The sequence below is a fragment of the Atractosteus spatula genome, chromosome 5 (genome assembly GCF_055471065.1).
Source record: "Atractosteus spatula isolate fAtrSpa1 chromosome 5, fAtrSpa1.hap1, whole genome shotgun sequence".
Taxonomy (NCBI): domain Eukaryota; kingdom Metazoa; phylum Chordata; class Actinopteri; order Semionotiformes; family Lepisosteidae; genus Atractosteus; species Atractosteus spatula.
The window spans coordinates 18,969,682-19,041,770 of record NC_142710.1 but is presented as its reverse complement, the minus strand read 5'-3'; the positions used below and the strand labels follow the sequence as shown (position 1 = coordinate 19,041,770).

The following is a 72,089-nucleotide window of genomic DNA, read 5'->3' as shown; positions in this document are numbered from 1 at the left end:
TTTCAGACCCCAGGGACTCTTGAAATCAGCTGGAAAGATGACAAATTATGAGGTCAGTCCTGGGCTAATTATAGGAATCAAACACCTCCATAAACCTTTCTCTTCTTGAATGCTCTTCAGTGGCAATGGGTGACCTATGGATGTCTTATATACATTAAACAATGCTTAAGTATGTATTTGTGCTAATAGGCTCATGAAAAATAAAATGTTAGAGTGAAAACTAATTTTTTTACATGTCCTTTTTAATGAGGGATTAGTATGGATCCTGTACACACATATATGTCATCTAGCTCACAGCAAGCACCTTGTGATTGTAGGAGCTTATGCTTAATTATAGATATGTCAGGTGTTAGGAATATGTGAAAATATGAAAATGAAAAATATTAAATTCTGTCTGAATTGTGACACAAAAGTGATTAATTTTGTTTGAATTAAATTAAATGCTATTATTGGCCATTACAAATGACACCAAGATGGACTTGGTATATTTGTTTAAGTAATACAATTAACAAAACACACTTTTAATGATGTGTCCATGAATGAAAGCTGTTATTCAATCTTGCATATATTCTTGCGTCTCCAAAAACATGTTCTACCATTCACTTATTGTTGGTCATAAAAGCTTTTTTAATTTTATTTTCACCAACCCAGATTATAATATAACATATATCACAGTAAGCATATTCATTCTCTGTCATTAGCATTTCTGGTCGTAACCAAGGACTGAAAATTAAGTTTTCAAATTTTGGATATATGATGTCTGAACTAAAGGTATTTGGCAACCTGCAAATCTTTGTGAGTTTAGTGTTTTGATTTAATTCAAACAAAACAAGGTGGGGGCAGATAATTCCTCAGCCTTCATAAAATATGAAGCAATACATTTTCTACACATACTTTTAAGTGCTTTACAAACCAAGTGTTAAAATAAAATCTTAAAATTAAGAGATATACATACAGGAAAACACAGTAATACAGTAAAGCAACATAAATGTCAATTTATGCTTGAAGAAGAAAAAACTAAAAAATAAGAAGATTTTAATAAAATAAGAACAATAAAAGATTAAATAAAATTGAAAGATAAGTACCAAAAATCAAAGAACTAATTTAACTAAAAGCTATGGATGGAGAAAAATGAACAAGATCTGTAAATGCCAAAAATGTGATTTCTACTATTTCATAATTAACTATATAATAAATTACAAGGGTGGTACAGTGGCACAGTGATTAGCATTGCTGCAATGGGGCTTTGGGTTCAATTTCTATCTGCGTAGAGTTTGTATGTTTACTCTTTCCTAATGGTCAGGTGATTTCTGATTAAATGTCTTTTGGGAAAATTGACACTGGCGAAAGCGTGTGGTTGTTTGTGTCTGTATGTGCCCTGCGATGGACTGGCATCCCCTCCAGGATTTATCCTATCTTACTGTATGTCCCTTGCTTGCTGGGATAGGCTCCAGCGCCCCTGCGACGCTGTAATGGATACAGTGGTTAGAAAATGGATGAATGAATCATGTCTGAATGCAAAACTATGTACACTATCCTTAAAATAACAATAAAAAATAGAACAGTAATGCCTTTCTCATGTTTATTAATATGGTTCATATTATTTTAGTCCTAAACCTAGTTAGGAAAATAAAGGTTTTCGTTAAATGCAGGAATTTGAATAAACAAACTGGACATTTTTTCAGAGCCAAGTATGCAATAATTTTTGTGATAAATCAATAATTCCTTTATACACTGTGGTAGCACATCAGTACAAGTCATGCACAATCCTACCAGCTGACCCGGGTGTTCACTTCCAGTAGAAGGCTCTGGGAATACAGATCTTTGCAAATGTGCAGTTCTGAGTTCTCATCTGCCATTACCAAGCTCCCTGCGGCATTTTTCTGTCTCTCTGTGAAAAGCCTCACGAAATAAGATGCACAGAACTCTTCTCCCAGATTGAATTTTTTTACAATGTTGCATAATAATGCCCTCTGTATCAGACAAGGCTTTGGGAGACATAAATCCACTAAGTACATTTTGTCTTTGTTCACCCATCTAGAGTGTATGGATTATGTAAAGTTAGGTTTGATTGAAATGCCCTGTGTTGTAATGTAAATATAACAGTATGACGGTAATTCATATACTCCTTTAAACACTGCTCCTATTCCAAAAGGCTTGCATTGGTTTATATCTCCGCATAATCATCTTTCATTCTTGTTCATGCCGCTGTTAATCTTGTACAGTTGTCTTTTCCATCTAGCTACCTATTATAACATCCTCAGAATTAGTATCCTTGTCAGGAGAGTGTGGTGCCATCAATGGCATCCTTCTGTTCTGTACTGCAGTGCTGGGGGGATGCCAGCGCCAACCGCAAGCACAAGATGCGATTCTGAGGTCAGACTGGGTATGTCAGATTGATTTAATCAACGATTTTTCATGTCCTCACCCAAATGGCCTCCACTTAAAAAGCAATAGGCAGGATAACAAATGTGTTAAGAACCGCAGGGTGAAATGCAGGCTCACCTGAGCAAAAAGTTAGGCTCCTTTCCTCATATGTAATCTCTGCCCTAAAGAAATAAACCCCTTGCAAAACAGAACAGATACATAAATGCCACAGCAAAGAAGTTTATTTATTTTTTATTGATATTACAAGACAACAAACCTACACTCACTCAACATTGCCAGCTGTGCCTAGAAGAATGAGTCCTCATTATTACAAATTACTTGCTCTTCTAAGCTGTGTTCATTTGCATTTACTGCAATTTATTTATTGATCACTCTGAATCTCACTGCATGTAAAATGTGGGTTAATTAATCATTTGTGTAAATTAAGGAGTCTATGCAAGACAGTGAATTGCTATGCAGTCCATTTCAAAGAATTATTTTGTATGGCATGATGTACTAACTAAAACCTCTGGTCTGGTTAAGTTATAATTGTGAATGAATTTGCTCTTTCATATATTTGAAATGGTTTTAAATAAACCAGGCATCTTGATTTAACAAATAAATGCTCTATGCCAAGTAGTATAGGGGTAACATTGTAACAGACACAGGGTCAAAGTGCATTTTCTAACTGGTTCCTTTTCTCTTCTTTGAGAACGATTTCCAATGTACTTGCTTCCTTGCTCTTATTCTGAGGAGGAAAAAAGTAGGAAATGAGGAAAATCTGCATCTCGCACCTCTTCTATAGAATTGAATAATGTCTGACAAAGTAAAGTTAATGGACATGGACAATAATGATGCACAAGTCTTTGATTATTCAGTGTGTTGTTCACTGGCTGGTATAGCCAATGTCCAACCAAACAGACCTCCTGCCCTCACTGTTTGTTGGACATTGCTGCCATTGATGATTCACATAAAGGTTAAGTAAATTTACAGAGGAGACAAAGTTTTCAACAGATTATCTGTCTCCATAATCTCATACTGTATATACAGTATATGTACTGTATACATACTCTGTACTTATCTGATTAATCAGACATACAGTAGGTACCAATTTGTAATTTCTGTCTACCATACCATCAAACTTTCAGCACCTTGAGGTTTTTCATGGGAAAATCCTGATTCTATTTTTAATTTTGATTAAAAAAGCTAAAAATACACACATGGTTGAAGTGAAAACTCTCTGCTACAGACATGGGCTGGATGCATATGATACCCTTTTGGCAAGGCTACGGACTTGCCTTTCATGGTTTTACAGGCAAACCACTAAAACTGCAAAAGACAAGCAAATGTTTACCCAAGTTTCAAACCTAGTGCAAATCTATATTTAAACAAACTATCCTTGTAAATGCAAGCTATCACTTTATCCTGGCCTTCAGTATATCCTGACATCTGGTGATATTATATTCATGTTAATTAGTCATCAGTAATGTACAAATTATACTTAATCCAATGCCCTGCAGGCAGAATATTTTAACTGTGTCACAAAATGCATCAATATTTTAAAATGTATAATTACAGTTTCTCTTTTAATGAATTAAAAGAATTAATTCATTAAATTAATTGGATTAATAGCACACCATACCTTTGTAAATATACAGATGGAAAAAAGAAACGCAACACCTCCTCCTCCACACTCTGGCCCTCCCGTCTGTGTGGACCAGGCTGAAGATCGACTCATCCGTGAAGAGGACCTGATGCCACTGCTGACGAGTCCATCGCAGCCTCTGTCTGGCCCACGCCAGTCGGGTGTGACGTCTAGGAAGTGTGAGCAGAGGGCCGCTGACAAGTCGCCTTGCTCTAAGGCCAGCAGCCTGGAGCCTCACTCTCCTGTCACTGATGTGGGCATTGTGTCTGCCGGCAGTTTCAGCAGCAGTACTGGTGGTAGATCTGAAAAATTCTCTGATATGGACCAGTCTGATGTGTCAGTCCTGCTCTGGTGCGATCACTCGTAGGCGACCAGATCTTGGACGGACATCTGTCCTGGTGGTCTGCTGAAACCTTCTCTGCAGTCGGGACACAGTGGAGTGGCTTACTCCATAGTGTCTGGCAACACTGGCACATGACATGCCTGCCTGCAGCATGCCAATAGCCCTCTCCCTTGCTTCTGGTGACATTTGGGGCATTATGGAATGCACAGAAAACTGACTAAGTGTGGCCCTTTTCTTGCAGTGACCTAAGCTTTGAATTAAGGACTTTTTAAAGGTGATCTAAACAGGTATTGTTCCACCTGGACCTCGTTGTTTAAAAATGCACCTAACAAGCTTTCATGTGATTGGCAAATTGACAACTTTTTGTGAAAGTACATACAGTAAGCTATAACTATAGTGTTCTCATTCCAGAGAATGTTGTGTTTCTTTTTTCCATCAGTGTATGTCATTTAAAATAAAACATGTTAGAGATGTGTGAAATCAGATAAAAAATACACATACATTAACTAAAATTTCACGGAAATATTTTTGGGAAAATGACTTCCAAATTTAAGTACACATGACTGTGCAGAGATTAAGTACAATATCCAATAATGTTATTTAATGGATACTGACATTATAATCAGAATGTATCCAGGATTCAAATGGAATACAAAATGTATACTGTTCTAGACAGCTTTCATATGTTGTTTAACAAACCCTGTTCTGTGAATAACCAATTTTATAAGTAATACAATATCTGTGGTTTAAGTAGACATATACCGTAACCTTACAGAAAATTTTAACAATAATGATTGAGTACAATAGACCTAAAAATAAGTCCAGGTACAAGTAGATTATACATGAAATAAACCTCAGTTTGTCTCCTGTTTAGAACATAATTTAAGATTATAGATGAAATCGTAGATCCCAGAAAAAGAGAATATAATTAGTGGCTCTCAGAAGGAAAGATGTTTTAGACAATGGAGCACTGATGATAATAGCTATACTCTGAGTATCTATAAGAGTGAACTGGGCTCTACCAGATAGCTCATGTATTTCCAGAGGGAGTAAAGGGAATCAAGGGCAATGATGAATAATTCAATGTTTTTGTTTGGATCAGACATCTGTGAATACCAAGACTAAGACATTGTGATTCTTTATGTGGATAACAAATAAAGTGCTATAGCGATTGATTTTGAACTCATACAAGTATAGTAACTGCAAATCAGTTCAATACCAAGTGTTCGAACATTAGCAAGAATAAAGATAGTGGCACAGATAGTTTCCTTTTTGAGTTTTCGGAAAATGTCCTGTCTTCAAGTGAAACAAGCAGTAATGCAGTTTTGAGATTTTTTTCATTAAAGTTAATAAATAAAAAGGAACCTAAACCTTAAGTGATATTTTATTTATTCATTTAATTATTTTTAAAGTTTAATTACAACTGTAATGATCTTGAACTGATGCTCTAAATGATGGTAATATTGTTTCCTGGATGAGCACTTTGATAAGGGGACAGTGTACATTTTTCCAAAAATGTCAGGAATTTCTTCAAATGAATGTTACATTTTTATAAACATCTTATGAACATTTTAATACATTGTTTAGGAAAACAGCACTAGGCATTTTGCATTAGGTGGAATATAAAATGTATATGTTTATTGTTTACTTTTCTTTAGAAAAGAGTTTCTTCTTTTTTATTTTAGAGGTACTGAAGGGAATGTAGGAGTCCCTTACTCTAAAGTTTCTCCCATCTTATGTTGATGTCATGTTAGCTAGTATGAATTTACATTTACCATTGTTCTGTTTTGTATTGTTGCACCCTGTGATGTAGGTTGATTTGTATGTGATTTTGTGACAGACAAGTAGTTTTTGAACATGTTAGTGATGTTCTTTATTGGAAGTTGGTAATTTAAGAAAAGTTAAGTAAGTTAGTAAGTAGGCAGGAATTTGTTAAATATTTTTTAAAAACTCTTTACTGAACTGTCAAAAACAATGTGTTGTTAAGGAACCGTAACATTAAATTGTTGCAAACCAATCTTTTGTTAATGTATTGCTACACTAATTCAGTTTTTCAATTAATTGTTACTTCTGTAAATTCTATATTGGCATGTTATATTTTCTCAGTGTTGTGCCAATGTCAGACCCTTGACCCAAGAAAACATCTGGGCCAGTATTGTCGAGAGAATGTTGACGCAGATTTTACTGGCTGTCTGGGGAAGCAGGTATTATTTACACCGAGAAAGTGTAATTTTTCTAAACTGAAATAATTCATTTTTAATGAATATTTCGTCACCAACTTCATAAAAATATTTTGAAATGAAAAGTTTGTACAAATGTAAAAGGTTCACCTCAAATGCTAAACATTGTATAACGGGAGCTGGTCCAGGCTCCCGTGAAGTGTAGTTCAGGACCCTATGCAGACGGTATAATCCGGAAGTAAGTGGAGAAGGACATCAGGGGAAGGTACAGCAGGATTAGGACGAGTTGACAGACAGGGGGGCGTGACGACGGTGATCCGGTGCTCGGGGGGCGAAGGCAAATGAGTCCAAGCAGTCCTAGGTGGAATCCGGGGCGCAGTCCAGGGACCAAGAACGGGGAGATCCATCCGAGACGAGACAAACAAGGTTAAAATCCGGAACAGGATGGGGAATAAAACCAGGGTAACGAGGACAGGTGCTCCAAGCCCCGGACTCAGATGGTCAGGACACCGTGATGAATCCTATGCCATCAGGTCTCTCCTGGACCCGCTGGTACGCAGGCTTCTGGGCGTCCATTTCCCAATACTGAGCGAGGCACAGCGGGAGCGCCCGCCTTAAATAAAGACAGACAAACGGGGGGCAGGTGCATGTAATGAACTAAAATACGAAAGGGTCGGTGCGCCCTTAAGAGGAGGGATGAGGATCGTGACACATTGATACTTAATCTAGAAACAATTTAATCTTGTAACATGTGTTAGGTTGTTAGGCCTAAAGTGAAATTTTGCAAAACATTGAACCAGAGAAAGCACACAATGCCCCTGCAATTGAGCTTACATTTGGTCAAGATATGTCTCTTTGAAATATTTCAGTACTGCAAAAAAAAGTCGAAGACCATTCATCCATTATCTTTAGGCTGGATAGGAGAATATCTGGGAAGCACAAGGATATATGGAACATGACTGATTCCTTCTAAATGGAGCACCAGTCCACCACAGGACCATGGAGAAAGAGACAGCTAAGATACACAATCAAACCTCATCAAGACACCTCTGGGAGGTGGAAGAAAACTAGAGCACCTGGCAAAAAATGATTTGAACATGGAGGGGGAAAGTGAAAAGTCCACATGGACAGACAACCAGTACTGGAAACAAGCCCAGGGCCCTGGAGCTGTGAGGCCAGGGTGCCTCGTAAAGAGCAGAATTGAGATTTAAAACACAAATTTAATTGGTCCTGCTGAAAAAACATAAGAGAAGAACTTCCTGAGAGGTAGACAACACAAATACATTTTACAATTCCATCTTTTCCATCTTCGGCAAAATGCATAACACCTAATCAAAATAAAAAATGATGTTCTCATGCATCAATCAGTATGTTATGAAGCTACAAGAGAGAAAACCCACAGATATTGAAGAAGTAATATCAAGTCAGCATGATGCAAACGTAACTTTGCTATTTGGGATAAATTAAGTTAGAAATGCTTTTAATGTTTTTGAAATAGAAAGACACTGTGATTTATACTGTAGTTATTCAAAAAGTGTAATTACTTTCATTAAATACAATGTTTTTTCTCCTTCTTCAAGCTTTTGAAGATTACATCTTTAATTTAATATAGGCTTGCCCATACTGTAATTCATTTTTAAAGGTAGACGTCTGGTCCAGAAACTGTAACACTAGTTCAGTTCTGCATAATATCCTAAATGCAATTCCATATACAAAAAACATTACAAAATTAGCTTTGGATCAAGTCTGATTATTTTCTATACCACACACAGGTTTTACATTTCACTCACAGCCTGTTGTAAATTTACCTACTGTAGCTAGCTAGACAAGTACACCAAACCTGGATGAGAATGTTTTATCCTCCGTGATTGCATAGTCAAAGAGTACAACACCTACTTGAAGTTCTACACTTTTTTGTTTTGCTAATTGTTTTGCTGTTCACAATGTAAGCAGAAGCCTGTGTCAGCTTGTGCTTATTTCATATCCATAGCCTCACCAGCCATGCTGAAAAGCATCTGGTTATTTTAAAGCTGGTTTTGTAGAAAAATGTAAGGGAACAGTTCTGTCTTGAGCAATAATAACCCATATGCATTGTAAACTGCAATTTTAAAAGGTTTGAGAGGAGAAAAGATGTCATATTCTGAGGCAATAGGAGTGACACATTTGAGCATCACAGACAAATATTATGCCTTACATTTTAAGCGTCTATTGTTCCGGTCCTGTAAAGGCATATCCAGATATTTCTTATTTATAACCAAGCAAAATGTACACTGAAAGATGTTTTTAAACTTCTATCTTCTAGTATAATTATTAAATGTGAGAAGCAACATTTCTTCTGATTATTTTTCAAGAGTGACATTATTTGAATTTCTCTGGTTAATAAAATTGCATTCTATTGCACAAAAATATCCACATGAGGGCTGAAGCTTCGGATGCCTAACTTAGGGACTTTTAGCACTGTCATTTTTAAATTATATTGTTAAAAGAAAATAATCTTTTATTTCAAAATGTTCTGTGAGCTCTTACTGCCTGATCAGCCCCAAGGAAGTGATGAATATGCTGTTCTGTTCATGAATGATTTGGACATTGAGGTAAAGAATTAAAAGTAGGATGGACATCTGTGAAATCTAAATGATGATGGACAGTGCTCATATTCATTAAAGTCTGTCACACTTCATTACATCAATTAGAAGCAGCACCTGTAAATCTTAACTGAATTAAAATGCTAATAAGGTTAGGGGCAAACAAATAATTTTCTAAGAATGCAGATTAATTTGGTGCTATTATACTCACATATACTCCAATTTCAAATGCCCTTTTTAAATTATTGAAGACATCATGCCTTTGTACTCTGGATATAGGGGGTGATAGAGCCCATTTGAAGCTGTGGAACAGCAGCTGCTTGCCAAGTCTTCATAATTACACGTGCTTCAGAGCGGTGTCTCTGCTCTGCTCAGAATCTCAGCATTTTTATGCAATCAATTTAATGCAGCAGGTTGAGGGGCTGCATCTCTTCCTGCGGGGATGAAAGCTTTAGCATTTTATCTCATGGAATGTAGGCCCCTCGTGTTTCCAGACAACCTGCTCGTGTGAGGTCTGGGGTTAGGGGTGGGTTTGGGTTGGGGATAGGATCTGGATGAAGTTTAGGGTTAATATTCATTGCTGCTAAATTCATTGCTGTTTCATGCAGTGCCATGGGGGGCATACCAGCTGTGATGCTAAAGCTGTCCCCCCTCCCAGCAGTGGAGGTGCCACATCTGGCTTCTGGTCTTTTTAAGATCATCAAGCGCATCCAGCAACCTCATGGATAGCATCTCTTGCACAATGTGGAAGAAGGGTGCCCAAGCCAGGGAACACATCAGAGCATTGAGGATCAAAGACCTCTCCGAGCTGATAGGCTCCATGTCACCTCTCTTGTCCTTTCACAGGGATTGCAGGGCTTCTTTTCCACAAACACATTAGAATCCAATATTTTCCTTAAACTAAGTTCTCAGTGATACACTAATTTCTTTTTAGTATCTCCCCATTGATTTACACATTTCATCTGTTCACACTTATCCTCCAGTTTTCTCTTCATGTGGATCGTCTTTCTGACCTGCTGAGCCCATTCTCACATGCTCTTTCCTTAGTTCTCCCATGCTTCACCCCCCTGCCAGCTTTCTCTCTCTCGCTCGCACCTGAAGAAGGCTCGGCAGCTGAAAAGTGTTTTATTTCCTTCTACTTTTCAATGTGGAATTAACCTCTAAGTGTTCCTTTTATTTCCTTGTCTGGCGTTTTAGTACTGCAGCCTCGTATGCAAATACAGAATCTTAATCAGTGCTGTGTTATTTGGCAATGGAGAGAAATGGAATTAAGTTTCATCAAAACTCAACGAGCTTGCTTAATATATTTGATGGAACTACATTATTTATGACATCCTGCAGTTTGATTTAACATGACATTTTAATATCCGTGACAAAAACTGACTTTCAATCCGGATGCAGCAATTTGCAATCATGCAACAACTCCAACAACTAATTAAAGGGCACAAAGTAGCTTTTCAGAATTTACATAGGCCTGTCTGTACATCTGTTTCCTTTACTAAACAGAGAACAAATTCATTTGCTGAAAACAGATGTGTAAGGATTATTTATTGCTCTTCGATACAGCACTTTTTGTAAAGAACGTATCAACCAATGCCAAGTTAGTTCTGCAACATTCTGAAGAAACTAAAAAATGAATGAAGCTTATGACACTGATAGATTACATAGGATAAGACTTACAACGAGGAACCAGGTGCAAGAATAAATTTTGCCAGCCTTATAACCCTTGGGGCATAGAATCTATATAATTGCAGGCTGAAGAATATAAAAAAAATATTTAATTGTAATTCATCTTGTGATTCAGACAGTATGAATACTGGCATCATGCATCCTAATGCACTGTTTTACTGTTATCAGCTAAAATCTACCCTTCAGCATGCCTTTGGTTTTAAAGAAATTCTTCTTATCTCTGGAAATCAAAATAATCTTAAATTCAGTGACCTGGGAATGATATAATTCTCCTAGTGATACACTTTATTATTTCTGCATTTTATATTCATTAAAATGTTTCTTCTGGATTTAGTTTAATTGCTTTAAGTTTGCTAAATTTCTTTCCTGTTAGGAAGCACATTTATTAAAGATTTTTAAAAGCAACTAACCAGCTGCATTTGCAGAGCAAATGAACAAGGCAAAGACTACGGTAGTCTAAATCAAAATTCTGGGGTTAAATGAAATCTCAGCAATGCCCAGTGGAGGAATCAATTTTTTTATTTACTTATTTATGGGCAGGACCCATTTGAGAAGACATTTAGGACTACTAGAACATAATACTTAATCATTCCATGTTTTACCATTTATCTGTACATCAGGAACAAGAAAAGCGTCCATGTAATGTAAAAATCTTGTAATGGCATTTTTATGCAGAGAATCTCAGTAAAATGCCTTCCTCTTCAAAGAGGAAGTTTTATTATATCATATATTCATTATCAGAAAGTCTCTTCCTAATGGAGAGTATCACATCCTTGAGCCTATCCCAGAGGCACAGGGACTGCTCCCTGGATCAGCCACCAATCCACTGCAGGGCACATACATGTAATTCAAAAACACAAACTCACCTAAGCCCCTAGAGAAAAACTGCACAGACAATAGACAAACTCAACACAGAAGGTGGCCAAGTCTGTAATCAAACCCAATCAACAACAATTGTAAGGAAGCAATGCTGGCTACCACACCTCCTTTTTGTATTACCAGTGACCTGTAATTCAAAGTTGATAAACTGCACACCTTTAACTTCCCCTTTTCAAAACAAAGGTAATGGACTGACTTTAAATTTATTTCCCATGACTCACATAAAATAACCACGATCAATAGTGATAGTAATGATTCAGAAATCTTGTAGCATATAATTCTTCCTGCTTGTCCCCAGCAGCGTGTGAGAAAGCAAAAGCTTGAGAACACTGTGGAAGAAAGTGCTTGGTAATCTTTTGGGCTAGTGCCAATAATTCTAGCCTTTCACAGCTCCTGATATAATGAACTTTATCCCAGGACATTTCAAACTAAATGAAAGCCATACGAATCGTATATGCAGTGTAAATTACAATTTGAAAGCAATGTGTCGTGGTCATTACACGTTAGTACTAATGGTATATTAACAGTCTGATCTAACTTAGAAACTGCACCAAAAGCAATTTGCATTTATCTCTTGCATTCAGTATTTAGCAACAGATGGAGAACAGCAACATAAATGTAATTTTTGTCTTCAGATCTGGTGTTTGGATGATCTGGATTGGATTGTACAAGACAAGTTACAGGACCTTATCAAGCTAGATAGATAGATAAAAAGAAAGAATGTGTGTCTTTTTATATTCCTGATGATGAATCTAAGGAAAATATATCCATTCCATACAGTACAAGCATTTTTCCATTGATTCATTTATGGCATCAACTAATGCAACTAATCTGTCTAAAATGGTGACATGGGGCTATTGATGTAAGAACAGATCAACACTTTAAGAAAAACAAACTAGCTGCAAATGACGACACACTTCACAGAGAGTATGAATATTGCCAACAAACTGAATTAACATCAATTGATATGAAAATCAATTACACTATCCATTCACTTAGTCCACTGTTAACATCCAGATCCCCCCCGTGTCTTTATCTGACTGTTCGGCTAATAACTGTTTAAATATATCAAGAATGTATTAATCACAGGGCCACTGCCATTGCCACATAGGGAACTTGTCTGTCAAATGAGTTTCTGAAAAGATTCGCTCAGGGGGCTGCAGACTAATGGATACACCATATTTTATTTTCATCGTGGGTTAATAGTGTTGTCCCTCATAAATTGCAGTCCTTCTTGCCCTCCATTAGTGGTGAAAAATGGCACCTTTCTTCTTGTATCCCTTAGGTCACGCTGTTCTTTTTCTCCTCAGATGTTCTGTCCTGAGATAATGCAAGCGTTCAGCATTGCAAGAAGTAAGGACCAGTGTATGCATCATTATCATGTACTGTAACACGCACGCATGCCGCACCATTCTAGAGAGATGAGGTGCATGAAACAGCTGCTCTCAGCCTTGTCAGGCAGCTGGGGTGTTTGGGCGAAGCAGTAAAGAATCTTCTGGTAGCGTCAATGGCCCAGGGTCCACTCCTGCCCAGACAGCAGTTCTCTCCCATGTTGCAGCATGAAGGAAGGAAGAAGGAAGGGGCTCTGCTGGTGTTAGTGAGCACTGTGAAAATCAGCACGGGGCAAAGTCAGAGCAGGGCATTGATTTAAGCGTCCTTGGTGGCTGATGGAAAACCTTACCAAATGCAGTTCAGTTTGAATTCATCTGTGAACATTAGAAGGTATGATCTAATAGAAGGCATTCTGTTCTCACTGTTTTCAAAATATTTAGGGCATTTCTATATTTTCTAACCAATTTCTACATGTTGTATTTCACGTTAGCCTGGCAAATAGGGAAAGCCACAATGATCTAGAAATGTATTCCCATGAAAGCCTGGACTGAAAAAGGATAAAGCAGGGAGTGACTGGATATGTCCCCAGAAGCAGCTACAAGTGTTGTGCAAGGGATTTTGCCGTTTCTGTGTTAACATTTTGTCAGCTGTTTTTATGTAGAGGTTGATGTTGGTGTCATTCTCTTTGGTGTCTCATGGTACAAACTGGAATGAATATGAAAAGGAAAGACCATGCCTGCACAACTGCACAGGTCATTTAAATAAAAAGCCTATTATGCCTTATCACATTTAAATTTACGTTACTTTGTTTCATTGTTATCTGCTTAGCCTATGATGGAACATACTATGACACCAAACCAGAGCAACCTATTTGTCAAATTTCCCTGAAATGTTATAGTTCCTAACATCAAATTGATGATTAAATTGAGGGCCAGTCTTTTTCCATGAGAAAGCTTATAATGTAACTTTTCCCTACTGAATCAGGAAAAAGTGTTGCAGAATAAGCTGTGGTTGTCTGTTTAAGGAAAATACAGCCCATCTCCTTCCATTGTTCCAAGTTCAGCTGAAGTCAAAAATCACATGCTTGACCACACAAAATTCTAGTGCATCATTTTCAATTAGCAGGAGTTCACTTTTTAACAAAATATACAGATTTTGTGTGCATAAAGATTTATGGAAGAATAGTGTATCAGTGCCTGAACATGGAAATCTGATTTCCTTTTCAAAGTAGTGACCTTTATGTTCTCCATGTAAGAAGGCAGCTTTCACATCCCTGAAGCATGGAAAGATTCTGAAGGCGTGCATGGAGGAAAAGGGACTATTACATAAATGTTATCAAAGCAGAAAATAAAAGCTGGAGTTTCAGCATACTGTTATTTTCAATATTTAATGTTATGTTAGTCAATGGTAAAGCAACCTCACTCATCGAAAAAAAACAAACCCCGAAGCATTGGATCTGTAGTCTGTCATAAATTTAATGTTTTATTTTTCTTATACAGCTCTTCAAACATATAAAGACTTGTAAAAAAATGAGACCGAGTGCTAGCAGCAGGCTGAAAGTAAAAGTCCAGAATCTTTTCTCTTCCTTGTTCAATTTTACTTTTTCTAAAGGCTCCCTGAGATGAAACATCCTGAAGAATTAATGCAGTTTCGCTCACCACACTGCATTAGTAAAAAGAGAAAAAATGATTAATTCAGACCTCTCTTGTTTTCCAGTGTCAGAAGAAGTTCTCTGTGGGATAAAAGAAGGTCATTAGTAAATGGCAGTAGGCTTATTATTAGAGGGTGATGTGCCCTTCTTGTGAAGACAAATATACCTACATGACACCATCCAGTCCCATCTTTTCTTTTCTTATTAACAGCATGTAACACAAAAAAAGAATCTTATCTAAAATTTAAGGTATTGTAGTAAATTTTATATTATTTGGTGTTTTCACTTTTAGAGCAAAATTGTAGAGAAAAAATGTACCCTTTTAATCAAGAGCTGCTAATCTTAACAGTTTTCAAATACTTGGCTATTGACGAAGAGCCTCCTAATTCATTGTGTTCCTAATAAGTTTCTTTGCACTTTCTGAATATAAAATTTCTATTTATCTTTAGTTTTCCATCTGTTATAAACATTTTGGACAATACATTAGAGTGCTCTTTATTTGCGTTTTTTTCAGATACATAATATGCATTTAATAAATGGGATAGATTTGTTAAACTATAAAACAAGTAGTGCCATGTAGTAATAGTATTTACAAGTATGTTTAAAGTACTGCTGTAGTATACTGTACTTTGAAACATGATTTTCCTTCATATGTTTTGTTAGATTCTTAAAATACTTGTGTTTTCCAAAACTCTCATTACCACAGCAATATTTATGGTGTTTAAATGCTATCTTTAAAGATTAGAATTTGTTTATTCATAAATGAAATATGTTTGAATAATATCTTTTGTCATTTCATATACAGCTAACATAATTATTTCTTAGTATTATGCAGTAATAATAATACTTAATGGGTCAATGAAGTGACCCCTTTGGCATTGCTGTGCAAATCATACACAGGTTTTATATTCTGACTTTGAGAATGTCTCTACAATAGCTCTCCTTGCACTAGCCAGCTGAAGAACTGTGAAGCTGAAAAAGACTGCTTGTCAGGTCTGTTTTCCTTTGAGGCAGGTGCAGGGCACCAACAAATCAGGGTCTGCTGTGTGGTTTAAAAGCCTCTGAAGCCTTGTGAGCAGTAAGGATAGCTGCTCTGCAGTGGGGTAATCAATTTTATCCTCTGTAGTGAAGATGATGGAAGAGGATTCTTATCTGGCATGCAGGATAAAGGAAGATACACCTAGTAGATTTCACACCTCCCCTGGAAAACGATGAACTCTGCACAAATTACTGCTATGTTTCACTACTTTATTACGTTAAAAAATAAATTAACCATTTATTTGGGGAGGTGCACCTAAATCAAGTACAGAGGCATATGTTATGGAACTAAAACAATTTATGTGCTAATATTATGCTAGGTGGTGTAGTTATAAGTCAGATACCATAAAACAGCAGGGGAACTTTGGCCTGTATTTCTTGAAAGCTCTGCACCCCATCATAAATACAGTATATATGTTGTACCGAGTGATTTGAAAAGTGATTTAAGCTCACAAGGAAAATGATGTACTGTTTGATGAAAGAAACATGAATATATTGTATACAGGGTGATAGGTTGAATTGGGATACATACAGTGCTGAGGGGTGACCATTTATCTGATAGGATGGACAAGAGAAGCATAACAATGCAGAAAGAAATTGCATCATCTAACCCAGAGAGGTGTGTTTGAAAAGTCCACTGCTCCTCCTCCATAAAGAATAACCTCAGTAAATTTGAATTCAGTCCATCATCTATTTCCTTGTCTTAATCCGAAATAAAGGTCTTGCTATGTTGATTCAGTAAACGAAAGTAGGGCCTTCAGTTAAACCACTTACAGCTGTTACGACATGGCTTCGACTCGCTAAGGGCCTTGAAGGAGGTGTGCTAGCTTACAGAGCAGAATGTGCTCTGAGCAGTACTGCCCATGAAAGATCAATGATGGAGTGCAGGCTCAGTGACATTTCAAGATTAAATAGGAGGTGAATTAATTGAATGATTGGGTGCACGATTAGTAGGGAAAAAAAGATGGACTGAACTGGGATCCGATAGCGTCCTTGAGCTACTGGACAGCAGCGATTCCTTGTGGGAATGCTCTCAGTCTCCTCGCGTAACCACAGACTGTGAGCGCCGCTGACCCGCAGTGTAACAACAGCTGTGTAAATAGCTGAAGGCTCATGCAGTGAAAGATGATCACTTTCTTGTTGCATGTTATTTCGTTCGTGGTTTGCTTTTCACTTGTTTTGAAAGAGGAATCAAAATTCAAGTATGCGGTTGGGAAATTGAAGAAGATTAATCTTCTTTATGTTCAACAGCCAGATTTCCAACCTTACTATACCACAAACTGCGCTGGGTATTTGCTTTCGGCTGTCAACAAGAAAACAGCAGCTCTGAGTCATTGTGATAAACATCATAGATATCATTGACATTTGCGAACTAGCACAGGAATGCAATTGAGTGTTACCTTGTACTACTGCAACATGCTGCTCAGAGATAAGCCTTTTATCTACGACTTGATAGGACAGAATAAGAAACAATCCTTTGTGAAATGCTCATTCAATTAATCTCAGCAGCAATCATGGGACTAATACCTATTTATTTACTGTGAATAAACAAATTTCTCCCTCTATCAGCTTGTCCTAAAGTATCATGTAATAGTTTTGTCTTTTTTAAGAGTGGAGACATTATTTTAAATCACTGCACAACCACAATTCTGACAGCCGAAGTATGGTCAAGGTACTAAATGGATTTTCATACACTGTTTCTTTCCAGTATGAAGGTAACTCAAGGCAACTTGCAGAACTGAGCAGAAAAGAGTATTGTCTCTTCTCCTGCTTCAATCATCTGATATTGAAGTGAGTGCAAGAGGTGGAGAGCCAATGACGTATCCCACAGCAGGGTTTCACAATCATGCACTTAAAGAAACTGGTGTCAATGCTGACCCCTACTTTAAATAGACAATCAAAGTGGACACTTAATTATTTTAAATAATCCAATTACTAATTTCAATCTTAACTGCTTTAGTAGAAATATTAATATGAGATCAAGTCAAACTGTTCAGCAAGCAGTCAGAGCAGTGGAGATATTATTTTTAAATTATAATACTGTATACTGTATACAATGTCATTATAATACCTTATTACAACTTCTAATTCTTTGAACAGCAGCTGTGTTTTTAAAACGTTACAAAGCTTTGACTCAGCCGATTTCTAAATATTGTCGTCAAATCTGCTACTTGCGAGTCACAAATCTGTCTGAAAATGGAACTCAAAGATACTGTGATAAATCTGCTAGAAAAAAAACTGATGTATATGAGCTGCACAGTTTTGCTATCAGATTTCGCAGTAACGGGATTTGCTCATTGATGTCATACCGGAAGAAATTCAGTGTACGATCACCGCGAGAGTGATCACATGGAGGCAGCTTACAATTATCTCCTTTCTGGTTGTTTTTGTTGCACATGTATGTTTTTTGTTGTTTGCTGTCTTGTGTTGGTACTGTATGCCACCCAAGCATTCCAATGCGGGCTGACTTTGATCGCCTCTTCCTTGGATAGGAAGAAACTGAAAGAATGAGACCAGCTAAAAACAAAGAGCTACATAAACGAGCAAAAATGGTCCATCCCATCTGCTCACACAGTAAAATAGAGAAGCGGGTGCAGGTTTTTAAAACGTAATGCGCGACAGTGAGATCACTATCACTGCAATAGGTTCAGACTATCTAAACACTCCGATGTAAACTCCAATTTATCAGCAAATGATCTTGACACTAAACTCTCGGTTGAAATGCGTATCCAACAGTGACAAAGTGAAGCTAGTGAACCTGGAACGTGAGGTGATTGAGCTCTAGGACTGCTCCTGTCCTGTCAACACAAATCTCACTAGTCGGTAGAGCAGTGCTGCTTGTGAATGATTCGTTGTCTTTGAATGTTGGGTATTAATACCTTGTTCTTAACAAGGGTTAATACACCTGGGAGGCAAATCGTGGTTGAAAGCGTATTGTAACGCGGACCATAAACACAGCCTCACTACCTGATTAGGGCGCTACAGTATATTTAAGGTGAATGAATTGTTTTTGTTTCAATTTATTTCAATTCAGTTCCTTTCGGTTTAACTTCTTGGACAAATATCATGTGAAACTCAAAGGTTCGGTCTGATTCTGGGTGGAGATGTAATTATTTAAAAAGTTACATGCTTGATAGATACAGTAAATAATCAAATGAAATGAACATCCTATTTCTTTATATGATTTGTAATCATAACCTGTTTGGTTTAATCCTGCTGTATCTTTGAAGAAAGTATGTTCTCTTCATATAGGCTTCATAATTTAGTTTATGCTGGTTATTCCCTTAGACATTGCTGCTTGTGTTTTGGTCCCAAATGCATTTAATTACAATTTCACAGGTAGAAAGGCACTGGCTTTGTTTCTGTTTCTCTGATAGACTTTGTATGAACATTTAACAGCTTTTAGTAATCATATACTACAGATGCTGACATTTCCTGGGTCAATATTTGGCACAATATTAATTATGCTTACAAAAAACATGATCATTGAATGCTTCATTTAAATTCTTTGCATAGAATGTGTTTTCACCTTCAAGGACGCTGTTCTATGAGACTTTCCTTGTCTCTTCTGTATAGTCTGTCCACTGAGCTCTGTGAGAACCTCTTTATATGAGTTCTTGGAGTCTGCAGATGTTACTTCTGTTCTTGTCCCAGATGGGAAATTTGCTTTGCAGGCAAGTAATAGACATAACACAATACATAATATATTTAACACAACATGAACCCATTAACAAATACATGCGTAAGATAAGAAAAAAAACAGGTCTCCACCTTCAGGCAATCCTCACAATTTATTAAAACAACAAATAAAGAGATTGGGTCATTAGTCTGTAAGACAGATAAAAAAAGATAAGTGAAAAAATAAAGTAAAATATAACAGTTGTCCAAATTAAGCAGGTTAATAGCCATGGAAAAGAGGATACTGTGGTTCTATTGAATCAATGGACATGTTTAAGAGTTGGAAGGTATTTTCATCTGGTTTGTCTTGTTTTCAATTAAGTTCCAAGCTTTATCATCCTCTGGAGGAAATTTGTTTTACGGTAAATTCCAATACAGTACAACAGGGAACACAAACATTACCAACCCAGGAGTGTACAATAGTGATACAAGAAATAAGAGGGTTTACAGTACTTTACATTGTCTGAGAGAGAGGGGATGAAAAAAAATTCTTGAGTCTATTACTTTTACACCTAGGGACATAGAAGCATCTCCCAGATCAGAGTAGTGAGACATTCCATAATGCTCTTGACCTTCTTTATAGTCCTTTGTTTGTAGAGGATATTTAAGTTTGATATTATATATAATATTTAATTTGATTTTCCCCTATTATTTTGCTATTTATTTTCAATGATTTCCCTAACCTATTACAATTAACATTACTGATGTTGCCAAACCAACAAGTGAGACAGTATGTTAAGACACTCTCAATAAATTACTTGTGGAGAAATGTTAAAATAGCCGTGTTTCCTAAGAAAAAAGAGTCTCTGTTGGCCTCTTTTATACATGTTATCATAACATTTGTCCCATCTCAGGATTTTGTCTATGATAAGTCCCAGGTACTTGTATTTTCTGTGTATTTTTCCTAAAATAATTGACCAGTTCCACTGTGTTCAAAACATTTAACTTCCACAATTGAGTAAAATCATTCAGAATGGTCCCATGATGTTTTTATGACCAGGGCTGTGTCATCAGCAAACTTGACATGAATGAGATGTCTGTCTGTGTGTTTGCTCTTATAATCATTAGTGCACAAAATGCATAGTAAGGGGGACACAATACAACCCTGTGGAGACCCAATGGAAATGTAGTGAATATCAGCTAACCATTTCCCCCAATTTGACCTGTTGCAACCAGTTTGTTAAGAAGCCTAGGGTCCATCTTATCAAGTTACTGCTTAAATTGAAGTTTTTTGAGAGTTTCTGTGCAAGCAGTGGTGGTTGCATTGTTTTAAAATTAGAGGAAAAACCAACAACCATGATCCTTACCAGTCTTTGCTTGGTCAATGCTGATAGACCCAATTTAACAATGTGAGTATTGCGTCATCTACCCCCTGCTTTCTCTGTATGCAAACTGCAGGGGGTCAGAAAGGTTCTGTGTGCTCTTTGTGATGTGTTGTTTCACTATTCTCCCTTGACTTTTCTCTGGGAGAGATGTGAGAGCAACTGGCCTGTAGCTGTTAAACTCACTTGTGCCGACAGTTTTTGGAATGAGAATAATAGTAGATTTTTTTCCCCCATAGAGAGGGGCGGTTGATTTGCAAATTTAAGCACATCTGAAACCGCAAACTAAAATATCAAATAGCTGTTCTGCACAAGATTGCAAAACTCTTCCACACACAGTATTAATCCTTGTCCTCACCTGGTGCTCCTACTAAATAATAACTCCAGACTTGTCGTCTTGTCCCTGGCACTGTGTAGGCAGCTTCTGGATTGCCTCTGTCCTCACTGGACCCTGTCCTGTCTCAGCAGTCTGGATATGGAGTTCACTGTTGCTTGGGTTCATTATGTCAGGGGTTGAAAGTGGAAGCTTTGTTTGCTGATGCTGACACAACTCAATCAAATGATTATTATACTTATTGCATTGTACTGCCTCTCACAGCTGTCTGACTTTGTAATAAGAGTCCTTTAGTGGAAACCCTAGAGGGAAAGCACTACTAATGGCAGGGGCTGCTGGGTGAGGGGGAGGGGTGTTAGGTCTTGTTTCTTACTTGGAAAAATTAAATTATTATAAAAGTGCTTCATAAGTATGATTGCTGCTAAAATATAACAACATTAAATAAAAATATTGTAATAACATTTAGAAAACAAAGTGGTAACATGCCGTCTGTTTTGTAACCTTATGCATGTTCGTGTTGCCGATATTTTTAGAAAATAGTGGAGTGGTTAATGACGCAGGAACGAACACCTAATTTAAAGATTCTTTCTTCTAACAAGCATTCAGAGACATCCAAAAGGTCTGATTCTACAGCCTGCCACTAGTGAGTCATCATGTTGTACTTTCAGTGAGAACAAGCCCACAGACAGGGCACGTATTTATGAAAATGACTTCAATTAATTACACAATGAGAAATAGTTATTTATATCCTTTTCACAGAATTATTCCTTTAGGTTTTTTAAGGTTGGGTGGGGGTCATGTTTGTTTTGCAAAGAAGTCAGTCCTGAACTTCCTGCGCTTCAGACTGAGAACGGGAATAACATTTTAAGGGCTTTAATATTACATTTTTAATGTCAGAATTAAGAATGTTTCAGTTTCATTTTTTCACACTCTAGATTTTGTAACATTGTCACGATTTAAGATGACAGTATAAAATGTTACCTTGGTGCTTCCCCAAAAAATTAGATTAGGTACATTAATTGAAAAGAATACCAGATTTAGTGTTATGTGAGCCTGGACTGTTGTTATGTTAATATTATACTTGGTTTTGCTAAGGTTATATATTAGCACATTTTCATAGGAAAGTTCCATTCATTTAATGCTAGAGCTGAAAGCAATCTCTGTGGGTACTGCACACCATCTATGTGCTACTAACCTAAACTCCATTCATCCTTCATCCATATCTTAAGAAAACTACATCACACTGTCCACTTCTAAAGGTTAGCTTTGCAGTAATTGTGTAGTCATTTTCATTGCCTTTTCATAGTTACTGTACTGTGTTAAGTACAAGTATAGTAAGTGGAGTTTAACTACGCAGAAGGCATTTGGAGTTAAAAGAAATAGGGGTTCTAGAAATAAGTCTGCAAGATTTTGTTCTGGCCAAATTGCTGGGGCTGTTCTGGGATATGGTTGGTAATCAAGGCATAGGTGTTGCTGTAGTAATTTCAAAACTACACATAATAAACACTGCACTGACACATGTAAGCTCCCAACTGAAGTCAGTGCCATGAAGTCAGTGCTGTTTTGCTGTCACTCACCAGAATTAATCACATGTATTTTATTGAATAACTTATTCAAAGATAATAATTGGATAAGTGCCTATATCACATTAATTGTGTAAATGATTAGGGCAGAAAATATCCCTATGTAATTTGTTAAACAGCATCTTCAGTTAACAAATGAGCTCTGTGGAAAATGGTTTATAGCCTATCCTAAAAGAATGACCTCCATAAAATGCATGCAAATGATATTTAATTGAAAGTAAATCTGGCACCATAAACATTTCATAATCCCTTTTTCATTTAGTAAGTACATTACACTTCTAAGTCAAAACCTAATTAAAGATTAATTAATTAGAAATGAACAAAACAGGCATCATTATTCAGTATAAATCAAAACAGTTCTAATCAACTGGATTTCAAGACTAAAATCAAGAAATAAAGCTTTCCTACACCAGAGAAAGTATTTGTTTTATACTGTGCATTGAATCAAAATGCATGCTGTAGGAACTTTGTACAGGTGAAAAAACATGAACAGCTTTCTTATGCTGATGTGACCTGTACAGCTTGCATTCTAAGTTCCTCTGAGGTATAAACAGGGTAGGAAAGGACACCCAAACTCTTTGAAATAATATGGAGCATAAGGCTTTAGTATGAATACTCGCACTGTGCTTGTTAGAAGTAACTGATGAGAATAAATGTCTTTCTTAGTGCAAGGAGACAGTACAGGCAGAAATAAGAAAACTCTATTTCATTTTAATGACTACTAAGCCACAAAGGCTTCAGAAGTATGTGGAATGTGTGTTGTGGACACTGTGTTTCAAGGTCATGTACATATTTTAGAAGATGGTTTTAGAGAGAAAGTGTGTATGTATTTCCCAATAAATCAAATAAGTACAGAAAAATCAATAACAGTATGATTAAATGCAAGTTATAGATGTACAGTGCTTTCACATAGGCTTCTATGAATGTCAGACACTGGACTTAGGTTATCATATCTGCACACTAATTATTTATTTTCTACTCATAACAAAAGAACATGTCTTCAGTCAGTGAACTCTTGCAGAATTACATACCATATGTTAATGTGCAATGCTTTATATATACTTTTTATACTGTATACTTCATATTTTATATTCCTGAAAGATGTTTAAGAGTACAGATACTCAACTGAATATATGAAAATGAAAAAAAAATCTTTCCAGAGGGTTTCTAACATTGTGAAAGTCAACACAAAGTAACTGGCATATTTATCATAATACAAAGTGGGTGCTATATACAGTACAGTATGTACTGTATTGCATCCTTAAGCTCTTTTGTCTCCATCAGTAGTCCTAGATGATGGTGATTCTGATGAAGAAAATAACTTTATGTGGCACATTATATCATGCATCATGTCAAGCTCCTTTACAATAATACTAGATAAAGGCAAAAACAACAGAGACACACAATTAAATTAAAACCCAGAAAATAACGGTAAGTTTTAAGGAAGGATTTTAAAATGCTGACTTACTGTACTTGGAAGATCTAACATGGACTGGGAGATCAGTCCACAGATAGATGGTTTTCATTTCCTTGTGATATTTCTGAAGGATATATAGTAAACATGGAATTTTATGTGTGTGCATAAGGATGTGGAGAACCTGGTAAACTGTGTTACATACAGTACAGTATAGTATGTATGGTAACTATGATGGCTCTTTTCATACTGTATCTTGTTACAACTGCTGATATACTGATTGCAGTCTCTAGGCATTGTTTTCAACCACTACTGTTTTCCAAATTACCACTAATTAACACATTGTCCCCAAAGCAATGCAAGTAGCTCTGAATTATGAGCTACATGTGCCCTAGACGAGTGTATGAAGTAAAGAACACAGTTAAACAGTGGTCTTACGAAACTCCGCTTCTCTCAGAGTGCCAGCTGTTCTGAAACTATAGCGCTTCCAGGTATGAATAAGCACTTGACCTTTGTGATTGAACATAGCCATGATGACCCTTGCTCAGCCTGGATCTATATGTATTCAGTACACTTCTATTAAAAGTCTCATCAAAAGCATTGTTTTAATATTCCAAAACACCACTGGGTTGTTTTACACAGTTTACTTGAATGATGACTTAATTTCCTAATTACAATATATTTATTAACAAGGTTAATTGGAAACCTGTTGTACAAGTGTTTAAAATGAAAAATCATAATTAAGGTAAGGTACAATGTAAGGTGTATGGGGGTACAAATTCTTGAACAAACTGTTTATAAACCATAATTTTACAAAGAGAATATTATTAGAATGTTAATAACCTGATTCTAAGAGACTGGTACTAATGATTAATTGCACAGCTTTTAACTTTAGCCAGGTATTTGCTATTTATTAATGGCTACGGTTAATAAATGGTTTGTGAACTTTGAAAAATTACCTAATTTTCAAACATTTGTAAAATTATAACCTTTAAAATCTCAATTTTTGAAATCTTACACTTTTATCTGTTCCGTAGAAATGTTTAGAATCCAGCACAGATATCTCGGTTACATTTGGAAGACACTTATTTAGTTTTGTCTGCATTTTAAATCTATAATTTCATGCCTGTCTAAATTGCAAAAAGGAATTGTAAATTGTCTTGGTCAGGAGACTTTGTGCTAGAATTGTGAGGATTATGGTCTATTAATTTATCCTTTGCATCTTTTTGTTTTTCTGTGAGGGCATTTTGTTACTGTACTGCACCTTTATTATTTAAACTATAGGCTCTAAGGAGAAGCATTCATCTCACCTAATCCCCCAAATCACTGATGTAGGACTTACCACCCAGTTTTCATTTTTCTGACAGCAGTACTGTTTTTGCAGCACTTTAATCATTCATCAGATACTTTTCTGATGATTTTGTAAATCCACTCTGTACAGAGAGGTATAAATTAATCAGTCAGTAAATTAGTCAGTACAAGAGAGTATAATTAAGGTCAATAATGTTTGTTCACTTACTAAGAGGAAACGTGACCTTAATTTTAAAAAATACAAACTGAAAAATAACTAAAACTACATTATTAGCTCCCATCCATTTACATAAAACATAGCTATGCTCTAAGAGATCAGAAATGAAATGAAATTTATTGACAGTACGCTTTCCTGGTTAGGAGTAACATATTGTGGCCATATTTGGAGAGAAGAATACAATAACACTTGTTCATTAAAAGTAGTTGTAAACAGTTTTTTGTAACATCCAGTTTGATATCTGTGTCAAGCCTTTGAAATCCAACAAAGGAACAATCATGTTGATTGATAAAAGATAAAAAAACAATGTGACATTAGTAGTCATCTGTTCGCAGCCAGACTACACCTTTACTGCAGTGTGGTAATGCGTACTCTCTGGTTCCCATTAATAATAACAGGTTAATAGTACTGCCACTCCCAATTTCAGAATGAACTCAGCTCCAACTCTGCAACAGCAATGAGCAAACACAGTCGAAATGACTATGTCATTCATGATATAAGCTATTTGGAATCCTATTCTGGAAGTCACAAAAGATTATCACCACTAAAAGGCAAGGAGGGCTGAACTGAGCTTGAAGGAATGGGATCACTGCTGGAGGTGTGGATGTTTCACAGGTTTTTGCGCCCTTACGAATGGGGGTGTTAGGATGCCACGTGGATTGTTTCTAAGGTGTAGTGGCTCTGAGTGAAGGCACAGTCTGGCTCAACTATTTCAGTACTTTTTAGGTAATTTCCTTACCCCTCTCTTCCTTATAGGCTCCGTGCCTTGTGTCAAAGAGGATAATAGACAAGAGACACGGCTCCACAAATGGTAATTAGCCATCTTATCCAGCTGAATTAAAACTGTAGTCTAAATTAGTATAATTGTAAGTAGTACTGCCTCCACACAAAATATAAGGCTTGCATTGACAACAAAATAAATTGTTTGTCTTGCAGATGTAAGTTTGGCTACAGGATGAATCATGCTCTTCTTTAAGATTATATCCCTGGACCTTTAAGGAACAGTTTCTTAACAGTTGCTTTTTATTGTGATAGTTTAGCAGTATTGTTCTTGTCTCTCTTTTACTCCTACTAAGTAGCTGCTATAGAGCCTAGGCACAGTGAATGAATGATGTAACAAACGGAAGTGTCCTGACATGGAGATCTTTCCACATAAAAACATCCTGCCGGCTCAGTGACATGCTGGAGCACCCAGTGGGAGGGAGATCTCAGTGCTGGGTCAGTGTATTACTCACACTCTTCACTTGTCTCTACCTGCTAAGAGCAGAGGGATGAATAAGTGGCCATGACACATCCTCGGTTGATCCTGAGCTTTTGACTGCATGTTTGGGTGTTCAGAACTTTCTGAAAGAATTCTAGTCAAGCAGAACTACATTTTTAAGAAGGAACTCAGTGCATACCTTTACTAAGAAAAATAACACTTTCATCATGTGCATATAAAGCTCTCTTCATTCGTTTATTGGTTTTACAAAAGGTAAAGAACACGTAATAATATAATACTTAAACTTAGGAGAGAATATGCTTTCAGTGAACTGGCAAAGGGAAGATACTGCAAGAAACGTGTTTTTGATTCCACCAAAGTTTAAAAAGTGACACAGGTTAAGCAAAGTTTTACAGAGCTAATTGAATAGTTTGAAGGCTGGAGCTGATTTAAAGCAAGGTCAGTAAAAGTAATTCCATTTTCTACAGCTTATCCTTATTTATTAAAGTGATCCTAGATATGGGTTAATTAAACAATTAAGGCACGATTCAGAAATTGATTGGAAGGTTCAAGGTCCTGCATTGGTATGGAATTGCAATATACACTTTACATATATAAAGTGTAACCTCCCCTGTGCTGAATGATTTGTCAGTGTTTGACCCATCCGCTGAAATTTGCGCTGATCACAATTTTGCCATTATTCTTCTCACAGTCCTGTCAACTGCTTACTGGTGTTTAACAGTTTCTAGTTCCTTGGAAAATCTGCAGTATATATCTGAGAATTGCATAGTTTTTAACATCCAGTAGTAAAATACACGTATGGATGTAATTCGAAAGGCCTGTCATTATTTTGCATAATGTGGTTAAAACCGTACTTTGAAGTAAAGTGTTTCTCCTATAAACCTGCTGCTGCAGAGTACTAGCTGGGCTCTCTTTGTCACGATTGTAGTCCCCCCCCCTTAAGGGCGCTCCGGCTTGTTCACTTTTTAGTTGATTTTGTGCACCTGCTCCCTGTTCTGCCCTCCCTACAAAAGCCAGGCGCTCACTCTGTTCCGGGCTCTGCACTGGAACACGGACGCCCGGAGGCTCACCTACCATCGAGTCGCCCTACATCCGCGGCTTGGGTATCATTCGCCTCCTAGGTGTCCTGAACCAGTCGAGTCCGGGACCTGGAGCGCCTGGTTCCATACCCCCTTTTTCCCCCCCGACCCTTTGCCGGATCCCGCTCTGGTTTTTTACTTTGTCTCGTCTGTCTACAACCCCTCGCCCGATCCTGCTCTGGCTTTTAACTTTGTCTTGTTCGTCTTGGATCGATCACCTGGCTCTGGACATCTGCCTGCACGACTTCCCTTTGGGCTCCTTTCTGGACTCTTTGCCTGGACCACGCCCCCCCCCCACCTCGTTCGTCTACCAGCCCTGTTCCTTGTCTCCTTGTCTCCTCCCTGTGTGTGTTCACTCCCTTCCGGATTGTGTCGTCTGCATAGGGTCCTGAAAGACGCTTCGTAACACTCTGCCATGTTGTCTTTTCAGGCTCAGATAGCCAGCAGATTTTGGGGCATTTAAATTGAATGATTTGCTCTGAATCAAATAAGCAACAAATAAATTAACTCAAGGACTAGGAGTCCCTGCTAGAAGGCAGAAACAAATTATGTCTTTCCAGTTGGTTATTTGTGCTTTCCAATGATTAACTGCAGAAACAGACTGAAGGATTGATTAGCTATGCTCAGCATTGCCCCAAGGGGATGCATGAATTAGCTAAATATCTATTCTCCACTTTCATCTTTTATATTATAAAGAGCTGCAGCCCTAACTAACCTATTGTAAAGTTAGATAGAGTATTAGATCTATATATAATATTCTATAATTACTAGATTTAAATAATAATAGTTAATAGTGCTGGATAAATGAAAGAAAAAAATCTTATTGTTATTTGTAAAACTAAAGGCTTTAGTCAAAACTGATTTTACAAGGTGCAAATACTGCCTCCAGAACTATTTGCTTTAGAAGCCTAAGTTGTTATATAAAAAAACTAAAGCAGCATTTTTAACCTATTATTTTCTGTACTTGTGCCATAGCAAGATTTTATGACTGGATCTGACACTGTAAAGAGTAAGCATTTAATGATGCATAACTGTCCTGTGATATTTCTACTGTATGTCCAGACAAAATTATGATCTTCAACTGTACACTACCGCATAGAAAAATAGTCTGGACTACCCTTACTTCATAATTCCTGCAGTAAGTGGCAGGATTATGGGTTGCCTACCCTAAATTGAATTCAGACTGGGGACTGAATGACTGATTTACCCGCCTGGAAATATGGGATGCGTTTTGTTCTCGTTGCTCAGAAATGAGTCAATTTGACTGTCATTAGGAATACAATGTTCCAGCTCCACTGCATCTTATTTAAGGTATTTAGCCTTGCTATATTGTTTGCATTTTTGCTTCTTTCATGGTATATCAACAGCAACATACCTTATTTTACCACAAATGTTTATCAAGAGATTCAAGTAGTATTTTGCACATAAAGACTTTCATCATAAGCTGAAACGTTGTTGGCAAACACTAGCTAGCTCTGGCACGAAGCTGCTGAAGTGTGGGCAGATTCACAACTGAGGTCTCAGTGGGCTAAGCTTTGGCTGAAACACTGTTTCAACCACAGACAGCACTAAAACAAGCAAAAACACACACCCCATATGTGCACAAACTAAGGAACATATAAAGTAGGCATCTGACAAAGACTGTGTTTTTTACCCCTCTGCCCCATATGATTCTCATATAGTTATTTTAGTTCTTTGTTTAGCAGACACCCTGTCATATGGTGGTTTACATTACAGAAAATATACATAAAGTGTAAGTACAAAGAATAGCCAGACAAGTGCAATAAAGTAAAAATAAATCTGATATCCAGCACTATTGCTCATATGAGCATACAGCAGAAATGCTGGCTTGGTTGTTACAAGGGTTTCATAAGCACAAATAAAGAGGGCAAGCCTTTTTTTAGAAAAAGCACATGACACTTTCATAATTAATGAAATGTAGCTTCTTCCTCAATACAAGATAGGAGGACCAGATTTAAATGTCATTTGCATTATGGTTTCATTTTCAGCATTGCTAATGAAACATTGGACACATCGCCTCTGTCGTAAGTTAAAGATAAGCAAGGAACCAGTTAAGAGGGAACCAGCTAACTTCTCAGCTGCATGTGCCATGTCTGGCCATACATAAGCCCTAAGTGAATCATATGTGTAACACGGTTTTGTGTTTTCTTTTAATCGGGGTGCTTACTGTTTTTGTTGTACCCCATTAATCTAGAATTAACTGGTGTTAATCGACTTCCCCTACAGTACGACCAACCGCCATATACGTAGGGGAAAAAGGGCAAAGCTTTCTCCTTTTTTGCAGACTTGTCCTGAGGCTATCTGCTTCTTTTCACACTGCAATCTCTCAGTGCAAACAGCACATGGAATGCATAAGACAGAAGGCTAAAGCAGGTCTTGCTTACAGCACTGCAGACTCCATGATGCCACACCAGCCAGAGTAACTAGAAGGTTTCTGCTGGGCAGCTGACTTCAAACACAGTAAGTTACAGCAACATTCGGCCAAGCACCTTAGGAAGCCCGATGAATGAGCACAAGATGTAGCACCTGTTTGCACAGTTTGAGTGACCTCTTGCAGGACTCTAACTGAACACTGAAAGGAGAGTAGAACAAATTTAACTATTCATCTGTCCATTCTTCCATCCATTTTCTAACTGCTTCATCCAATTCACGGTCACCGGGAGGCAGAGCCTACCCTGTCAAGCAAAGAGCGCAAGGCAGGCTACACTCCGGAGGGACACTAGTCCATCCCTCGGCACACATGGACACAAACATGTACTCACTCACACCAGGGGCAGTTTTCCCAGAAGCCAGTTAACCTACCAGTATGTCTATTCGGGATTAAATTTAACCAAATGCCTTTCCAAATATTTTAAGTAAACTTTAGTCAGATTCAGATTCATTATACCAAATATAAGAAAATACTGACTACGATGGTCTCTCTAAATCAGCAATCCCCAATCCTGGTCCTGTGTGTCTACATACCTGTCCTCTGCAACCAGAAATCATGCTCTAGGTACAGAGAATATGAAAAGAATTACTCCCATCCTTCGTTTTCAGGGTTTAAAACTAAGTTGTCGGTTGTGCTTGTAATTAGATTCAAATCCAGTACACTTTGCTTGTTCCATTGGTAATTACAATTGAAATGACATGTAAGCCTTTCACAATCTTTAAAGGCACAAAACAAGATTTTCACGACACCCTTTTATCAAACCTGGCTGCAGCTGTACCTCAGGTTAATGTAATTAGTGAAATCCAAGTACTGTGGGATTAGGTGTGTTAACTAATACAATGTTGTCATACTAAATTACTCTACTACATACTATTTTATCTTATGCAAATAATTAATTACCCTTAGTTCCTAAATTTTATTAATCCAGGAGTCTTTTGGTTTTGAAATAAATGGTCCAAAGCAGATCTGCCTCCAGGTTCAAGTGAAATTGAAGGTAAACAAATTAATAATGCAAGACAACAAATCTGACACAAGTGACCTGGTCTCTACTAAATCTTTTCCTGGCCTTTTCACAGAAATGTAACTGAAATGGTCTTTCTCAATTGCTGATAAAATGTGTGGCACAGCAGTACAGGCCATATTAACTTCACCTCAGATAAACTATTATTTGGCCTCAGTGTTCCCTAAACCCAGCGCAAACAAATACTGACTTCATTAAATGACTCGGCAAACTAGCAAGTACTAATTGCACCCTCTTCTGTACTTAGGCTTATAGCTCATTCCTCATAATGTACAATTTATTGTACAAGCAATTGAGATAGTGATCTGGCTTTAACCCTCTTAAGCTAAGGGAACAATAACCATCAGAACCCCCAAAGTACCAAACAGAAATCTAGGTCTACAACACAGAATGTTTAAAGCTCTCTATATATAGTTTAACCTTTGAAAACTCTTATCAGGAGAATTGAAAATGTTTTACATTTGCATAATGACAACAATTCTACAAAATTAAAATCAGAGGCGGACAGTGAGTCATCTGTTTTGTTTAAATGAGGCACAAATTAATAATTACATGCAGATAATCTGAAGTAGACCCCAAGAAATGCATCAATGCAGATGAAATTACAATTGTAGAGCTCAGACGTGAATTGATGTGATAAAGGGAGAGAAGGGTTCTAACATGCCTGTGGCAGAATCTAATTTATCACTTCAGACATACCGAAATCTAATTTATATCAATGATCTGGATTCTGGTACATTTAATAAATGAATCAAGTTTGCAGACGATACCAATTTAGGAGGATTAGCAAACACCGTAGAAATAGCAAATTAAATTTAAAAATATTTTGATAAAATTCAAGACTGGGCAAATATTGGGAGATGATATTTAATGAAGACAAGTGCAGGGATGTGCATTTAGGTAGTAAACACAAAATAGGAAATATTATGCTAGAAGAGGCTACTTAGAAAAGAGACAGGCTACTGTTGACACATGATTAATGTTTTCAAAAGAATGTGAGGAAGAAGTCAAAGGGCTAACAAAGGCTAGAATACTGTATATAGTTAAAAGTGTAGAATTAAAATCAAAGGATGTTAGACGTGTGTAATGCACTTGTATGGCCTCATTTACAATGTTCATTTTTCTCACAAGTTTTAAAACAATATTGTAACTAGTCCAGAAAAGAGAAACCTGATACATTCCTGGGCTTGACGCAATGTTCTACACTGATAAGCTGAAAAAACTGAACCATTTTAGTCTTGAATAGAGGATATTAGAGGAGAGGACTTGATACCAATATTTAAACTCCTCAAAGGCACTGATAAAGGCAACCCAATGGATTTCTTCAAAACGAACAATGAAACACAAACCAGAGGGCACAAGTAGAAACTATGTGGAAGTCCGTTTAAAGCCAAGAACAGGAGGTACTTTTTTGTCAAAATGGTTGTAGGAATCAGGCCACAAAGTTTCTAACTTAAAAGGATACCCAGCCACATTACTGCAATCAAGTCTCTTTCAAGAAACAGCTGGATGAGATCCTTGGATCAATTCACTACTAACAGCCAAACAAGCTAGATGGGCTGAGGGCAGAGCGGTAGCTCTGTGGCTAAGGATCTGCACCTGTGCCTGGAAGGTTGCTGGTTCAAATCCCGCAGTTGGCAGAGGATTCCTACTCTGTTGGGCCCCTGAGCAAGGCCCTTAACCCCAACTGCTCCAGGGGTGCTGTACAATGGCTGACCCTGTGCTCTGAACCCAAGCTCTCTCCTTGTCTGTGTCTCATGGAGAAAAGCTGGGGTATGTTGAAAGATGAATTCCTAATGCAAGAAATTGTATAGGGTTAATAAAGAAACATTATGAATAGCCTCTGCTCATTTGTATCCTTTCTTATTTGGCAATGACAAGAGGCCACTATAAGCTCTCAGTACAGCATACTATAAGTACAAGAGGAGAGCAGAACAGTATGGGAACAAACAATTATAGAAACAGGCTGAAACACTTGTATCTGCTCATGTTTGAATTGCCAATTTCCTTTTTTTCCCCATGGGAATTTGGTTATTGTGGTCAGAATCTCGATGTCTCTTACCAATGACACAGCAATATGAAAACTGAGGCGGCTGAGCTGGCTACAGTAGGCAGAAATGCCATCATGCCCATCAAGGTCTTATGTTTCTACAGTATGTGGTAGACAATACCAACTGCTGTGCAAGCTTGTCAGGTGAGATAGCTGCTGGATGCCAGTCTAACAATGAAGTCGGAAAGTTGCCAAGGGATCTTTGCACTTCATGTGATGTCAGCATTGTCCCTGGAAAGCAGCAACTCAATATAATGCTTGCAGTGCACGTTGCCTTGTATAGCACAAAAAGAGATTTCTCACTCATGCAAACACATTCCTCTCCCAACGTAGTTAGGAGGCACAGCTTTTTTCTCCCGGGCAGTCTCTCCTTTCAGTCTGGATTGTTTCCGAATTGCAGAGATGTGAACACCTGCTGAGAAATCCTCTCTGAGACTGAAGAACATGCTGCGAAAAATAACTGTCCAACTGGGGCAATAAAAAGCTGGAAACACAGCCCTCTTCAGTTTGATTGGTGTTGAAAAAAGTCCTATAATACATCACACAATGCCTTATATAACCAAGCTGGGGTCTATTCTTTTTTCTCAGGGCTGTACTTACCATGTGGAAAGGTACAGTTTTTAGTTTGATGATTAAAACAATTTATGGAGAAATCAATGCTTATAGTGATCAAGCCATGAAGCTACTTATCAATTTACCGATTAATAGTTAATCAATGAATTAAGAAAGATTTTATTGTGTCACAACTGTTATTGAAGGCATCTTTGTAGTGCAGGCTGAGAGATGTTGAAGGAGATGAATGCCCTTGCTAAGCATATCCTGATTTATTGCCCAGAGTTAAGAGAATCAAACTAGTGCAGTAGCTTCGCAATAGCATAGGCAGTAACGGGATTGGGTCACAGTGATAAATACTAGAGGCAGAAGGATATTTTTAAACTTAGATTGAACTGAGATTGAGCTCCTAAGGCTGGGAGGAGATATGGGTATAATCGTGAGTAACAATAAGGCATTGTGTCCCACAGTGCACTGACTGCAAAAGGGTGTTTGTTATCCATATTTATACTTGGCATTTATCCTGGATGGGAGACCTCCTGGGAAAAACTAAGGTTGCTGCTGGAAGAGGTGTTAGTGGGGCCAGCAGGGAGCGCTCACCCTTCGGTCCATGTGGGTCCTAATGCCCCAGACGGGGACACTATACTGTAAACAGGCGCCATCCTTCGGAAGAGACGTAAAACCGAGGTCCTGACTCTCTGTGGTCATTAAAAATCCCAGGGTGTTTCTCGAAAAGAGTAGGGGTGTAACCCCAAGTTTCCCATTGGCCCTTACCAATCATGGCCCCCTTATAATCCCCATCTATGAATTGGCTTCATTACTCTGCTCTCCTCCCCACTGAGAGCTGATTTGTGGTGAATGTTCTGGAGCACTATGGCTGCCGTCGCATCATTCAGGTGGATGCTGCACATTGGTGGTGGTGGAGGGGAGTCCCCATTACCTGTAAAGCGCTTTGAGTGGAGTGTCCAGAAAAGCGCTATATAAGTGTAAGCAATTATTATTATTTTGTCATGGCGCTTATTGCTTTTGCCTGTTGTAGAATTATTTGGGGACATTAAGACTATTTGCATGAATAGTGGGATGACTTGGTTGTGTTACGCGGTATTTGTGTTTTCTAGTTTTTATGGTGGTAATGTTTTTAAATAAAATGAAAAATTACATAAAATGAGTTTCTCTTAGCATGTACTTTATTGATTTTGTACTTTTTTCACCACTGTTGCAATGCGCAAAAACTGAAGATGAACATGCCATGCTGATTGTTGCCTATATACATGTGATTCAAAAACCCTATTTAGTTGTAGCTGGTACGGATTACTCCTTTTACAAAAAAAAAATCAAAGTAATTTAAGCTATACAAATAAGTTCTACATAGACCAAATAAGAAAAGGTGACTTCATCTCTTGGCTGTTCTTGGCCGTAATCTTCTCTTGATGATCAGATGGTCACTTTCCTTTTCATCGCGATCAAGCCCTACAATCTGTAATGTGACAGAAATTAGAATCGTCTTTTCTGATGCAGTCAGTTCTCTTCTATAAATGATTCAGTAGAGACACTAATCAATAGACAAAGTCCTCATCTAACACAACAGTAATTAACACTGAAATTAAGACCTTTGCACATGTAGACCTTAAATGCGCTTAAGCTGAAAAAGTATATCTCTTGTACTCACTAGTGATTATTTAAATTTACATCAGTGATTAATACAATAGTGATCATTATTTCATTTCATTATGTCAATTAGAATCATATCTGTATAATAGGTAACATGACTGATGACTAATTTTTATTAATTTGGCTGACACTTTTATCCACAGCAACTTCCATTTTCACTCATTCACACAGCTTGGTATTTTACCGGAGCAGTTTGGAGGAAATACATTGCTCAATGGTCCCTTACCAGTATCTCACCTGGAACGTGAACCCTTAACCTTCCTGTTACAAGCCCAGAATACCCTGATCACATTACCGCCTCAGATGCATTTTAGGTATTCAAATAATCAGTCTAATCTTTCCTCATTAGTTTTGCACCGCTGATTTATAAAATCAGGGAAGCTAAATAGCAGATTTCATGATGCAGTACATAAATAGAATTCTATTTCATCTTACAAATGAACATTATTCTGGCTCGTTCACAAAGAACACAAACGGATCAAGATTTTACACATTTGTTTTAACTGATCTCTTCAAAATTTTTTTTTAAATGAAGAAAGTTTTCTAAATGCAATAAAAACCAAGAAATGTTAAAAATACTACTTACTGGGTGAGAAGGGATATCTAAAGGAGAGGAAATTTCAGTTTTATATAGTTTTCTTTTCGACCTTTTTGGTTTGATGTCGACAGGTCCCAATTCTGGCTCTGGAGATCTAGAACTCAAGGTTCCAATTAGTTTTTTAGCTATGGAAGGAAAAAAAATAGAAATATAGTTTCAAACTAATTGTTACAAAAACAATAACAGTATTAATCCATATAAAAGCTACACTGATGAGCTTTTCTAGCTAATACTTTCAAGAAAAATAAATTTACAGCTAAAAATAACTTTTACCTTTCTTAAACACAGCTCAAGGGCCTACAACAAATTCCAAAATATCAAACCTTTGCTTTGGAGAAAGGTGGGGGAGCTCTGGATAAAGTCTCCAATCTTCTGTAAGGGTCCATCTTTTTTATTTGCTGATTTGAGGCTGGAGCTGGACACTTGCTGCTTTAAAGAAGCTACATTTCTGTTTGCAGCTGGTGATTGCTGAGCAATAAGACAAAAAATAGACAAATGACTCAAATCCAAAAAAACACAATAAATGCTTCTTCCTTTGTGTGTTTACCGAGTTTAGAAATAATGTTCCCCCAAAGCCTGTAGTGCTTTTCGGTGTCCACAGGCAACACAGCTGGGAGTATTCTGAGATTATCTACAGTTTGGTAAAAGTTCAAAATGGAGACCAACCTCTTTCACATTTCTGGCAATTGTTCTTGTTCTGCTGTTTTTCCTATTTTCACTTTCCACAAGGTCCTGAAAACAAAGACAATTCATGTTCTAAGAGTTAGGCCTTAGTTAGAAGATGTAACAAACCAATTTATTAAACCAACTGCAATCTGAATTTCGACAGATACAGGTACTGTATATTCACATGCGGCTAATGACTTGTGAAATGGTGTTAGGGCTGTTTTTAAAAGAAAATGGGAAAGCAAAAGGATATTCCCTTCTTTCTACTACGAAATCCAGATTGAGTATAAATCTACAGAGATGAATGGCATGTTTTATTTAAATAGTTGGTAAACCACAAATGTTTAAAAACCAAATCATGAATCCTTCAAGAATGCTTTAACGAACCTTTTTACAAAAACAAAATTGAAAGCTGCTGTTCCTCACACTAGAGAAGCACAACCCCCCAATATGAATGAGGGTGGTGTCATTTAAAACAATCTAATTTCCAACTGGCAAGACAAAAACTCCTCTAAAAATATCTTAAATTTGGCTTGCCAAAAAAGGTGTAGAATAATGACGGGGTTAATACGGAACCAACCTTTAAATAAAACTGGGAAGACAGAATGAACAGACAAATGATGGGGGTTCAAATAAATGTAATTTCACTCAAACCTCTTAGAATGCAGAAAAGACCTAGGTAGAGTTAGGATTTGCACATGTGCCCATGTATTTCTTGCTTGTCATAATGTCCCCAAACTTTTCTCTTTAGAGAAGAGGATGTGGCCAATGACGATCTGAGAACCACCCACCCCCAAGAGAGGGGGAACTATCTATTTGCTAATGGTATTACAAGCATGGAGGAAAACCAATTCTGACGTTAGGGAATACCTTAGAAACGATTTCATGTGTTGCTTTCAGGTTAGTTTTATTTTTCCAGCAGCCTGAAAGTATATCGCTCTTAAAAAGAAAGGGGCAAGTAAGGACATTAATAAGAACTTGCATCTTACACGTATTTTACACAATTAACTGGCTCAGCGAGTCCGAGCTTTGTTCAGGAATGCAATGTGACACAGCGATTTCTAAATGTTGAAATGAACATTACAGCTAAACTGAAATGAAAGCTTTAATGATTGGTTTTATGAGACAGAACCTCACTTGTTCTAAACACAATGGAGATAATTTTTTACTTTTAGATTGCATCTTGAGTAAAGGTTGAATAAAACAATTATATACACACACACACACAACACAAGCTATTCTTTGGCTTCCTAATTTTTTGGTGGTTTCAAACTTCTTTTCAAAATCTTAAATTCGTTCAAACTGTTCTGTGCCTAAATAGTATCAATTTCCTTGAAACTACAGGTGATGTTTGAAAAGACAGGACATGTCAGCAGGGATGGATTCCAGTAAGTTACTTTTTAACAACAATCTGAAAAGTAGAAACAGATTTTAATGGTGCAAATTAAGGCTTCCATTTTTAAAACATTACCATTTCCATCTCATTGCTCTTCCTTTTCCTTGCTGATTTGCCTAGTTTGACTGTCACTGCAGAATCTTCACCCTGCATTTTTACTTCCATCTTATTAGGACGAAGAGGGGTGAACTGAATCTCGAGTTCAGGTTTTGGAAACCTGCTAGTTCTCCCACTCTCAGAGGAAATTCCAGAAGAGTCCAGCACAGATTGGTTGTTCCCCAAAGCCTGTAAATCAAATCCCAAAATAGCAGATTTTTAAAAAAATACATTTATTGGAGAGGAACCCAGTTTTTCAAGAGCACGATTTCCTTTACAACCATAATTTTGCAGTCCTTGACTATTTTTAGTCAACAGCTGTACTACAGCAGTGTGGTTTCTGACAGAAACAGTCAACAATGCACTATACTCATCTAGAGCTCCCACACAGCAACTACAAAGCAGCAAGTTTCAACAGCCTGGTTTCTCCAATGTGCTTCTCTCAGGACTGTAAACAGGTGTTAAAGGATCTTAAGAAGGTCGTTCTGGATAGGAGGGGGGAGTGAGGGGATTCAATTACTGAAAGTCAGCCAACCTTGCAGATTAAGGTACAGACTAAAAGTACTGTGCAGTAAAACAAAATTAGGATTAACAGCTACTACAAATACTCATTAGAAGGATGTGATTCTTGTATGTTAGCAGATGAATGGCCTCTACTAAAATTGTATATTAATGATGTTCTGACTGTAAAATGACAAATAACTGATCATGTAGCATTAAAGTCCATATTTATCTGACTCTTGGTTATGTGAATTGAAACAAACACCCACATGCAGGCCATCAGCTGCTGGATTAATGATCATGAACTCTTCAAATGAGACAATAAAAATTACATTGCAAAATTCATGTTTGTAAACAGACTTTATAATCAAATACAGTTAATATTGCAAGTAAAAAAACAATCCTTAAATTGCATTAGTAATACAAAATTTTATAAGCACTTTTAATAAAATTCAAAAGCACTCGAGTTCAATCCTACCTTTTCCACATAAAGCAAAGATTTACCCAGAGTTCAACTTACATTCTACAATTATCATGCTAATGTAAAAGGCTAATCTCTGTTGGACTGCACTGGGATTTCTTTCAAAATGAAAATGCAAATTTACATAGCTGAAATACTGCTTCCACTCACCTTTATATCCTACACTTCATATTAGTGGAATGTCAGTTGATAAGTACTTTAGGCCTTGATTTTACATTTTATTGGAAAGAAATTACAGTGCAAGAAATTAAATGATAATCTTTGAATTTGAAATGGTGGAAGTGCTCCCAAATCTTTGTGAATCAATAAAGTCAGATCTCCATTATCATGCTACAGTTGGTATACATAAGATCTGCATGTAGGAAGGATAAGATCAGAATATTGACAAATTTCAGACAGACCAGCTGGAAGCATGAAATAACCAGACTGAAACAGTTGATAATGGTGAATGGTGGCCTTGTTGTTATTCAGTTTGTCAGAACAGAAACAAGGGAAAGATCTTGTCAGAAAGGGAGATGTAAGAGAAGCTTACATCTAAGAAACACTGGGAAACTGTGTTAAACTGAGGTCTTGAAATCTTGGTCATTGAAGACAACATTACTCTATTCGTAAGAGTATAAGGTGTTTAACCCCAGTGTATTGGCTAAATGTTTTAAATGAGGTAGCAGATATGTCCAGACTCTCTGTGGTCATTAAAAATCCCAGGGCGTTTCTGTATGTGTCTAATAAAGTGATCTTATCTTATCTTTGAAATGGCTTCATTACTCTGCTCTCCTCCACTAATAGCTGATGTGTGGTGAGAGTTCTGGCGCACTATGGCTGCCGCTGCATCATCCAGGTAGATGCTGCACATTGGTGGTGGAGTAGGGGAGTCCCCATTCCCTGTAAAAGCTTTGAGTGGAGTGTCCAGAAAAGCGCTATATAAGTGTAAGCAATTATTATAAATTATTATAACATTTTCACCTGTTATAAAACACTATGCTGTTTTATAAAAAAGGAAAACCAGAAGTAAATATCTCCGATGCACCACTCACTTACCTCGCTTTCTTCTGAGCTGCTAGTATTATATTTATTGCTACTTTTCAGATCATTCCCATCCTGGAAAAGCATGGAATTAGTCTTGTTAGCACTCTTTACTTCTTCCTGTTATGATAAAAAATAAAAAAAGAGGTTTAAGAATTGTCTCCTGCAGGTTCAAAAATTATTTTAAACTCATTTTAAGCCAGCATCCAATACATCACCATGGAATTAAAAACTGGAAGTACTTTTATTACCATCTTACCAGTTTCTGTAATTTTCTGTCAGTTTCTGCAGGTTGAAGCTTTGAGTTCGGTTCTGTTAAAATTCTTAACTGTTCTTTAAGTTTAGAAATTTCTGACTCCTTGTCAGTCAAGATGCGCTGAAGGTCTTCAATATTTGTACCATTGCTGGCCTGTGTTATGTACAGAAATAAATGTCAGATTCTTAAACGGACTATTGAGCATGCTGCTTACTGTTGGTGTGCCAACTAAAAGTAACTGCAAGGACAAAGTCCAAAGAAGATGAGAACGTTCAGATTATGGAAGAGAGGAGTTATTTGGCCCATGTAACCAATTATGTTGATTATATAAAGAAATTCAACATAGAAGACTTAAAAAGAAGTAACCTTAACGCTTTACAACACTATACCCCCTCGAGTTGTTTTGCTCGTGCACTACATTGATACAAAATTATCAATACGGTCAATTTGAATAGGCTTGAGTTTCAACCACCTCAGACTAAGACTTAACTGTAGACACCAGCTGGCTGCCTCACTACAGTGTAAAAATCTACACCAACCTTGCCTGCCATAAAGGTGGCATCTGCTCTGAGCTTCTCCAGCTCATTGTCTTTCTGTTGATTACTGAGGATGAGGTTTCTCAGCTGGACATCGAGAGCTTCAACCAAATCATCCCTCTCTTTCCTCCACCTTTCAAGGTCATTATCCTTCTCAGCGAGCTGTTTCCTGAGGCTTTCCTGTAAACCAAAAAATAACAACTTTTTTTCGTACCCCTCTCCACAGCACAAAAAGAAGATTTTGTGCACTACTGTACATTCACAAAGGAGTCAAAGCCATTGTTTCAACACAGGTAGGTTTTAGCTAAAACCTAAAACATCTTCTAATAGTAAAGCAAAAAATTAAAAAATTAAAAACGAACTGACTTTGTTTTGCAGGCATTTCGTACTAGACAGATAAACTCATGGCAACTATTTCATACATTTTTTGCAGAAAATAAGTGAGAGGCTCCACTTCCCATGATCTGTGACAATAAGCCATTAAAGAACAGTACAAGCTAAAGTACGTCTGTCACTCAGATAGGAGAACACAACCAGCTACCATTTCTATCTGCTGTTTGGTATAGCGCTCCCGGTCCTCAGCAAATCTTTTCACATCATGATTTCTTCTCTCCTCAGCTTCCTTTGCTTGTTTGATTAACATGAATTTGTCTTCCTGCCACTTCTTTCTGTCGGCCTGGTATTTCTCATTTGCAATCTGGGAAAATCAGAAATAAGTAGAAAACAGTGCCTACTAAAACTCAAATCATAAATGGACATCACATAAAAAGGTCCCTTTCCACTGCAGAAATAATTACTAGAAAAGAAATGTATTTATTTATGCAGAATGTATAAAAGCTCCTCCCTAAAAAATTGACCTGTCTAAACTTCTATATATAGATACACGTTAATATTGAAATGGCAGACTGCTCCCCATCAGTAATCCTACACATGCACATTTCATTCAAACTCTTACCTGAAAGCTTTCTTTTAGCTTTGCAACTTCCTGTCTTGCAAGCTCAGCATCACTGTTGTGTTCGTCCAGGTTTTGGGCAGCCATCCCATCCGATTTATTCTGGTTAAATTTATTTTTCATGTTTTCCACTTCTAAAGTTCAAAAGAGTGATCAAATAATTACACAACAGTAAACTCAATTACCAATTCAAGCTACTTATTCCTGGTATGGGCACACACATACGCATAGGGACATTTTCAATTTCAAGACTGCAATTAACCGAGCCTGTAGTATTTGGAATGTGGGAGGCTCCTGGAGAAAAATGACGCAGACCCCGTAAGAATACACAAACTCCACACAGAATTGAACCACAAGAGAACACAAAATCTAAAGAACTAATCGCCCCCTGCCAACCACAAATGTAAAATGTTAACAAAACTGTTATACACAAAACTAAAATGGTAACTGTCATAATAATCCACCTGAAGTTAAAGATTCAATCTCCTCCATTTTAGCTTCGAGGACCCGATCTTGCTCTGCCTGAGTCTCTTCCTGCTCAGTCAGTGCCAGACGCATATCTTCAATAATCTGTTGCCGTGCATGAAGATCTAATAAGAAAATTGAAAGACGTCTCAAAATCACCTTAAAAAAAACTTGAATGAGCTGAATCACGTTTCTTAATATATAGGAAAAAAAGATTACCTTTGCAAGCCTTCTGGTAAAGCTCCAGGTTTTGATCAGACTTCACTATGGCATTAGACTGTTCCTGTAAACAAACAGTCAGGTAAAATAAGAGCAACACTACTACAAAATAGCACTAATGCATCTATGTATAAAGAAGTAGAGGAGTAAGGAATAGGAGGTACACTGGAAATTGAGAAGAAGGGTTACAGGATGACGTTTTCAATAGTTCATTAGTACAGCCACAAGAGAGAAGGCCTGTCTGGACACAGTTTTCAAAAATCGATCAGGAGAGAATTCACAATACTACGGTGGTGAAACCAGTGATCTAAATGTCGTCAAATCTGAGATGTACTAAAATTCTAGACCAGGTCAATTAAACACCAAGGCATTGAAATTGTGGATCAAAGGATGGATCTTTAAATAGAAACTTCACTAATGTCTTTTCTAATACAGCTGTCACAAATATGCAGTTCTACAAATAATACAAACATATCCACAGGAGACTCTGAAATAGCAGAAAATTAGTTATTAGTAGTTTATGCTACAGAGACATACAGTGCCTTGCGAAAGTATTCGGCCCCCTTGAACTTTTCAACCTTTTGCCACATTTCAGGCTTCAAACATAAAGATATAAATTTTTTATTTTATGTGAAGAATCACCAACAAGTGGGACACAATTGTGAAGTGGAACGAAATCTATTGGATTTTTGAAACTTTTTTAACTAATAAAAAAATGAAAAGTGGGGCGTGCAAAATTATTCGGCCCCCTTGCGTTAATACTTTGTAGAGCCACCTTTTGCTGCGATTACAGCTGCAAGTCGCTTGGGGTATGTCTCTATCAGTTTTGCACATCGAGAGACTGAAATTCTTGCCCATTCTTCCTTGCAAAACAGCTCGAGCTCAGTGAGGTTGGATGGAGAGCGTTTGTGAACAGCAGTTTTCAGCTCTTTCCACAGATTCTCGATTGGATTCAGGTCTGGACTTTGACTTGGCCATTCAAACACCTGGATACGTTTATTTGTGAACCATTCCTTTGTAGATTTTGCTGTATGTTTGGGATCATTGTCTTGTTAGAAGATAAATCTCCGTCCCAGTTTCAGGTCTTTTGCAGACTCCAACAGGTTTTCATCCAGAATGGTCCTGTATTTGGCTGCATCCATCTTCCCCTCAATTTTAACCATCTTCCCTGTCCCTGCTGAAGAAAAGCAGGCCCAAACCATGATGCTGCCACCACCATGTTTGACAGTGGGGATGGTGTGTTGAGGGTGATGAGCTGTGTTGCTTTTACGCCAAACATATCGTTTTGCATTGTGGCCAAAAAGTTCGATTTTGGTTTCATCTGACCAGAGCACCTTCTTCCACATGTTTGGGGTGTCTCCCAGGTGGCTTGTGGCAAACTTTAGACGAGACTTTTTATGGATATCTTTGAGAAATGGCTTTCTTCTTGCCACTCTTCCATAAAGGCCAGATTTGTGCAGTGTAAGACTGATTGTTGTCCTATGGACAGACTCTCCCACCTCAGCTGTAGTTCTCTGCAGTTCATCCAGAGTGATCATGGGCCTCTTGGCTGCATCTCTGATCAGTCTTCTCCTTGTCTGAGCTGAAAGTTTAGAGGGACGGCCAGGTCTTGGTAGATTTGCAGTGGTCTGATACTCCTTCCATTTCAAGATGATCGCTTGCACAGTGCTCCTTGGGATGTTTGAAGCTTGGGAAATCTTTTTGTATCCAAATCCGGCTTTAAACTTCTCCACAACAGTATTACGGACCTGCCTGGTGTGTTCCTTGGTCTTCATGATGCTCTCTGCGCTTTCAACAGAACCTTGAGACTATCACAGAGCAGGTGCATTTATACAGAGACTTGATTACACACAGGTGGATTCTATTTATCACCATCAGTCATTTAGGACAACATTGGATCATTCAGAGATCCTCGCTGAACTTCTGGAGTGAGTTTGCTGCACTGAAAGTAAAGGGGCCGAATAATTTTGCACGCCCCACTTTTCATTTTTTTATTAGTTAAAAAAGTTTCAAAAATCCAATAGATTTCGTTCCACTTCACAATTGTGTCCCACTTGTTGGTGATTCTTCACATAAAATAAAAAATTTATATCTTTATGTTTGAAGCCTGAAATGTGGCAAAAGGTTGAAAAGTTCAAGGGGGCCGAATACTTTCGCAAGGCACTGTAATTGTCCGTCATTGCCTCTTAGCTTAATCCCAAATTAGAAGAAGTTATTCATAACCTTCAGGGTATATTTTGTATCATTTTTAACCATTCAGTGTTCATGATTAAATTATAAAAATAAAAAATACATTTAAATTTGGCAAATTAATGATATTATTGGATACATTAAACTTGAATTCTTGAGTTTAACAAATCCAGAGTTTAAAAAAAGAAGCCACAAAAAGCACAGTCATTTTTAGTGCTTATTGTCATTTTTGTGCATCTGGATTTTCAGCAAGCCTTTCACAAAGTTCCCCACGCAAAGCTTACAGGCAGACGTATTCAAAACCGACTAAAGAATAGGACATAGAATAAAATTAAGTATCTCACTGCACCCAGTGCTGAACCTCATTTAGATAAATGATATTGATCAAGGAGTCAGTAACATATTAGTCAAATTTACTGATGATGATATAAAGCTTTGGGGGATGGCCAACACAATGCAGTTAAGTCATTACAGGAAGATTAGGATATGAGGTGACATGGCAAATTTAAGTTCAGCAAATATAAAATTTTTGTAAGAGAACGAAATACAGCACTACAGCACTGGGCATAACTATATCACAGGAGGTGCAGTATTGCTGGGCACACAGTGGTGTGGAAAAGGGGGCCGAATCGCCACACTCAGCATATTGGTAATTCATTGCTCAAAAAGACAACAGGAATCTTGTTACACTGCAAATTAATGCAGCCTACAGATCAAGAGAGGTTATGCTGAAACTGTATATGTTTGATGAGAGTTGGAGAACTGAATACAGTGCTGGCTGCCACTTTACAACGGGATCAAGTGGAACTGGAGGAATTCCAAACGAACAGCTTTGGGCATGAAGGTGTGTTATGAGGACAGGCTGGAGGAACACAATCTATTCAGTCTCGCTGCAAGACATCTCAAAAGGCATTCGACTGGGGGCTTTAAAATGTTAAAGGCAGTCAATGAGGTAGATTGGTTCCAGTATTTATTTCAATTACAGTGACTAGAGCACTGGATGATAAACTGGTTAGAAGACAATATGCACCAATATTAGAAAGGTTTTTTCACAGAGAGATGGGACGTATTCAAATAACAGGAACTGGAGGTGAAAACTATCAAGTATGTGTGATGGATTCTCTCAGTGTACAGGTAAAAGTTGAACCCTGATGAACTAAATGGCCTTCTTTTGTCATTCCCATTTTTTATGTACTGGAAGAAACAAAGGACAATGGGCACTATCCTGTGTGTAAAGCAAAAGGATTTACACTTACACTCTTCAAAAGTTGAATTGTCTGATCCCTGCTTTTCAGATCATTCATCATTTGGTTTTTGCCCTTCTCCATTTCACTCAATTTTTGTTTCAGGGTTCTATTTTCTTCACGCAGTGTAGAAATCTGTAAGGAGAAAAAAACTTCCATCTTTATAGCCATTATATATGTGTTGTAGTGTTTTAAATCTAAAAATATTTCTCTTGGATATCCTTCATTTGTAAACACCTTAGTTTTTATAATTTCAGTACATAACATTATATACTGAAGCATTCACAAGCTAAAAGCTGAATCAAAAGTACAAAGTTTCTGAATTAGAGGTGTAACGCCTTTAGAGGAAACCTGTTTAGGTGCTTTGCTGCATTCTAAAGGCATGAAGATGAAAGCAATGATCATAGAACAGCTAAAGCACACCTACCTCTTTTTCCACCTGCTGTATTTGTTTTTTGGCATCAGCCACCTTCTCTTTCAAATCCGATGCATCCTCCTCTTTTCTCCCTAAATCCAGATTTAAACTCTTGATTGTTAGCAATTTGTCGCTCATCTCTTCCTTTAACCTATTAAGAAGAGAAACACTTAAATTTGCGTATCGAAGCTAAGAAGGCTATAAAGACACTTTGACATTCAGTGCTTATTTCTCAGCAAGGTCAGAAATCCAGTCACTAAACTGCATTAGAAACTCATTTCTTGTTTTCTACTGAAGAATTCAGCATTATTCTCTGTCACCGTTATAAAACGGTCAGATATACTTATTGCCCACTTAAGACTTCACTAGCAACTGTTAATTATGACATATTTTATCCTCAACTACAAAGTTCAAAACAACTGCATCCTACCTGAGTAATTCTTGCTCCCTCTTTCCCAATTGTGTGTCCTTTTCTGCAATTGTTTCTTTGACCAATCTAAGGCTTTCCATGCTTTGCTCAGCCTCCTTCAGTTTGGCTGCTTGAAGAGAGAGACTTGACGTGGCACCTTTGAGTTTGCTTTGAGCTTCCTCTAAACTGCTTTGCAACTCTGCAATCAAGGACTCTTTCCCTGACAGCTGTTGCTCCAATGCAACTACTTTGTCAACATTGGATTTTGAAACCTGCAACTGCTCCTCGAGATCTCTTATTTCTCCTCTGAGATTAACAGAAGTGGCCTCAAGCGCAGAATACCTCTGCTGTATCTCGGCGACGTGCTGTCTTTCAGATTCAAGCTGTTTTGAAGCGCTTTCAAGTTGGTCTCTCAACTGGTTCACAAGATCTTCTTTTGAATTGAATTCAGCATTGGCACTGTTAACGCCATCAAGCTCTCGTTTCAACTGACTGGACAGCTTGTCTTGCTCAGCAATTTGCCGTTTGAATTCACTGACCTCCTGCTCGAGATCCACAATCTGCTGGCTCTTGAGTGCAGACTCCTTAACTACTTTCTCACATTCTGCACGCAAAGCACCGATTGTATCATGGAAATGGCCACTGTCCCTTTTTGCTGCCAAAACCCGCGATGCTTCCAGTTCGTGTTTAAGGCGCTCCGTTTGATTCGTGAGAGATTCCACCAGCTGTAATTTCTCATTGAAATCGACTTCTAGTTTCCTCAAGAGATCTTTAGTGGCACTCAATTCTGCAGAAACCTTTTCAAACTTCTCGGTTTGCGCTCGCACTGCGTCCTCCATGTTTTTAAGGAGGACCTCTTTTTGTGTGGCTTCTTGCCGGAGATCACTCATCTCATTTGCCACCTTCTCTTTTTGCGCAGCGATCTTCTGGTTTGCGTCTCTTTGTTCTTGCCAAGCCGTCACAGTGGCTTCATAAGAGCTGACCTGCTGCTGCAGATTATCACTTAACTCTTTGACCTTTTGTTCAGAGCACAAAAGTTGATCTTTTATCTTCTCGGTTACCTCATCTTTCAGCTTTATTTCATCCTGGAAGTGCCTCCTAAGGCTTCCTAACTGCTGCTGCAGTTCGTCCACTTTTAATTTAAGTTTTTCCACCTCCATTTCCTTCAGATTAAGTTCTGCCTGGAGCTCATCCATTTTAGGAGTTGTGACGCAATGATTTTCCTCTGGAGGAGGACCTAAAGAGGAGAGAGGCAGGCTGGTGAAGGGTTCTGTTGCAGAAAAGTTAAATTTGGTCAGCTTCTAAACATTTTTATATAGGCCCTCAACATTATGGAATAGCAGTCTTGATTCAGGTCTACTCATTCATGTTTAAAACATACATTTCAGCATAAACTACTATACTGATCATTAACGAAAGAGGAAAATGAGACTTGAGGAAAGAAGCATTACATTCCTACAAAATTAAATTCAGAGCAGTTACAATTGTGCTTGAAATAAAATGTCTACCTTTATTAAAGGAAACAAAACTTTGGAAAAGCATATTAGTTCAAAACTTCAGACATCTTAAAGTCAAACAAGTCAATATGTTTAAATGAGCTTCTTTACAGTGTGAATTACAGTGAAAGCTGTGAAAAACTATTTGCATACAAAAGCTGTTATGCTACAGCTTTTGATTAAGTAGCAGAAACATACAGTCTGCTTAAAGTTAGAAATTTGTACATTTGCACAAAATCTTTTAAACCGTAAAAGTTACACTTTCTAGATCCTGTCAATAGAAATTTTAGCTTAGTCAGATGCCTTCATACACATGGCAACAGGAATTTCTGCCTGTAAGGTCACCCACAAGGAAAGCTACATAAATCTACCATATGGTCATTTAGGAGTAGAGGACGTACTGTGAAGGAAATCATCCCCAAGAGAAATAGTCAATATTATTGACTATTTTCAAAAGGTTTATTGCAAAGGGGAAAATGAAAATCACCATTGCCAGTTTCTTTATTATGACCATTTAACTTTTGCAAATCTTTGCAGTCCACAACTCCAACTGGTCTTAAATCATCTCGGGGGTATTTATGGACAGCTGGTATGTGTTTTTAGGCATTCATTCCAGCTCATTTCCAAGTGTGAAAGTCAGCTTGTTTGTTTATGCTTAGAAATATATTAAACAACCTCTAGATTTTAAAGTGTCTGGGGTTTAAAGGCAGCTGTCCTATCTCAAGCACTACATACAGAGCAACATCACAGGTGAATGCCAGCTCCATTGGCATTATTCTTAAGAAAGTAGCGCTTCTAGCAAATATCAATGGTTTCAATTTGGATTCCAAAACATATGTAACTTTTTGGCACAAAAATAGTGGATATGAAGACAAGGAAACATGTTTTGCAATAAAACCTTTAAATTTATTTGAAAAATATTTCCATCTTGAATGGGAACCAGGCATGTTAAACCTTACAAACTTCACGATGCATGACATAGCCAACCAGTGGTTTTAAAGTAAGTTTTTAGAAAACACAAATTTGAAATTAACAAAGGCATCAGCTATTTACAATAAAAAATATTGCAATGAGTATAGACATTCCATGAACAGAGGGTAAATAAAATAAAAACATAGTACACTGTTTTCAACAACAATGGGGAAAAATGCTTAATTACGGCATTAATGGAAAACGCAGACATCCCATTGACCAAATTGAACAAACAAGATATTCCCTTTCGTTAAATGTTCAATTACATTGTGATTGATAGAAACTGTGCTTTGATTTTCACGGATTCTGTAACAAGGACGTTTCAGCCTCTTGCTCCTCAAATACCAACGTCTTCTGTAACAAGTCTGAAAGGTACTCCTCCCAGTCCTGTGGCTGGAACTGAACAGTCACAACAGCCATCCTTGTACCAGTCCTTGAGAGCTATTTGAAACTCCACATTTTGGCTTAATTTGGGGTTTCAATGGGCTAGGCTGTAGACCAGAGCTGATATAGCTTTCAGGGTCGTAGCCCCCCTATACAGTGAAACCTGTGGCTCTCAAGAACAGGAGAATAAAATCCCTCCCTTCTTAAAACTTCACCAACCACGTGTGTTTTGAGCTCAAGGCTTGGGAATACCTTACTGCTGGCTTAAACACACACACCAAACCATAAAGTGCATTTTATTAGGAGTTATAACACGACAACCATATCAATACAGAAGTTAAAAAAGCAGTGAAAAAAAAATCCATCATTATTAATATACTGAACTACCGAAATACTGATAATCTTTTCTTCAAGACACGAAATGTTCGCCCTGTGGTGCCATTCTTTCTGTTCCCTGCCTTATGCCCTACAAACTGTGGCTGAGTTTTAGCATCATTTAGTGCAGAGCCTGTACCTTTCTTGAGAGGCGGCTGTCCCTCCGGATCAGGAAAGGCATCACAAGGTCTCTTTCTGCTCTCATTCCCAGAGCTCGGATTGTTGGAGCCGGAGCAGGTGCAGTTAATTTTCAAGTTCAAGATTTCTTCTTTGATAGCGTCAGTTGAGGTTTTCTATAAAAAAAACATTGATAAGTGATAAGATGTTTGCTAACTGAGTCAACATGTTTTAACACAACCAACAATAAAACGATTTGCATACTACAATGTCTTAATACTATGAAGTGTTGAAATATGCATCTTAGATACAGATCTTAATCTTAAAGAAATTCTGTAATAAAAAGATTGTAGAAGTACATTTAGATATTTTGTAACCTATTATGATCCATCAGATTAATAGTCCGTCTAGCTTTTCCTGACAAAATGTCAAGACTGATTGATTACATGCATAAACAGGTAAATGGGCATCATGCATTTAAATCCCATTGATTAAACACTGATGAGGCACTACAATATTGCATTCACTCCTGTTTAATATCACTTAGTTTTGTCAAAGCTTTGATTTATTTTTGTTGAAATATGTCAGGATGACAAAATCATTATACAATGAACATAAATGCTATCATAAAATATTATGTTAATTTATCAAGAACCTTCCCAAAAGCCTCGCTTTAGAAAAAATCATAATCCATCACCCAAATTACATTGGTTTTACAAAAATAATGACTTACATTCTTTGCAACCGTTTCTTCCCAGTGGTCTAATGCAGTCTGTAGTTTAGAGATCATCTCATCCTTTTCCTGACAGATCTCCATAAGACCCTGTAGTTTTTCATTCTGACACTCTAGGCTCTAAAGCAAAAGGAAATATCTTAAATTAGCAAAATGTATTTAAGAATACCTTGGCTACAAGTTTTAGAAATGTTACAACAGTTTATTTGCGCTCCATTTTTTAACACAGCTACAACAAAGCATCACAATGCCTTGGGAGACCACTTTACCTTTTCCCATTAACAGTCTTGGGACAAAACATGGAGACAATGGTCTCTTTTGTAATCTAATAAATCAAATGCTTAATTATCACATTCACGTTTGCAATGTTTTTGCCGCAGAATGACATTTTGCTGCATTGGAAAACTTTTTATGAAATCTGTAAGAATGATTTTTTTAACATACAGATTTGTGTTAACTATATATGCACAACATCAAATAAAAACGTTTGAGTCAATAGATGTATCTTACCCTTTTGGCTTCTTCCAGCTGGTCATTTGTTTGACTGCTGAAGTAGGCTTCCACTTCTGAAACAGCAAGCAGAGACCCCCAACTGTGGCATTGTTGTCAATTCAGCTATACAGCTATGAGGAAAGTGCACTTAAGGGCAAAACAGGAGGTACTTTACACAAAGGGCTGAGGGAGCATGGAACAAACGAGCCAATCAAAAGGCAAAGCTGATATTTTGATTTCCTTCAAGGAACAGTTGGATGAGATTCACTACCAAACGAGCTAGATGGGTCAAGTGGCCTCCTTGTGTTCAGAAAACTGCAAGTAGAATTCACAAGAAAACAACAAAAAAAATACTTTTAAAGGGCCGAAAAAATACCTTTGGTTTTCAGACTAAGGAGCTCTTCGGTTTTATTCTTCTCTTCCGACAGCTTAGCTACCTTTATCTCAAGCTGAGTAATCTTTTCCTGAAGATCCGGCAAAGCAACGAGACAATTTTGTGCAGCTTCTGCATCTTTCTTTATGCTAACAAGATCATCTTGCATACAACCAATTATTCCATCAAGAACAACAATTTGGTCTTCCTAAAAAAAAAGTAGAAATATTAGTATTTCTTTGACACTCACAAGAGGGTTCCACATACTCTAAATATGTCGATTTTAACACATTTCAAAGTTCCACTACCTGTGGCTGTTTTGCATCTTCACTTGCAACATTGTGTTGATCGTTTTTTTTGCACACCAAGTTTTTTAGTATTTCCATTCGTGTCTCTGCTCTCTCCTCAATGATCTCTCTCTCATTCTCAAGGCGTTCACTACAGAAATTAAGGGTTAAACAAAGACGCCTGTTAAAAAAAACTGTGCAAAAATAAATAATGACAGGGCACTAAATGGGATTGAGACATCACTACCTGAAATCGCTTTCCATTTGCGAGTATAATTGCATGAATTCCTGGGAAACGTCTTCACGAATTCTTGATTCCAACAATAGTTTTTCTGATCTTTCTTCAACTATTTTCTTCTTTAGCTCTTCTATAACGGAAAGCAGCTTCTGAAAGTTGCAAAACCATGAAAATAAGTTTGAAAAATTGCATTTTATAACAAATCACTAAATCTTGCAGAGACCATTTGCCCGTCTTAATATCTAGAAATAATGGGAAGAGTCACAATGATAAAATTTAAAAATATAATAAGAAATGCAAAATTACACTGCTCAAAAAATAATCTTTATACAATTTTCCACTGGTTCTGAGGCGAGGAAAAGAAACTTACCTCATAAGATTCTTTACTTACAACAACTTCTTCTTCTTCCTCCTCCTCCTCCTGGATGACGTCCTCCATAGTTTCTTCCAAGCTTTCTTCTTCTTCCTTCTCCTCACCATCATCGTTTTCTTGCACATCCTCTAAACTTGTATCCCAGCCAATTAAGGAGCTCCTTCTCTTTCTCCAAAACCTCATTTTGTCTGCATTATTAATAATGAATGAGACCTCTCTGGCTGACTTCTTTGGAACAACGGGAGCAAGCTTTGTCGTATTGAGAACCACCACCTGCAGAGATGGAAATAAAGAGAGTCAATGAGCAGATGAAATAGTAATTAACTTTTCATGAGAAAAGTAAAGGCCCGTCTGTGAACAAGGTTACTTAATGCTGCTAATGTAATGGCAGAGATCAATATCAAACTCAGTCTTAAAGAAAAAACAAAGATAATTAGAGGCATTTCTTTCTGTAAACATAATACCATTTTTGTAAGCACATGCAACATACTCAGTTTCTAGAACTTAAAATTATTATGGGAGGCGATACGTTGTCAGATAAATGTTTACCTTCTGAGCAAGTGCAGAAAACTTCAGTACATTCAATGTTTCATCAAACATTGAAGCACACTGGTTAATGTTCACGATCATACAAGCTTTTCCTCTGCCACAGAAAAAACCTTGAAGGTAATGAGTCAACTTGCTCTCCCTGAAGGGTATGTGCTGTAGCAGCCTAAAAACAACGCACAGTAAACACCATGAGAGCCAATTTAGTCATGTTTCTACTCTTTCATTTACACATTTCTCCTTTACACCCTTCCCCTGGAAACTTTGATCCAGATTTCAGTCTCTTCCGTTTCCCTGTTCAGCGATTCTACCCATTCTCTTTTGCAGTTCTTACCCACCCCTTTGCCATTCATACCTCAACACCCCTGAAGAACAGTGGGTTTCTTGCTTTTAAGCATAGAAATAACCTTTACTTGTTCCCTTGCAGCTTGCAAACCAACATAGCTCTCCAGGCTCATTTTTACGAGTATTTTATACATTCACTTTTCTAGGAAAATGCTAAAAGAAAGAAAAAACAATTGCAAAACCTATTTAGAGAATCAATGTTAACGATAATATAAGGGCCAAACATTCTCCAGTTTTCAAGAATCTCTCAAAATTATCTCCTGTCTATGCAGTATGCTGTTGCCACCTTGTGGTTCAATTGAAAATAAATTAAGCATCCTCAGAAGACTAGCAAGTCCTAGTGTAGCACCAATCAAATGTTTTAGCTTGTAAGCAAGTAAGTACCTTTACAAATATACAAGGTTGGAAAAAATGCAAAACAAAGGAAACAAATTACTGAAAACACTTTAAATGTACACAAATGCACATAACTACCCAAAAGTATACCAAGTACTAGTTACGAATGATAAAACTTAGGCTACTTACTTTGACTGCTGGTTGTGTCTCAGTGCTTTGAGACATTTGCCCAAGATCAGCAAGGAGCTATTAATGTTTCCTGCTTCTTTTAAGCGCTCTCCTTTGTTCTGGGTTTTAGCACATCTCTCCGATCCAGCTAGATCACACAATGACAACCTAAAAAGAAAAAAAAGCAGGTCAAACTTTGCATTTAAAAATCAAGAAAGCAAAAAAAAAAAAATCAGTAGCAAAAGCGACACTTACTCGCTGATATTTTGTACACGAGGTATACCAAGATCTTCAATCCGTAAGATTCTGATGGAGAAAATGCTGTGGCTTTAAAGACAAAAACAATTGGAACAGTTCAGTCCCTTATAAGAGTGTTCCAAAACAACATCTCCATTATTACCATTAATTGGCTGATTTCATCTAAGGAAATACTTATTTAGATCCATTTCCATGGCTAGTGTTTACTCCAACTGCACCCTTCTTAAAAGATAAAAGCAGTGTCCCACCAAGCATCTGAACCCACAAGCTTCGGTTACGAGTCCAGAAGCACATACTAGTGAAGATTCCCAAAATTGTGTATAATTTTTCCATTAGCAAACACTGTACATAACAGAATGTGGAAGGAAATAATGCAACGTCATGAAGATAACCGGAAAAAAAAAACCAAGCAGTTAGAATTAAGTTTAAAAAAAAAATAGCATTACCTTCTGCTGGACAGATGATTCAGCTTTGTGCAGGAAAAGCTCTGGTGTTTCTTCCCCAACTTTAGAACTTTATATGCCTCATCTGCATCACTCACCTGAACCCACTTGAGATCTAAAAATGTAGAAAGACTCAGGTCATTAAGATGTCAGTTCATAAATTCTATCACATATACACCTTAAAGAGTTCTTGTCCAACATCCCCACCAGTACAGTGAAGCCCAAAGAAAAAGAAAACAGAAATACCTTTTACAAAAGGATTCCCTTTCACATCTTGTGAGAGCCGAAGAGTACTTCTCTTCATGGAATTATTTGGGATCGTTTCAAGCAAGTCATAAATGTTTTCATTATAGATTTCACAAAAAGACACCCAGACTGAGAATTTGGAGTGACTGTTCATATCCAAAGTGAAGCTTTCTGAATCCAATTCTTCTGTATTGTTCACAGCAGTGCCTGTGAAAAAACAGAATACAAACCCAAGAGGAAAAAACGATTTCAACAACAAATGCAAGTGTCGAGTTAATTGGCAAATATTCCATGTTAGCTAGCTTCTTCAAGAAGTAGTATTGGGCAAAATCCTAGTTTGACTTATATAAAAAAAATATCCTTTAATAGACCTAAAATGTTGAACGTGAATACATACCTTCAAGTATGGCTGACTTGCTGGTCGAATTCAATTGAGCAATCATGCTTTTCTGTAAATCACACTGCATAGATAAATTTAGATAAGTAACAGTATGAAGCACAGGGAATACGAAAAGGTAGTAATTTCAAAAGGTTACCTCTTTTGCTAATCGCAGAATGGTCTTTTTGTTTGCAATTTCCTTCATGAGTTGCTCTTTGTTCAGCCTCATGTATTCTCTGCATCTCTGTGGTTTAATGTCCATTTCTGTATAGATTTTATCTTGAATGTTGTTGAATATCATATTCAAAGATCTTGGCAGAAGGCCACTATTGTTTTCGGGCCCTATAAAAACAAAAATCTTATTATTAGTTACTAAGCTACGTTTGCAACCATGGATGGTTTGTAATAACAGAAATAGCACAAAAGAATGTAGAAAATCACACCTAAAAAGGTGAAGGTCTTTCCAGCATTGGTTACTCCATAGGTAAAAACAAGGGAGTTTCCCCCTTGAAGAAAGTCTTTAACTAAAGACTTGACTGTGCCATCAAAAACCTCCTTCTGTGTTGCTCCTGGACCATAAACCTGAAGAAAGTGAACATAGAAAAAACAATGAGCACGACAGTATAAAAAATAATCATGAAACATTAATTTCCGGTCACATCCCTTACATCTAGATGAGAATGTTTCATGGGATAATGTGCTAGATCTGGGTTCGACAACTCACCTGTGAAAACTGAAACCGCTGGGCTGTTTGAGGAAGTGACTTATCACTGAGCCGAGATGATAAAGAGCTCCTTGGGGCCTTGAGGAACACCTTATCTGGATTCTCAATGCTAATGCACTCCTGCACGTTTAAAGAAAGAAGAGAAGAGAAATTAAATCCAGAATTACAACATTTGACACGTTACAGAAGGTTCCTGCTCACATTTTGAGACCCTCGTGTTAAGAACTGGACACCCTTCGCTCTGCCTTTTAACCGCTTACCTGGGATTCGTCGCTGTCCATTTCAGCTTGTGTGAAAGGTCTGATACGAAGGTAAACCTGCAAGTGTTCTCTCTCCTGTAAGCTGGATTCCTGGAAGGCATATATGCACATTTTAAGAATGGCGCTTAACGCACCAGTGGAACTTCCTGAGTGGAGGACACTCTGAGCTTTCAAAGATCCTCAAAAGGCATAAAACCTCAACTACAAATGAATGCCAAAACATACACAATCAATAGGTATAAACAAGTAATCAAATGCATTGGAAACAAATTTAAAAATAGGGCAGTTACCAGCAAAAAACAAACAGTTTACACATCACGAAAGTACACCTAATTGATTATTATGCTATGAAATATATGGCACTATATTTAAATGTAGAAATTTTGAAGAATTACGTCCTCCCATTTCTATAAAAACGTAATATACTACTTTTGATTGCAAAACTGTTAAGAAAAAGGCTAGGTTACAGGACTAACTTCTCTGTTACCCCTACGCTGGGGCACAGGGCTGTTTAGCTAACGTGACAATTACTGATTAACCATGCTTAGCATGTGATTGCGATGCATCATATAACATTATATGCTGCTTAACACCTTCTTAAACTTAAGGTCAACAGTGATTTAAAATGAGTTAAATCAGTTCTTTTAAAAGCAGCTTACCTCAGAAGTAACAGAAGACATGGACAAAAACTCTCCAGAAAGATCTTTTTTCAAATCCTCTATACTCACAGCTTCTATTTTTTCCAATCTGTCATTAAAGCAGGATTCCATCATGCTATAAAAATATGCAGTGCAAAAAACAGACATACAAAATTATAAGGCTGCAAATTAATGGAGACTCTCTCTCTTTTCGTATTTGGTAACTAGGCGAACGTGAAATTTTACCTAACTGATGGAACCCAAGGTTTCGGTTTCAAATATATAGCTGGGATGCCCAAGAGTGACACCCGCAACTTTTTGTGTAATGCCAACACAATTACTATTCTCCATCCTAAAATAATTCCCTTTTAGTTTCCAATTATGACTCCACGTTCCTGTTATCAAAAAAGGGTATTGGGTCATAATATTTAATAACATTTATCTGAAGTACTCCCTTGGACTAACTTTTAGGGCTACATATGAAATAACCAATCTCTTGTCTAGTATTAAGAAATTGTATTCCTTTAACCTGTCTGCATATGACAATTCCTTGTGAACAGGAATTATTCTCACAGGTGTACTTTGAACTCTAGGTCAAGAATCTTTCTTTGGTATGCTGACTAAACTAAACAATATTCTAAATGAGGCATTACAAAGGCTCCGTAAAGTTGGACATAACTTAAATACTTAAATTCTACCATTTGTGAAATACTCATAAGTTCTGTGCACTTTTATTTCTGCAATGCTTGATATTTCGGATATTGATATTTCTCCAAGTCTTGATAAAGACAAATCTGTATTAACATACAGATTCTTTCATGTGTAGCCTGCTGCAGATCTACAGTAAATCTATACAAAATACTCATTGATTATTATCATTAGTGAAAATTAATAATCTCATATTTTGCCAAATGTTTACACTTGTTTTCTTATAGCTTTTTAAAGTTTTATATTAATTCTCTCTCTGTGATTGCATTACACGTTTCTGCTTCACCTGTAACTCAGAATAATGTTATTGATTTTGGACCCGTTTAGGCAGACAGTAGAGAACTTTACTGCTCATAGGAAGAAAGTGTTCTCCTATTTTCTCCATTAGATGTCAAATTTTCCGAGGCCCAGATTCTGGTTTACAGATTAATTTACTTTTTTTTTTCTATCCACGCCCTTAAATCAAACACAAGCAGTACAGTAAATCTAAACTTGGCAAATATCCCACCCATCTAACTAGGACCTAGTTTTCATGGAACTGAATGACCGATACATCTTTAACTATTAAAGAATTTATTAATCAAGCAGGAAAACACCCATCAGACAAAATGACACTTGACAATCAGGCAGAACAGCTGCTCGCATGATAAACAATACCGATAAATTGCATTGTCCCAGAAACACCTATACACCACAATCTCCTAAACCACTTTTACATTTCTAAAAACTTGAAACTAAAACCGTAATTGCGTTGTATAAACCCTATTGGTTTTTTAGGGGTTAGAACTTAACTACGGATTACCTCACGTTGTTATTACTTGGAACGGAAAAAAATAAGTGCAAACAATTTAACAAGTCGCAAATCATAGCAACAACCATTTATGGACAAACATGAATACTTTCTGAAATACAACCAGAAATATCACCAAACTTACACAGACAATGATTTTTTTCCCCCGAAACCTTTTATCCAAACCACAGCACTCCGTTCTTCATAAATTATCGCGGTTCTTATTTTTAAAATCAACCAATCAGGCGTCACTAGCGTAGAGGGTCATGGGAAAGGAAGCGGAACTGGAAAGACGAAATTGTTTTTCTTTTTTTTCCAATGGGAATTTGTATGGCTATGAAATACTTTATAAATCTTTATAAATCATGCGTATTCGAGAAAAACGTCCAGTAAAGTCCCCAATATGATTAACTGGAGATGCAACATTTATGTTAAATTCAATTATACTGTGCTTAACAGTGTTTAGATAACAAATAATACATATGAGCTTAAAAACAATCTCTTAACTCTTACAAAACAACGAAAACTGTACACACAGCATATTCAGAAATACACTAAATGTTTATCTAATTTCTTTAAGATGGACGGTATATTACTTAGCCTTTACTACATTTCCCATGCAGCACCGGTGCGGACAATTACTTTAACCCCTGACATGAGCTCTGTGTGTCTCACGTGGAACCAACATGGCTGTTTTTGCAGATTTAAACATAAACTACATTGATGATAAAAAACAGCTTCGGGATATTATAGAAACTGCAGCACATCGTAAGTATTGTTTTCAAAGAAAAGGGTATAGATAACGAGTAACTCCCAAAAAGTACATGGTGAGAGCACATTTTTGATTTACAGATACAGACAGCTGGATGCATACGTGATCAAAGTGAGGCTTTTTTACTTAAGTAAAAATTACAACTGTACTTCGCTTTGTATTTATGCAGCTTATTTACAGTGAGCTATTCGCTTATTCTAATTTTCTCTCCTAAAAAGTGCTAATTTTAACAGCCACTATATTAAAGCTCGGACACTTCTTGCTATTTATTATCCGAATTTAAAATTACGCTCAAATCCTTTCCCATCTTTTTTTTTTGTTTCTGTCTTTTCAGTTGGTTATTCCACGGTGGCAATAAATCATCTGATTGATTTACAACCAAAGAAACAGGTAACAATCGGGGTACATTGTATGTTAATCATACAGCATCAAAATATTTGCTAAATGTATACCATTGCTGAAATCATGTTTGATTTGCAGGAAATAAGGAAGCCTGCTTCTGTTGATGAACTGTTCAGACAACTCCCTGTTGTACAGGTACTGTAACGATGTTGTTGTGGTGCTTTTCTGCATTTATTAAACTGGCATAAGCGTGCTGTCATTTTGTGTACTTGAACTGAGATTGCTAAATATGATGTCAGTAAAATCAGGTCTTTTGTAGTACCACTTTGTGTTTTACTTTGTGGAGCTTTTGAGCCTGACAAGGCTGAGCTGGATGATGGGTTTGGTTCAGAATCTGGAGCACAATTGACACTTAACATTGACCTGACTACATCTGATGGCCTGGGAAACCTGTGGGGTAACAGCTAAAGAGCCTATAAACTTCACTGAATAGAGTTCTCAAGCCAGTGTTCTTCATCTTTCCAGTTTTAGTCATTGGTATTTTGCCAATTTCAAATATATAAATGCTGCTCCTTCGTTAAAATAGTAGCGCAGCACATTCGCACTCATAATTTCTCTCCAAGACAGACTGAAGAGTTTATAAACTAAATGTATGCTTCTTTTCTTCCTAGGGGAAATCCAGGCCAATTAAGGTGTTGAACAGGTTAACACTCGGAGTTTCCGATGCATCTCACTTTGTAAGTACAACATTTTTGCTGTGGAATGTGTTATAAATGACAGTGCATTTATAATATTATGTGATCTTATTTTTTTTTCTTCCTTTCCTAGAGGCCTTCTGCAGATTTGAAGTATTATGACCTTGTGGCTGTGGTCCCTAAAACAGAGAAGCTGTTTCATGTATGTAGGGATTTAGCTCATTTGTTGCTTCTAAATCACAAAAAGAAAAGGAGAAGAATCCTAAAAAAGTAGTACTGCTTTCCAATTATTCTTAACACAATGTTTTACTAATAATATTAAAATAGATAGGTATCCATTTTCTAAAGTCAATTGTAAACATGTTCTTGATTAGAGTGTCAGTCTGGAATGTCCACAGTTAAAAGTATTGTATTTACTGCAGCAGTTTGCCACTTTGTTTTATTTAAAATTATTTTTTGCTGATATCTTGTGGATATCGTTTTTAGGATACTACAGATGTTGACAGATATAATAACATCCCTCTTTGCATCTTTTGGATTTTGGTAGCCTGACAACCATTGTCAGAAATGTACCTACTCATGATATTCGTGTGTTAACAGGCAGCCTGCATGACATTTGATGTTGACATAATCTGTATCACTGTCACGGAAAAGCAGCCTTTCTTTTTCAAAAGACCTCCCGTAAATGGTGTAAGTACATTATGCTGTACCTTGTCAATTTAGATAATTGCAGAGTTCTTGTTTTCAAATCCGTGTGTGCTTGAACATTCCTGATGAATTAAAAACATTCCAACTTTGGATTATCTCTATCTTTAATAAATTGATACTGTATATTGGATAAAAGATAACTTGGCTAGGAGTCAATTGGAAATACTAGTTGGAAAAGGCAAGATGGGGAAAAATGACAACATTTCAAGTTTTTTTATTACTAAAACATTTTTAAATATTTCAGTAATTAATTAAATTGATTCTGGACTAGGTTATTTGTCAATATAGCACATGCAAATTGCAGCCTTACGTTTGCTTAAAATATGTTTTTGCTTTCCAGGCAATAGACAGAGGAGTGTTCTTTGAGATCACTTACACCCCCGCTATTAAAGACTCTACCATGAGAAGATATACAATCTCAAATGCACTCAGCCTGATGCAGACCTGCAAAGGAAAGGTATTTATTTCAAGGAGCATTGAAATATGTCAAAATGCTGTGTCTTTGTGAGCACAAATTTTTAAATATGCATGTATGCCTAACAAAGACAAGTGGTGACAAGCTAATTGATTTACTTTTTACTTTTTTTGTTGCAGAATGTCATAATATCCAGTGGAGCAGAAAAGGTATTTTCTATAATTCATTTCTCTTCCTATTACAATTTCAGGAACTTCTGGCATTTTTAACTCAAATGTTATAAAATACTGTTAATGCACATTCTGTCACACATTGACATTTATAGATAGATACTTTATTGTCCACTGCTGTGGAAATATGCCTTTGGCTTCTCCCACAGAAGTACAAACACACAAGCAAAACATAAGAATCACATAAAGTCACATGAAATCACAAACAACAATATGTAATACATAAATAGTTGAATAAATAAATAGGTAGAGGGGGGATACATTTACATACCTTCATTGAGTAGTTTTATAGTAGAGGGGACAAAGGGCTTCTTATAAGTGATTTTACGTGAATTTGGTACCCTGTAGCGTCTCCCTGATGGGAGGATTATGAGCTGAGAAAGGAGTGGGTGTGTGGAATCAGCTGTGATGTTCCTTGCCGTTCTGAGAACTGCATTATGATGTAAATTGTTGAGCTGGGGCGGCTGTTTACCAGTTATTTTTCCTGCCATTTTCACAATTCTGGACAGTTTGGTTTTGCTTTTCAGCCCCAGGTTTCCATACCAGTCTGTTATGTTAAATGCCAGGCTGCTCTCGACAAGGCTTTTATAATGCCAGTTCTAGGAGATTTTGACTAACACTAAAGTTCCTGAGTCTTTGGATTCAAAACACCCTCTATCTTGCTTTCTTAAAAATATAGTCTATGTTCTCAGTGTAGCTCAGCCTCAGATCAATGTGCGTTCCCAGATATTTAAAACTCTCCACAACCTCTACGGACTGACAAGAACTATTGTCTGCAAAGATTGCTCTCCACTGGTTTAAGCATTGAAAAGAAGCTCTTTAGTTTTGCCACATTTATTTCCAATGTGCAGGATTGGTACCCGTTTTCAAGGATACTGATGTTTTTAAAGTAAGTTTGCTCACCCAGAGGTTGGTCCTTTAAACAGGGTCCCACGAAAACCATGTCATCTGCATATTTAATCAGACTGGCTGTGTACTTTGAATCTTCACCTCATTAGTATATATTGAGAACAAAAAAGGTTACAGTACACGACCCTGGGGGGCACCCGTATTTAAAACCAGTTCATCCATTCAAGTGGTCTCTCTGAGGTCGATCTGTAAGGAAATCTTTGATCCAGCGTATAACATTCCCATTCGAGTCACACAGGCGTTGTAAGAGAGTATGAACTTGCATGGTGTTAAAAGCAGGGCTAAAATCGATGAAAAGAGCTCGCACAAAAGAATTTGAGTGTTGAAGGTGCTTGGCTATGGAATCAACTAATGTAAGTGTTGTGAACCCCTACACAATATAGGGACCAAAGCAATAAAAGGACTACAGCACCAGGGCAATACTTGACAAGGAAGGAAATGGGGTATGAGCAGTAAAGTACACAATAGATGCTGACAGGCTAGTTTAGAAGCAGAAGCTAGTGAGAGATGGTATACTTCTAATGGTTGGTGGTAGTAAAGCTCCTCTTCTAGACCCAGACAGCTGACCAACAGGAGCCTAGAGAGAGATAAGAAGGTGTACCTTTGTTATCCAGCCCTGGAGGAGCAACAGGGCCAAGAGTACAAAAAGACTCATCTTTTGAGGCTGTAGGACTGTGTTGCTGTTTGCTGTGTCTAGCATTCCTTTAAATGAGTTTTGTAAGACTGTTTCTCTCGTGCCTTTTCATTTTTACCATTTAACATATATTATCTTTTTTTCACAGCCTTTGGACTTGAGAGGACCTTATGACATTTCTAACCTGTATCCTTGTGTTAAATATTTGTGGTATCAATTACTTGTGCTAACATTTGAAATTTGTCTGTAAGCTAATTTGTGAGCTTAATGTGATCTTCAAAATGAGAAAAAAAGAGGCACATCCAAAGGTAATGAGGTGTTGTCCAACAGATATATATTGGAAACAATTAAAAAAACTCTATATACACTATGATATAAATTCCATTTTGATTTCTGTGACTTGGGCAGGTGTTCGACACAGGAGTGCACTAGTCAGGGTGTTCAAATGTGTCTCCAAAGAGGTCAGGTGTAAGACTTCTGCAGTGGCAAAATGCTGAAGTCAAATCATAAAGGAGTTCAAAGTGTGAATCATACATTTTCTTAAGATTTTGCCAAAACATTAAAAGAACATAAAATTTACAAACGGGGAGGGGGCAGTACAGCCCATCTATCCGATTAGGTTGCTAGTAATTAATTGATCCAACGATCTCATACAAATGTTTCTTGAAAGAAGCATGAGATGGGCTTCAACAACATGTTTCCCACTCCCACAACCCCTTCCATGTAAGAAGAAGTTGCCTGTTGTTCTCAGTTGTAAGCATGCTGCCCTGTAGTTTCTCTGTTAATTCTGAAAGCATCCATGAGGTTGACTTATTTCGTTTTATATTTAAAATTGTGACAAGGATGCAATAAAGCAAGGTGTAAACACATAACATATTGTGTATCTGAAATAACCAGTGACAGAACATCCTTTAATAGCCTGGGGATAGATCTTACATGTAATTACCATTTGATCATTTGATATTTATAATGCCTCTCTTTATAGAGATCCTTGCAGCAGTCCAGCTGAATGATGTTCAGTTCTGTAAATTAACTGGTATTCCACCGAATTGGACAGGAAATGCATTCTTTGGCACCATGTTGAGAACTATAGAGCAGATAACATTTCTAAATTTAAAAGAAGTTGAAATCTAAAAGAAGACACAGAGTCTGTGTATGTTAGTGTGTTGTATATAGCCAAAGTGTACCCTAAGTGCTTAAAAAAGAGACCTACAATGAAGTACAATTTTTGTTGATTGTACTGATATATGTCGCAGTTTAGAGAGACATCATTAAAGTGAAGGTTTCATATGTGTGAGCCTAAATTTGTACACTCAGACTGTTGTCAAAATATGCTTAAAGAGTAGGTAACCTCTTCAGTTATCTGATGGAGGCAGGTATTACACTATGGATATGACTACATGATTATAATTTCTAGCCCTAACAGTGGTGTATTGGTTAATAGTCAATATTTCACTGAACAATTTGCAGTAGCCCATTTGTTCTCTGAAATCACAGTCTTTCAGCAACCTGTGGTCCAATGGTAGTATCAGGATGCAGCAGGGATCTGTGTCGGCCTACGGTCTACAATGGGACCAATCTACTTTTCCATTAACAGTAGGTCTGAATCGGTCTGGTTTCTGAACCCGAATCAGGCTGATTTACTTTTACAGTGTTTTTATACCCTCACACTTGTTCTTTTCAACGGATGTCAGTAGTGTGTTGCACTGTTTCTATGGATCCTTAATGAAGTTCCCAGGGGGTTGGTGTTTGGCCTGTCTGAAGGGGACGCCAAGGCCGCAGTCTCTACCAACTGCAGAGCTGCGCTTCTGCATGCAGGTAAAACCTGCTGGCATTTGGGGGGTGCTGAATGTGTAAGAAGACCCTTAGTGTCTGGGGGGTTTTCTACCAGTAATGGCCTAATTTTTAGAAGAGGCTGCTGAAAAACAGAAGGACAGTATTGATACAAAAAAAAATTGTGATAAAGAATTTAGCAGTATTTGGCCAAAAAAAACCAATATTTGTCATCTTTCATTTTCAGAAACCAGGAAGACGGCACTTGGTATAATCCACACCATAAAGAAAACTCAGACAGTGGAGGAGGACCAAGAGCAAGAGGCTCCAGCGTCAAAGAGGGCCAAAACAAAACATGTTTAGTTGGATTCAGAGTGAGGATAAAACCCGTTCTGGATGATCACGTCACCAGCCTCTTGTGCTTGTCTGAATTATGACGTGTACAGTGTTTGTAGTGACAAACGCCACTGAGTGATATGGGCAAATGACTTGTAATTTACAAAAATGGACAAATGTTTGTAATCCAGTACTATGGTTCATCAGATGTCCATCAGGTGTTGAGATGTTTTTTTGTAAAGAATGGGTTTCATTATTTTGCAGTCTGTTTTTTTTTATGCAAGCTGCAAAATGTTTTAGTATGATAATCTGAATTCTCAATGGACTGAGACACCACCAAACTTAAGTTTTCATTGTTTAATACCTTAGATGGTGTAAAATGCTTGTCAGCTGCACATTTTTGAAAAACATTTGAATGTGCTTTTATATAGAAAAATAAAATACAGATACATATTAAAACTGCAGTGCTGTTTATTGTCATCACAATAAATAAGCAAAATTTACATATAAACTTTACATGAAGTAGTATAAAAATACATTGGGTACAGTAAGTGCATTACTTTCCAAAGGCCTTGTCATTGCAAAGCCCGTTAAAGTCTTCTCTTCTCCAACGTCCTCTCTTCCAGCTTCTACATTCATTTTCACTTTGACTGTCTCTCTCCCTTGTTTTCAACAATGATTTTAATGTGAATGAGACATTTCAGGGTTCATAATGATTCTATTAGGATCTATTTAAATATAACTAATCACTGTAAAAATAAGTAGCCAGTTTTGGAGTTTCACTTTGGTGTAAAAGAGTATTCTTTTTAAAGAAAGCTTTAGCAGAGGAGAGATTATCACAATCACATTATCCATCTTATTTTCTCCTTGGAAGGTTCTTACATGAAAGCCCTTTCATTACGGCATTGCCTTTCCTTGAATTTATATAGACACGATCCAGAACTTTCATTTATCAGCAGGTACTTGTGATTTTGAAGAAACAAATCGGCCACAATGTTAGTCTTTATGAATCTTAAAGATGGCCTGTCAGTCGATAAATGTGGAAGCAAGTCTCACATGTAAATTGTTTGGTTTTTGAAGGTGCTCCTAATGCTTTTAGTGTTAACCAAGTTGCAACACAACAGAGTCTTTGTAGGTAGAAGATCTGATGTTCACTGCCATGTATTGCTTTATACAACTAATGAGTCTTCTGTATGGCTGTTCAAGATGTGTTTTGTTCCACTCTGCCACTGAAGTACGCTCTCCAGGGGGGTTTTCCCTTCCTAAGGAATTGCAAACAATACGTAAATTTCATGATCTGGCCATTTCATCCTGTGCTTTCTGAGAAAAGTTGCTCATGATGCCACTAGATGGCCCACTATTCTTGCAATTCAGGCACTCAGTTCAAGTCAGCAGTAAAACTGGTGTAGATGACACTTAGGTTTTTAAATTTATATGCCACAAAAACCCTACACAGTACGCTATAAGTACACTATACCCTTACAGTGTTGATTGAAAGCTGAGTTATGATTTTAGATTGATGTGATAAAACTGCATTTAAACATGAGGTTCAACAAAAAGAAATATAATGTTAAAAGTAGATTCATTTTTCAATCTCTAATGGTAGGTTTCTGTTCATGTTTTGATGGTTATGGAATTGTATCCTAGGTTCTTGTGAAGAGTGGTTTCCTAGGATGAAAGCCGTATATTGAAAGAGAGGCGAATGGCATACATTGCCCTTCCCAGTCTTTGTTTTAATGAAAAGGATCTTGCAAGGAGACAAATCTAATGTGTGTGCCACAACCTCTTGAGACGGCTAGCCAAAGCCGTATTTTACAGTGTGAACCCTTAAAAAGGTCCATGCATGCAAAATATAGCTGAGACGCTGTGGTAGAGGAACTTTCTGAATCAAATCTAGAAAAGAGAAGGTTTTACTTACGCAGTTCTTTACATTCAGGTTGGCTCCATAGATAAGCAGTAGCCTGATTAATCTGTATCTGTTTAATCTCACAGCATCGTGCATTGGCGTATCTCCTTCCTGCAGAGAGAGAAACCAAATATTTTTATTGTGGTTCTCACAAGGAATAAAAAGGTAGCTTTCAGGCATATGAACAAATACTGTATTTAGTATATTTTGATGGTACTTACTAAATCTCGGGCGTTGATGTCTGCTCCACATGCAATGAGGTGTTCAGCGCACTCATAATGTCCAGTTCTGACTGCAACATGCAAAGGAGTACTACGCAGCTAAACGGTAAAGAAGACACACAATTGATAAATATATCGGAACTAAAGTGTACTTCTTTGAAAATAACAGGATTTTGAAGTCATTTATGCCACTTGCTGAAGGTACTGTGCCACAACAAAAATGTATTTTTGACTTCAGTAAGCTAAGTATCGAGGGATCGCTGTACCTTGTCTCTGGCATTGAGATTCCCATTTTTGTTCAGCAGTATTTCCAAAGCTGGCAAACACCCTCCTCGGCATACCCAGTGGACAGCAGTGGATTCCAGCTGTTTTGAAATACAACATGATTTTTGTTCTCCTTCTATAACTACAGTGAAGTGCATATAAACAAACAGACTGAAAACAACACTGACAAGATTAACATTAAATTCATATCCCTTTTTAAAGGGCCTGAAAAAAATAGTCCATTAACATACCTTATCCTTTTTCTCAATCAGAGCTCCAGCATCTAATAGTCTGTTCACAACTTCCACATGGCCTTCTGAGCATGCTCTGTGCAATGCCGTTCTTTCAAACTGAGGAGGAAGCAAAATGTAGGACACATGTTTAACTCCAAGATCTCCATACATTATCAGAAAGCCATTTGATAAGAGTTCTAAAACCTAGGAGGAAACTTATTCCAGAGTCACAGAGCACTAGGCAATGCCAAAGATGTGTTTACTTACTAATTCCTACAGAATGCAATGCTAACCTTATGTATGTCATGTCTGTATTTTTTTTTTATTTCAACGTGAGGACTAACCTTGTCATAGACATTGGGGTCACCACCATCGGCAAGATATTTGTCAATCACTGGTAATTTGTTCTCCAGAGCTGCTTTCAAGAAAGTTGCTACATCCACTGTGTCTGGCTGAAAAAAAAAAACAACCACATTTTAAAGAGTCAATTAAAATGTCATGTAGTTATACATGCTTTGGATTTGCTATGCTATAACAGGGACACCTACAATACATACCACATAATGAAGGAAGGGGTATTCATGGAAACTCATTGGCAATGGATTTGTCACTAAAGCAAGAAAAGTGCTACACACCGAAACTAGTGTTTGAATCCAACACTCAGATTCAAGAGCCAGATAAACGTTATCCTCTTTATTAACTGGGCTAAAATAACCCAGCTGTTCTGCAGGGGGTTCTTGAGTTCTTTTACAGTGGGACCTATCGGATCAGGTTTTGCTAAAATGTTGTAATAACTGGAAATTTAGAGTTGGCAACGGCTTGCAAAAATATAATTAAAAAGGATTTTAAAAAATAGGTTTAATAGTCGCACTTGGTATCTCAGTTCTTCTTAATCTAAAGATTATATGTGCTTACTGATATTTTCTGTGAATAATAAGTTGCTTTTGTTTGTTTTGCTATACAAACAAGGCTCCCAATCACCATCCAATATTTCCTTCTGGATAGGAAATGTTGTCTAAAGCAGAAGAACTGTTCTTACTATGATTTCTGGCTCCGGTTCCTTGTTGAGAGCTGGCACTCTCTTCACTCTCTTTTTCTTCTTTAGCTTGACAATGCTTTGAAGGTCATCCAGAGTTTCAAGCTTCAGTTCATGTGCTTTATATATCTGTGAAAAAATGTGAGATTTTTTTAATTGGAAGGCAAATGGTTTATTTTCTGCAGGCATTTAGCACTGCATACAATGCAAGGTTTTATGTGGAAAATATGTGGGTATATTCAGGGATTATGCCTACCTTAATTTCTTTCTGTTTTTTCTCCTTTTTTACAATGTCATTCTGTATCAACGACAGGCCTTCATGTGATTTAAGATCATCTTGTTTTTCTCTGGTGACAACAGACTCATATTCTCCCTCTGCGAACTCCTCCGTCAGGCCCTCTCCAGTCTCTTTGCCCTCACATTTTTTGCCAGTGACCTAAAGCAGGAAACAACAATTAATCTCACAAGAGCTGTCTTTTAGAATGTAATGTAAGGCAATGAAGGTACACATGGTAACTTGTGTGTCTCATGTTGTGCACCAAACACATCAGTGACATACCGTAAGTGTGTGAAGTGAAGTGCTTAAAAGTGCTTAAAAGTTAATCTGCGTTAGTAGATACAATAGTATTCCTTTAAAATGAACAAAGTACAGACACAAATTTACTGTCAATCTGAATCCTGGGAAAAGTGTTCATAATTAAATGTACTGTGATACATTTGCAGTGCTGTAATGCGGGAATGGTTTGGAATCATGTGCAAATATGTTAGCATGGTCATCTTGTATTTCTATTTTGATACATGTTAATAAAGCACAGAAGACCGATAATGTATTTTCCAGAAGCGTTTGCAATAATTTAGTTATATCCACCATGTTTTAAGACATGCTTTTTAAATTATTTGGTTTTTATTATTTGGACTTTAAAAGGTAACTTGGTTTAGAAAGTACTTCTCGTTTTATATGGCTGTTATACACTAAAATGAAAATCAATTAAATATTTTCTTTAAAATGAGACATGTACCTAGTCATCATTTCCTGGACTTTAAGAGTAATATGTTTGGCCAGGTCATCCACCCATAGATAATAATAAATGTCTTCACTTACGTTAATTCAATGCTTTGGGTACTCTCATAATCATGCATTCAGACAGGCCAGCAAAAAAGATCTATCCATCTATTTAGGGAATAATGAATCACAATCCCTCTCATTCTATTCAACAGATTAAAGCCACTAGTTTTAGCTGGATACTCATTAATGCTAATTTATAGCAAAACTAAGTACACACTCTAATTTATCCAATTGATAAAAAACAGACATGAAACTGTTTAGAATATTCATAAATGGACCACACCTTAAACCACACAATGATACCTTATAAACAAATGGACAGGCAAATCATTCCCAAAACATCATGTAGTCCTCCTTGTGTGAATATCAAACATGAGTCTCGAGCATCTTAGGATAATAATCTCACACCTACCAGCTCTTCAACTCTTAGCATCCCCATGTTGTCAGCAGCCTGTAGTACTCCTTGGTTAGTGCCAATATCCCAAAGCGATCAGTTTCAAGTCTCTACTGCAGTGCTGCAGACAAGCTTGACTTATATATGTTTGGTGCAGCTAAAGAATGAGATCATGTTCCAACCTGGGCAGCAGCCTCTCCCATTTACTGATCAAGGTGTCCTGTCATGCTTGGCATAACATCAGGCTTGGTCTGATGTCACAGGGTCTTGTTAAAAAAACCCCGATATCACAGGCATCCTCAAAGCTCCTGTCCCAATAGCATGAATCAAGATGAAACATGAGATACGCTACCATTACTTGTGACTAAACAGGCCAGCAATGCAGAGCCTCCTTTCCTCCTCTCATGCTTACCAGAACAGCTGTCCATCAGCCCTAACACATGGAGCTGAGCTCTGGATTGTTCAGGGATAAACTTGGAAAAGGTACATGACAAGGGAATGTTATGGCACTATTAATAAAGAAGCAGTGGTCATTGACTCCCATCAGTTCTCTATTTATAATAGTCAACAAGATGTTTTGCTAATATCCTTCCAACACATAATGACATCATTGGCTAATCTGTTATGCTTCCTGTAATGGTTCTGTCTTCACTTTCATTCCTTTGGTACTGATGAAAAAATGTATTACCAATTTAACTTTCATGGATCCTCTGTGGAATCGTATGTTGTATTGAGTTACATGTGCAGTTATACATTCACCATCTGAAATTTAACACACCCTTGTAGCCTTGTAGTGCACTGGAGATACGGTAAATGGGAAAGAAGCTAAGGATCTCCTTCTGAACAGTTCTGTTCAGTTACTTTAGCAAGCTAAATACGGGCTTACTGGCAATAACAAAGTATGACATGAGTGGTAGTTTTCTAATGTATGATTCCATTTGCTAGTAATTAAATTTACTCAACAGAAAAATAATACCACAACAGAGTTTATGCTGGGGTAATCTCAAATGTATAGTGGGTATTGCATTGCATAATTTAGTGTCTAATGTAAAGCCTTTCAGCAATAATACAGACTATTCAAAACCAAATTTTTTGTAGAACAATTGTCTGAAGAGTGGTGAGTGTACAACCATTCTGTTGAAGACTATTCACACAGATGTTCATTCTTCTGCTGTTTTTTCCCCTAGATTTTTCTTAATAGATGTTTTCATTCATTTAATTAAATTCCTGGATACACCTTATTTTCTGTCCCTTCCTTGGACACATCCTAGATTGGACAAACAAATGTAATGCATTTTTATTGTCCATATTATATCACAGCAGATTAAAGCACTCCCAGACCTCTCTATCTAAACCAGGTTGGGTGTTTCTCTCAAAAACACACACTAGCTCTCAGGGGGTGCTGCTTTAGGGAA

General features: G+C 37.2%; 3 protein-coding genes across 3 annotated transcripts; 1 reads left to right on the top strand and 2 right to left on the bottom strand.

The window, feature by feature from the left end:
• Nucleotides 1–35,113: 35,113 nt before the first annotated feature.
• Nucleotides 35,114–58,948, bottom strand: LOC148834686 (kinesin-like protein KIF20B). The gene is made up of 34 exons (XM_088916480.1): nt 58,886–58,948; nt 57,264–57,378; nt 56,605–56,694; nt 56,345–56,464; nt 56,064–56,202; nt 55,778–55,962; nt 55,639–55,702; nt 55,242–55,448; nt 54,999–55,110; nt 54,550–54,621; nt 54,316–54,462; nt 53,449–53,611; nt 52,897–53,172; nt 52,536–52,675; nt 52,310–52,439; nt 52,005–52,209; nt 51,647–51,702; nt 51,137–51,256; nt 50,426–50,579; nt 47,081–48,296; nt 46,663–46,801; nt 46,248–46,370; nt 42,802–42,865; nt 42,582–42,707; nt 42,121–42,251; nt 41,707–41,862; nt 41,169–41,345; nt 40,633–40,782; nt 40,389–40,493; nt 38,348–38,557; nt 36,877–36,942; nt 36,534–36,678; nt 36,199–36,335; nt 35,114–35,418 (listed from the first exon to the last, which is right to left on the bottom strand). Exons 2-34 carry the CDS (start codon nt 57,375–57,377, stop codon nt 35,335–35,337), a joined length of 5,523 nt encoding a protein of 1,840 aa, XP_088772606.1. The 5' UTR covers nt 57,378; nt 58,886–58,948; the 3' UTR covers nt 35,114–35,334.
• Nucleotides 58,949–59,380: 432 nt separating this feature from the next.
• rpp30 (ribonuclease P/MRP 30 subunit) lies at nt 59,381–66,018 on the top strand. Its single transcript, XM_088917608.1, has 11 exons — nt 59,381–59,508; nt 59,847–59,902; nt 59,993–60,049; nt 60,526–60,591; nt 60,683–60,751; nt 61,150–61,239; nt 61,598–61,714; nt 61,852–61,881; nt 63,594–63,631; nt 65,184–65,263; nt 65,466–66,018. The coding sequence occupies exons 1-11, from the start codon at nt 59,427–59,429 to the stop codon at nt 65,579–65,581; spliced, it is 801 nt and encodes a 266-aa protein (XP_088773734.1). The 5' UTR covers nt 59,381–59,426; the 3' UTR covers nt 65,582–66,018.
• On the bottom strand, nt 66,008–70,916 carry LOC148834684 (ankyrin repeat domain-containing protein 1-like). Its single transcript, XM_088917607.1, has 9 exons — nt 70,693–70,916; nt 69,471–69,650; nt 69,218–69,343; nt 68,523–68,630; nt 68,197–68,295; nt 67,948–68,046; nt 67,682–67,780; nt 67,473–67,571; nt 66,008–66,816 (listed from the first exon to the last, which is right to left on the bottom strand). The coding sequence occupies exons 1-9, from the start codon at nt 70,717–70,719 to the stop codon at nt 66,724–66,726; spliced, it is 930 nt and encodes a 309-aa protein (XP_088773733.1). The 5' UTR covers nt 70,720–70,916; the 3' UTR covers nt 66,008–66,723.
• Nucleotides 70,917–72,089: the final 1,173 nt, after the last annotated feature.

Coding starts and splice junctions, on each gene's coding strand:
- LOC148834686 (XM_088916480.1), bottom strand. CDS start 57,377: ATGATGGAATCCTGCTTTAATGACAGATTGGAAAAAATAGAAGCTGTG. Junction 53,612..54,315: donor AGACACAACCAGCAGTCAAA/GTAAGTAGCCTA, acceptor CGTTGTTTTTAG/GCTGCTACAGCACATACCCT. Junction 42,252..42,581: donor GATTGAATCTTTAACTTCAG/GTGGATTATTAT, acceptor TTTGAACTTTAG/AAGTGGAAAACATGAAAAAT.
- LOC148834684 (XM_088917607.1), bottom strand. CDS start 70,719: ATGGGGATGCTAAGAGTTGAAGAGCTG. Junction 69,344..69,470: donor AAAAACAGAAAGAAATTAAG/GTAGGCATAATC, acceptor ATTTTTTCACAG/ATATATAAAGCACATGAACT. Junction 66,817..67,472: donor ACCTGAATGTAAAGAACTGC/GTAAGTAAAACC, acceptor GCAATTCCTTAG/GAAGGGAAAACCCCCCTGGA.
- rpp30 (XM_088917608.1), top strand. CDS start 59,427: ATGGCTGTTTTTGCAGATTTAAACATAAACTACATTGATGATAAAAAA. Junction 61,715..61,851: donor TGCAGACCTGCAAAGGAAAG/GTATTTATTTCA, acceptor TTTTTGTTGCAG/AATGTCATAATATCCAGTGG. Junction 61,882..63,593: donor TATCCAGTGGAGCAGAAAAG/GTATTTTCTATA, acceptor TTTTTTTCACAG/CCTTTGGACTTGAGAGGACC.